General features: G+C 44.5%; 1 protein-coding gene across 2 annotated transcripts; it reads right to left on the bottom strand.

Moving 5' to 3' along the window:
* Positions 1–24,911: 24,911 nt before the first annotated feature.
* On the bottom strand, positions 24,912–53,441 carry LOC141156514 (repetin-like). Of its 2 annotated transcripts, none has more exons than XM_073642711.1 (3): positions 53,293–53,441; positions 30,209–30,368; positions 24,912–25,271 (listed from the first exon to the last, which is right to left on the bottom strand). In XM_073642711.1, exons 2-3 carry the CDS (start codon positions 30,344–30,346, stop codon positions 25,113–25,115), a joined length of 297 nt encoding a protein of 98 aa, XP_073498812.1. In that variant the 5' UTR covers positions 30,347–30,368; positions 53,293–53,441; the 3' UTR covers positions 24,912–25,112. The 2 variants fall into 2 exon arrangements, with proteins under 2 accessions (XP_073498812.1, XP_073498813.1); XM_073642712.1 differs by lacking the exon at positions 53,293–53,441 and adding an exon at positions 50,899–50,945.
* Positions 53,442–72,089: the final 18,648 nt, after the last annotated feature.

The following is a 72,089-nucleotide window of genomic DNA, read 5'->3' as shown; positions in this document are numbered from 1 at the left end:
ATTTGAAATACAAGAGACACAGTTTTAATCATTTAAATTAACCACTATACTCACCCCAGTTCTGCTGGTAATCCAAAAAGCAATATCCCACCAAATAACTTTATTTAGCCCCAAAAAGCATTCATTGATGTACAAAAAATGCTTCAAAAACCGCATAAAAAACTCATCAAAACGCGTTAAAATCGCAGCAAAACCACACGTTTTTGCAAAACCGTTTTTCCGCAGCATTTTTCCTGCCAAGAAGATGCAGAAATGCTCACGAAATTTCTGCTTCAAATCCTGAACGTGCGTACATAGCCTTAGTGCAGTTACCGTGTGCTATTGGGTGCATGGAGGATGTGGAGACAGGTGAATAGGCAGGAGCAGATTATGATTAACATTTAGAAGGAGGGAACAGGTGAGAATTAAGTTAGTGAGTTGAGGTGATAGTCTTGTCTAAACAGATGTGTTTTTAAAGCGCTCTTAAAAACATGGGGCCTAGTCGGATCATTTGAGGAAGTGTATTTCAGTAGACTGGCATGGCATGAGAGAAGTCTTGGAGACGGAGGTGCTAGGTTCGGATTATGGAGAAAGTTAGTTTTAGATCAGTTGCAGAACGGAGGGCACGGGTGGGATGATAGACAGAAATGAGGAAGGCGATATAGGGTGGTGCAGAACTGTGGAGAGCTTTGTGGGTGAGAGTGATAAGTTTAAATTGGATTCTGTAGCGATTGGGTAACCATTGCAGTGATTGGCACAGGGTAGAGGCGTTGGTGAAGTGGCTGGACATAAATATGACCCTGGCTGCTGCATTCAGGATGGATTGAAGAGGAGAAAGTTTGGTTAGAGGGAAACCGATCAGAAGAGAGTTGAAGTAGTCAAGACGAGAGTGAATAAGAGCGACTGTAAGAGTTTTTGCAGTATCAAAGGTGAGAAAAGGATGGATTCTAGAGATGTTTTTAAGGTGCAGGTGACACGAACGAGTGAGTGATTGGTTATAGTGAATAAAGGAAAGTTGTGTGTCAAATATGACCCCAAGACAGCGAGCTTTCTGCTTGGGAGTTATGGTTGAACCACCCAAGGAAATTGCAAAGTCGGATATAGGTAGGTAAGTAGAGGGAGGAAACACAGAGGTCAGTTTTGGAGAGATTCAGTTTCAGATAGAGTGAGGATGTGATATTAGAGACAGCAGACAGACAATCACTGGTATTTTGTATTAAAGTGGGGGTGATGTCAGGTGAAGACCTGTATAATTGGGTGTCATCAGCATAGAGATAATACTGGAAACCAAATCTACTGATGATTTAACCAATAGGGGCAGTATATAAGGAGAAGAGGAGAGAGCCTAGGACTGAGCCTTGAGGAACCCTGATAGTAAGGGGAAGATTAGAGGAAGAAGAGAGGGCAAAAGATACTGTGAAGGAGCGGTCAGAGAGAAAGGAGGAGAACCAGGAGAGAATGGTGTCCTTGAGGCCTATAGAGCAGAGCATGGTGAGGAGGAGCTGGTGATCCACAGTTTCAAATGCTGCAGAAAGATTCGGGTTGCATAGTCAGGAATAGACAGAAGTTGGTACACAGGAGTAGCAGTATAGTCTTGGATGAAGCAGCAGGTGTAAGGAGAGCTTCACTAAAGACTGGGAGCTCAATAATCTCACTAGGAAGGAGGTGCCACACCAGGTTTATATAGGGTGTTCAATCAGGAAATCACAGGATGAAGCCAATCAGGAACATCACAGGGTGGAGCCACTCAGGAACAACACAGGCACTGGTATCTGTGTTAGGAACTGTCCAGCAAGCTGAATAGCTCAGAGGGAAGTGCTGCTGCCAGGTGTACAAGAGCTACTGAGTTTGAATCCTGACAGTAGTTCTGGTCCAGGGATGACTTTTTAAGAAAAAGGGTTATCATGGCGTGTTTGAATGAAAAGGGAAAGATACCCGAAGAAAGAGAGAGGTTAAATATTTTAGTTAGGTGGGTAATGACAGCTGGGGAGAGGGACTGAAGTAGATGTGAGAGAATAGGGTCACTGGTGCAGATTGTAGGGGGACAAGAAGCAAGGAGCTTAGTCACTTCCATGACTAAGGGATTTAAGCCAGAAACGCATCAGAAGAATGGACATGTTTTTTTAATCATGAATATCCTATGCTTTTTTAATGATGGAATAAAGATTTAACTTTTTATATATGCCACAGGGATCCCTTTGTTTTTTCTATGACTTTTCCGGAGCGCAGAATTATATGTTTTCAGCATGAACTTATAGTGGATGAAGTATTCTGCTGAAAGTGATTCTCTCCACATGAACGTTTCTCTCAAAATTGTGAAGTCATTGGCCACCATGGTGGATGGAGTTTTACCGTGCGTTGACAGTCGAACCGCATAATCTCACCCTTAGAATATATTGCCCTTAGCTTTTATTAGTCAAGGAACAGTGGGAGATCAGAGCTGGACTGAAGAAAGGCAGAGTGTCTTTGTAGTTTAGGAGGAAGCCTACAAACCACATAGCCAATGATACTATATTTTGCTAAGTTTCCCATTCTTGGGACTCATTTGTCCTCTTATATATGACCTTTAGTCAGACAAAATTCCTATATGCCGTCATATTATTTAATTTGTCTTGTGCATACAGCATCAAGTTTTAATCTCTTTTCCATCTCTGTATCTGCAATTAATTGTGTAAAACTCTCTCACCTGTTATGAATTCTCAATTTCACATAATATGCTTTAACATGTATGCCTGTGCAGTGTGACTTCAGACATATTTGTGCCATCTGTCTCCCTCCCTGTCTAGTTGTCTTTCTCAATAAGGCTATTGTTCTGGGATGGTATCCACAGCTTGCTGCTGTGCTGGAATTACACCCCAGGACTTGAACTATGTCTGAGAATTTAGTTTAAGTCAGACTTTAGATACCAGAGATAGTATAAGAATGGGTAAAGCTTTACCACTATGCACATGCCCTGAGAATATCTGCCAGTGTGCAGATACTGACCTGGGTATTGCTGTATTTGGATGGTCAGTATTTGATGATGAGTTTGGTGCAGTTTTTGCACCTAAATATTAATGTAGCCCGTTAACATTCAAGATCCATTTATATGCTCCAGAGAAAAAAATCATGTGGAATTTTGGCAGTGCCAAGGGAAAAAAATCAGCATGCTTTTTCTTCTCTCTGATTTTGCATGGAAAAGCTGCAGATTAGCTCCGATAATTGACATGTAGATCCACAGTGGAAATCCAATTCTTTGGCCAAATATCTCTTTTATGCCATATTGTTCAGAGATGCACAAGCAAGCATACATGAAAATTGTATCTGGATGCATGAACATCATATTTTCTTAAGCTTTTTGAATATCTCAGTTCAAAACCATTGCCATTAATATAGTGTTGATTGACTCCCTTCCCTTTGCTGCCTCCTTTGAATTCAAATAACATTGTGGCTCTTGAACTTACATCTACTTAGCCATAATAACATTATTAATCAAAAGTGAATAAAGGCTTGTTGTGGTGCTGGTTCTCTGCCAATCAGTCAAGTTCTTTTACACTAAACTTTGGAATCCACTTTTATAACAACAGAAGAACCCAAACCTATAACAACCCTCCCTCCACTGTCCCCTGTGTATCATCATGGCTGATATAAAAATGAATATGGTCGATATTGACTTTTAGGATTGCAATATCCAATAAGTGGCGCTAGAATTCAAATCCTCTTCCTCTCTGAAAAGACTATTTGCATGTTTAAACTCCCAGAGGAGCAATGCGTGGCCTATAAGTCTTCTTACCCTGGCTTGGTACTCTTCAGAAAGAGAAACATTCCACCTTAAACCACCAGTCAGAGGCTTCTCACCTTGCCAAATCAAATCTCTTGCTTTGCGCTAAGGAGGGGAAAACACCCCAAAACATGTGTTTACAAATGGAGTTTCTAGTTTGGTTTCTTATCCTAAGTCATGTGGCAAGGCTCGTTAAAGGGTCAATTTTTACTTTTAGGATTGCGACATCCAATAGGTGGTGCTAGAGTTCCTGTCCTCTTCCTCTCTGAAGAGGCTATTTGCATAGTTAAATTTCCAGATAAGCGTTGTATAAACTAAGAGTCTCCTTGCACCACTCTAGGACTTTCTACAAGGAGAAATGTTCCCCCTTAGACTCCTCATCAATATCCAAAACTGAAAATAAACTATACTTATAAAGGTTCATTTCCACTCAACAGTTTTTTCATATACAAAGATATTTATTTAAATATTTTTGTCATTAATCAATGTTTGTTTATTTTGAATTAGTAGTGTTACAATAAATTGTTCCTTTGCCTAATCTTCATCAGTAAACTTTGTTTCAAGGAAACTGGAGGAAATATGTAGGCTGCCCTGATCCTTAAAGAAATGTACACGTTATTTACTGCCAAAGAATTGTCCTCTTGATAAAGAGAGGAATTTCTTATACACACATGGAAAAAAAAAAGATAAAACTCATATGGTAAGAACAGATGACTCGCCCCCTGGGCCGAGGGGCACCCGGAACCGGGCTTCTGGGGGTTGTAGTCTCTGTAGCGGTGACCCGGTCCCGTGGCTCAGGGTGGTCAGGCCAATGGCGGTATTTTGTGGGGGCTTTTATGGGTTTTAGGTTAATTGTCCGACTACGCCACCCGTGGATTGCGGTCAGTGCGGACCGCCGCTGCAAGGCAGACCGCTGGGGCTGATGGTGTATGCAGCTGAGGTAGTGTGACTCCCCACGGGAAGAGTGCAGCCCCAGGGCAGAGAATGTGGATGATGGGAGTGATGGTGCACGGGCGTCCCAGCACTAGTAGTGCTGGTGCGGCGATGAAGCACAGAGACGTGGGGTTGCAGTTCAAGTTCTTTACTCACAGTTCTTTATGTCCGAAGTCATTCCGCAGGCAATGACTGCCCAAGCCGTGCTGCGTCCACCAGGCAGGGGGGCTCGGTCAACCCCCAGGCAATTCCAGAGAGTGTCACAGGACTCCCTTCTACTCCTTTCTCTGGCCGTGCCCCACCAGTGACACTACATCTGTCCAGCTCCTGCGGGCCTTCTCTTGGGAGGGCTTCGTGCTCACCTCCCTGACCCTATGTGGTATGCCTTTCTAGTAGGTGTAGTGAGGGGTCGCACCAAGATATGATCGCGACCGCCGGTCCTTAGCTGAGGATTAGTCGCCTCCACCAACTTGGGATCCGGTACCCTGTTCTGCCAACCCGTCACCCGCAATCTCCTGGGCCTTTGGGGTTCCTTCTGCCTTCGTGTCTCTGGGCCTCTCTTGGTGTTCTGTTCCTTTCTTCCTTTCCTTTCTGTTCCTCTCCTCTGTCTCTGTCTTTTCTGCTGGCTCTGGCCTCACAGGCTAGGCCCGCCTCCGGAGCAGAGCTCCACAGAGGCCCTGCTCTGTCACTTCCTCTCTCAGACTGAACACTGTTCTAAGATGGTGCCCACCTCTTATACCTCCCTCTCTGTGTATGAGCCCAGGTGACTTGCAACCAATGGGCTCCTGCCTATGCCCAGAGACCCAACCCCTATCTGCTCCTACATCACTGGGTTTTCCTCCCCCCTCCCCACTCCAGCCAGGGACAGATTCTGTAGTGCCTGCATTTCTGTCTAATGGGAGCACCGTTGAACTGTCCCTCGGAAATGGGGTGTGTGTGATGCATGCAGCCTACCGAGCCCTGGTCCACACTCTATCCTTACCCGGGAGTGGGATATCACACCTCTGGTTTGAGGTGCAATACCCCTGTAGCGGCCGAACCCTCGGGGTGCTACATTCCCCCCTGGTAAACCACAGCATGTCCTCGGGCTGAAAAAGAGTAAAGACAATTCAAAAACATGCAATACTTTTTCAAAACTTTTCACATAGAAAACGGATGACATTATTTAATTCCCTTTATGGGAAACACTTTCTTCTTTTTCAACATTTTTCTTTCACTAGATATGGTGATTACTACTGGAACTCTTTTGTCATATAAAACACCTTACCAAACATTTGCATTTTTACTTTAGCAGCATATAAAACCTTTTCATTATAAAACATTTTTAGGTAAACATATTCTTGGGTACTGGCCGCGGTGCAACTTGTGACCAGGTGTTCTTTCTTCTTAGGGGAATGGCTGCTCTCAGTCCCCAGCCAGATAAGGCATATAGGGGGTAACTTCTACACAGTTCTATATCAGTCCCAACGGGGACCACACTTTCTCTGGAAACAGTCCCTTTAACAGTTCTCATACGCTGACGGGTAACTATGTACAGTTACACTTTACCGTTCACTGGTAACGGTGTCCTCCTGATGATCCTTCCTCCTCCTCACACTGTTCTTCAGACCCGTCCGGGTCCTCCTGGCTTTCCTCATAGCCATAGCGCTGCTGCTCCTCCTCTGTAAGCCGATGGACATGGAGGGCGTACCCGCCCCTTGCGCTGCGGTGCAGTAGGCCTGCATTTCTGTCTAATGGGAGCACCGTTGAACTGTCCCTCGGAAATGGGGGTGTGTGATGCATGCAGCCTACCGAGCCCTGGTCCACACTCTATCCTTATCCAGGAGTGGGATATCACACCTCTGGTTTGAGGTGCAATACCCCTGTAGCGGCCGAACCCTCGGGGCGCTACACAGACACTCTAATGAAAACCTGACCCAAAACAATGACAAAAATTGGTCCACTTTTTTTTGTGTACAAGAAAAATCCCTGGCGTCTAAGGCCTAATACACAGCTCTGAGCTTTCAGAAGTTTAAGGACATCTGTATTTCTACATGTTTTAAGGTCCACTTAAAACATTGAAACTCTTTTGACAGGGATCATTTTTCTTAAATTTTTTTATATTTTTTTTATTGTGATTCGATAACAAAAGGGCCTCACGGTAGATGGAGCTGCATCTGCAGCTGCTTATATGAGTCCCAGAATCATTGGTATCCTGATCAAAGGAGAGAAAGGAGCAGGACAGTAGCAGTCTTCTCAGGCGGGGTGCAGCGCTTCCAAAAGACTGATTCAAAGCCTCTAGCACACTGCAGAACAGATGGAAGCCGTACTCCAGGGTCTAACGACAAATATGATTTATTGTCCCAAGTTTCAAAGATAGGCAGTGTTTCATCTCTTCTATCAAACCATTATGAAGCCCTTTTGAAGATTGAAAATGGTTCTATAAAACAGATGAAGGACCCGATTGATAAAGAGCAGTGATGATCACGCCGGTCTTGATGAGGAGGTGTGGAGTCAGAGGCTGCTCCATACACTGAGCCACAAATATCCAGTGACTCAAGTAAGATTTCTGGAGTAAGGAACGACACAGCTTGTCATGAATTTGAAGATCTGTGGCGTCACGCCCCTGTTGCGCTACCTTCCTGCTCCAAATTTTGCAATTTCAAGTCAATTTGCACCAGAATTCTGCCATAATCACTTTAGGGCCAAAATCACTATGACACTTGGATGAATAAATCACATTTGTCCTTGGAATCTCCCACTGTTTTTTTCCCTTAGTGTGCTCATGGTGACAAACTGGGATGCCAAAATTAAATTATCTCTTCTTTTGCGGGAGGTAAGAAGAGGCTCAAAGATTGGGACTAGTTTCCCCCTCTTTTTCTAGGGGTTCATCTGGGGATTGGTATCAGAGAGACAATAATAGTGGAGATGACGCGCCCAGGGGATGGGGACGACTCGGCGCCCGGGCCTTGTTGTTGCCTGACCTTGGGGGATGTCGCGGTGGTCGGCTCCCGGGCCCATACCCTGGGGTCACTCTTAAAAGCAAGAAGGAATGGGGGAAAAGGTGTATGGGAAAGGGGAAAGTTCGTGACGCCACTCGTGGTGTCTGTTGAGAATCACCAGCGCTGCGACAGTCCTCTGAGGCCGGTGATCAGGCAGCTTAGTTGGTGCAGCTCCCTACAGGTGGAGCAGGGCCTCAGGGCAGCGTAGGAGAAGGGATGCAGGACAGAGGGGACCCAGCCGGGTCGGAAGAAGAATAGGCACACTCACAACAGTTCACTTCAGTACCTTTACTGGTCGTGTTTCAGGCACGATCCAGGGCACTGTAGGGTGAAGGGTGCATTTCAGTACTCTCCCCAGTGAGCGGGTGTGGGGCCTCCTTTTTCTTGCCTTTTCCTGATAAGTTTGTGACCTGCCTGGAGCTAGGCCTAACTTGGTCTCTGTCTTGCACCGGCCGACCTGGTGGTAGGGCCTTCTATTGGAGATCACACTCCCCGGTCTCTTGGGCCTCCGTGATTCCTGACCCTGGTATAACAGTCAGCTTTTGGTGTACCTGGGACATGTAGTTCGCCAGGGGTTCCGGTTGTTTCTGCTGGGCCTTAGGGATCCCTGCAGACGCGGACCCGGTGTCCGGTAAATGCTTGTGGGGTGAGCTGGCTAAGCTCCTCTGCCCCCTATGTAGCTCGCTTACTCCACTTGCATTCGGCCCCGCTCGGGGCCCTCGCTAGGCTTCACACTGGCAGTAGGCCTCGCTACTCTTCACCGCTCTTATGGCGTCGGCACGGCTTAGGCTCACTAACTGAGCTCACTGAGTCTGTACTCACCTGACAACTTCTCTGGCTGCAGCAGACTTGGCTGCATACTCCAGGCTGTAGATTCCAGACTGAACTGCCTAACTCCACCTTCCCTTTTTATATCCCTAACGGGCTCCCTCTGGTGGTCTGAGGTGGAAGGTGGAGGTGTGTGAATGTGTGACGCCTCTACTCAGAAAGCCTGTGTTTTACCCTGGGTGTTGGGGGACTCGGTATCGGGCCCTGTGATGGGAAAATGGGATGCAGCCGTGGCCCGGGCCCGACCCGTGCTCAGGGCCGTCACATTAGAAAGAGATGGTGTGGGCTAATCCGGGTTGAGTGGCTGATTAACGACTACGCCACCTGTGGTGTCTGGTGAAGGGCCACCAGCACCGCTAGCAGTCCGCTGAGGCCCGGTGTCATGGCGGCTAAAGTTCTCGCTGCTCCCCACAGGCGGAGCAGGGCCTCAGGGCAGACAAGGCAGGATGAAGGGGGGTAGCAGTAGCGCGGGAGAGTATGGGCACCTCGTCGCGTGGTATGGCGCGTAATGAACAGTCCGGAGGCCATAGGGGTGAACTTCCAAGGCTTTACTCACTCAGAGATATTAGCGGGAAGGCGACTCCCTGCTCCTCGCGGAGTCCTGCGGCCACCACGGACGGGGGTCCGACTACCTCCGAGGAAGTCCAGTGTTTGGCAGCGACGGGGCATTATCATGCATGAAAATGATCTTGCTGCGGAATGCACGGTTCTTCTTCTTGAACCATGGAAGGAAGTGCTGTTTGAGAAACTCAACATACATTTTGGAGTTCATCTTTATCCCTTCAGGGATCCTAAAAGGGCCGACAATCTCTCTCCCCATGATTCCAGCCCAAAACATTACTCCACCTCCTCCTTGTTAGCGCCATAGCCGTGTTTGCATGGGGTGTCCATCAACCAGCCATCCTCCACTTCCTTCCATCTGGACCATCGAGATCATTTCATGCATGATAATGCCCCGTCTCATGCTGCACATAACACATCTGCATATCTGGCTGCTATGGGCATAAAAGGGGACAAACTTATGGTGTGGCACCCATGCTCCCCTGACCTCAACCCCATTGAGAACCTCTGGAGCATCATCAAAAGGAGTGTCTATTATGGCGGGAGGCAGTTCACATCTAAGCAACAGCTCTGGGAGGGTATTCAGTCCTCATGCAAAACAATTGAAGCAGAAACCATCCAAAACCTGACAAATTCAATGGACGAGAGAGTTCAGAAGCTCCTTTCGAACAAGCGGTCCTATGTGCAAATGTAACATCACCTAGAATAAAGTTTTGAGTTGAAAACTGTTTGATTTCAGTTTGTAATAACCTGCTAATGATTATAGTTTCAAAAATGACCATTTTTTTGTTCTTTATTAAAATGAAAAGGTTGAAAACTCTGCTGTGCATAATAATTTGGAACATGCATTTTGAGTGCAGTTTGAGTTTTTTATTTTTTTTAAAATATACTGTTATCATAGGCAGTTTGTACAAAAACCTTTCAATTGTATTCTAATAGTTATTTGACTGGAAAATTACAATGACTGCAATTCATATAGGTAATTTGGGAAAATCTGAGAAAATATTATTTGCATAATAATTTGGAACACAGTGTAGTGATCCTATTTCATTCAGCCTAAATGCTTGGCAATATAAGTATATTGGTGACCATTTAGGGTTGTGCAAATATATACCTGGGCAGAGGGCTCGCTGTGGGGATACTCTCACGTGGACCACGCGTCCACCCCGACGTGCGTTTCGGCGTTACCTTCTTCAGGGGTTAAAAAGTTAAAAGTTAAATTTTATGACTAAAGACACCTGCTGGGTAGTTTTGATCGCATTTTTTCCTTCGCTGTATACTGATGGTGACGCAGCAGAGTTGGTTCAGCTCTCCACAGGCAGAGCTAAGCTCCAGGGCAGTATAACATGAATTTTGGAGGTAGATGTTGTTGGTGCGGTGTAATGCACATGATGGCGCAGCAATTATTCAAGGACACAGTGGGGTGCAGTCTTCAGGTTTTACTCACAGTTCTTAAGTTCTCCAAGTTACAGTTACCGGTGTGCAGTCGCCCACGTCGCCCTGTGTCCTCCGGGGTAGTGATCCAGCAAACTCTCAGGTATCTCAGGAGCACTTGGACGGGACCTCATTCTATGTACCTTTCCAGGTCGTCTCACTGCGCTGGCTCTCACCCTACTGCCCTGCGCCTCACAATCAATGTCCCAGTTGTGGGGCGACTTGCTCTCGGTTCCCTGGACCCTATGTGGCCACCTTTTCAGCAATGTAATTGTGGATTTTGGCTGCAACACCTTGAAAATGCTTCAGCCTCCGGTTGGCTAGCTGAGCCTGGTTGTTCTCCACTAGATTGGGGCCGGTCCCCTTCTGCGGCCTGATCCCTCCACATCAGCGTGAATTCGGGTTCATGGGTGGAATCCTGCACTCACCGTGCCCCTGGGATCCCTTCTGTCCCTCTGGAGCCGGTCCCACTGCTCCTCTCTCTCCTCCTGGGCTTCTCTCACTAGGCCCGACTCCTCTCTCTCTTTCCTTGCTCTCCTGAGCGGAGCTCCTCCTGAGCTCCCACTCCCAGCTGTCTCTCCTCTGAACCTGAACATCTGAGCCCTTTGTAGATGTTTCTTCTTCCTCCACCCACCCCCTCTACCTAGTTCCACCCTCCAGCTAGGGACCAGGGACTGTGCTCTCCCTTAGGAGCAATCTCGCCCTTCCCTACTGAAGTGGAGTGTATTGCATGTGGGTGTGTGGGTCCCGGGTAGTACACCGTCCTTACCTGAGAGTGAGATACCACACCTCTGGGTGAAATGCAGTACCTCTGTGGCTACTGAACCCGCAGGGGCGCCACACATGCCCAGATGAACCCCTAGAAAATGAGGTGGGAAACGGGTTGGGAATTGGAGATGTACATGGGAAGACGCACGATCAGTATTATCTAGACATCATCTGTGTGTCATTTATAGGCTATTAGCTGTGAGCTTCTGTTTTCAGGTTTGTTTATTTCATTGATCTTTGTATTATTGTGCTTCTAATAAACCTGTTGAGATGGTTTGGGGTGTATACATATTATTTCATTTCTAAGGCTATTGGTCAAGTGCAATGTGTTTTTACAGTTCCCCAAAGAATAATACATTATTAAACTCAGACATTAATGAGTCTTTCTTGACATTTTGAATGGAGCTCACTAGTGATGAGCGAGCGTACTCGGGTACCCGCGGCGGCTGCAACTGAAATGCCAAGCACGCTGAAACTACTCGGCGAGTACCCAAACATGCTCGTTTAAAGGGTTAAACGAGCACGCTTGCTCATCACTAGTGCTCACTATCAGCTTCTTGGCTAATGAATCATATGTGACATATAGATATGTTTTGATGGGATCATTTCCCACAATGGAATGTTAAAGATCTCTCATGTAGTGATCTGGGTCACATATGTTTTTGAATTTTCATTCGTCACGGTTGTGTCACAATGGCTGTTTAGTAAAGCATCGTTTGTTAAGAACTGGTCTTTCATGGACTGGTTAATATCTGGTCCTGGCAAACCAGCGTCATCAGTTACATGTGGCCTATATGGGCGTTGCGCCCTCACAGCACAAGTCCACACACCCAGCCAGGACCTACAATTTCATTTAAAATGCTGGGGTGCAAGAGACAAGTACCTCGCCCACAGCTCCCGCGCCGTGCCACGTTACAGTCTGGTAGGTGAATATTGCGTTTTTTTTTTTTTAGCAACCCTGGGTCTGTTAATGCAGGGTTTATAATTAATGCATAATCCTTTAAATCATATACTACAGCTAATAGAGAAAAAAAGCACCTGTAAAAAAAAGGATTTAATATATAGAATGGTCAATAAGCTTGAGACATAGGCAAACATGGAGCAGGGCAACCAGACAAAGCCTGACTCTAAGAGAAATCAGCTAAACCACTTGTGAAAAAACCCTAAAAAATACTCTTTATTGAAAATGATTTTAAAATCAACACATATATAGACATACACGAGCTAGATACGGTCATATAGTGTCAGGGCAAAGATCAGGCCCTAAGATATATATGACAACTGCCTCTACAGATTCATCTCCTTTGTCTGTCTTATGAAGTAAGTGCTTCACCAGTGGCTGACACCACAACTGTTCCCTTGTTTCATATAGAAGGTTATATAGGGGGAAATATGGACCAACAGGGTCATTCATCGCGGGTCGGGGGCACCTCTCTCGATTATTATTAGGGTGCCAACCCCCACGGCCAGCCAAGCAGGGGTAGCTATAGGATCCAAACAGGGACCTAATAGCTCACTTCTTTCCCCTCATTGGCGTTATATATTTTGTATCTAACTCGTGTATGTTTATAAATGTGTTGATTTTAAAATAGTTTTCAATAAAGAGTATTTTTTAGGGGTTTTTCACAAGAGGTTTAGCTGTTTAATGGGCCCCTTATGCTATCATTTTTTTGGTCGTTATATTTGTCTAAGAGAAAGCAGCACAGGAATGCTGAGATCCTGGGGCGGCAGTGCTGGCATCTTGTGAATATATAGCCACTAGGAAGCAGCATGCCACATTCCCTGCATGACAGAAGCCAGCGCTTGGAGGTGGCTTTTCTAACTGGAAACCTCCAGACCCTGAGGAAGACAACTAACAAAAGAGTAATAAATGAATCACATATCACTTATAGAGGAGAGGGAAGAGGAAAGCAAAGTATATAATATTTTTACCTTTAAGGAAATACATAGAAGATTCAGTGCTGGTTTTTTGGGCACCTTATATAGTGTTCAGTAGTGATGATCGAGCACTAAAATGCTCGAGTGCTCGGTACTCGAATCGAGCAAGTTGGACGCTTGGAAGGGCTTGAATCAAGTACTGAGTATAATGAAAGTTAATAGGAAACTCAAGCATTTTTCCGGAAGACCCTAACAGGAGGGCTGAAGAGGCAGGAAAATTGCTGATATGGATGGAAACAATACTGAAATGGAATGGGGACACCATGGGGAAGATGCCTGAATGCATCTCTGACTCCCAGGTCACTGCTGGGAATAATGTTGTCATAGTATAGACTTGCATTACATGCACTAAATCCGCTTTTGAAAAAAAGGACATGTGTTGCAAGTGCGTTTACGCAGGTGTTTTTAGCTTTTTAGCTCGGTTTTAATAAATGAATAATTGAAAAAAATGACTAGGGGTCCACCCTCTTTTTGATAACTAGCCAAGGTAAAGCACACAGTTGTGGGCTAATTAGGCTGGGAAGGTCCATGGCAGTAAGGTGACCACTATTCGCAGGCACTGGGTAATGACTACTGCTCTCATCAGAGCCACCAAGTTTCACTGGGAGAGTCTTTATTCAAATAAAGTGTTTTTTTTTCTGTGTGTGTGTTTTTATTTTTCATTATTGGGTTAGTAATGGACACCTCTCCATTACTAACCTGCATTGGTTGATGGCAGTTGCGATTTTTGACAAATCACAGCTGACATCAACCCTAACTACCATTACCCTGATTGCTTCCACATGAGGGCAATCGGAAAGCGCTGGGCAAAGCGCCAGAATTGGCGCATCTCATGTGATCCGCCAATTCTGGGGTAGCTGCGGGCTTGTATTTTTAGGCTGGGAAGGGCCAATATCCAGGGACCGTCTCAGCCTGATTATATAAGCCCACAGCTGTCTGCTTTACCTTGGCTGATTATCAAAAATAGGGGGGCCCCATGTCATTTTTTTAAATTATTTATTTATTAGGTTAAACCAGGCTAAAAACACTTTCATAAATGCACATAAATTGCATGTGCTTTTTTTCAACTACAGATTTACCACATCTAATAGAAGTCTATGGCTTCATACCCACGATTAGCAATGCTAGCGTTCTGGGCACAGCTACGACGCTCATCACAGCCGCTGAGTCTCGCTATGCTCGGCGAGACCCAGCAACGATGATGAGGGTTGACGTCACTATCCGACGCCTGTGTATAGTGGTCACTTTACTGCTATTCACAGATGCATGAGACAGAACTGGGGAACGTAGACTACATTGGACCTGCATGGCAACATTTTGGGTAATAAATTGGTGAGTGAGGGAGTGTCTATTGCCTTTATTACTGTTTTTATGTCTTTCAGGTATCCTTTTTTTGGACTACTTAGGATTCGTTGGATTACTTTGGACCTGCATGGGATTTATTATTTATTTTTTTCTATAAGCTGGTGAACAAGGGATAGTGTGGGGGAGTCTTTATTCAAATAAAGTATTTTTTTCTGTGTGTATATTTTTATTTTTTATTACTGGGTTAGTAATGGGGGTGTGTGATAGACACCTCTCCATTACTAACCCCAGAGGTTGATGGCAGCTGTGATTTTTCACAAATCACAGTTGTCATCAACCCCTGCTACCATTACTTCCATTGCCACTGCACCACGACAATTGGGAAGAGCCGAGCAAAGCGCCAGAATTGGCGCATCTAATGTGATGCACCAATTCTGGGACAGCTGAGGGCTGGTATTTTTAGGCTGGGAAGGGCCCAATAATCATGGACCTTCCCAGCCAGATAATATAAGCCCCAACTGTCTGCTTTATCTTGGCTGGTTATCAAAAATAGGGGAGACCCCATGTTGTTTTTTTCTTTTCTTTTTTCCTGATCAATACCACGTTCCATGCCCTACGCTGGTCAAGTCTCAGAGAGCAGACGTTGCCCATCAACAGCCGAAGACCAGTCCTTCCCGCCCCAGGTCCAAGAGACTTCTGCCAATGGCCAACCGGTGAAGATCCGCGAGGAGACAATAACTAGAGAGGCATGCCTGCAGTTGCAGAGGGACAGCGGAAGTGAGCAGGGCCATCACTTCCAGCTATAACATACGGTATCGGGGTTGGCTGGGGTCAGGACAACAGGTTGGGTGGGAGCTGGTTGGTGTGTGGGAGGCTCAAAGCGCTTTAATAGCCTTCGTCAGAAAGACTTGCGGCCTAGTGGGAAAATACGGTGACCCCTGCTAGGGCCAGACCTACAGGAAAAACTTACGTGGTAACTCCCGTGAATGAGAGCACATCCTCGGTAAAAGGAACATCAATCTTATCATTATTTGGTTCACTGTTAATTTGTTTTGTTATTATCACAGATTGCTTAGGATTGCTGTAAATTGTTACTGCATTTAAACAGAATTATACTGTTCACTGACTTGTTCTTGTGTTGTGTCTTCTGTGTGTTGCATCCAGACACCTACATTACAGTAGGATAAACAAAAAAGCAGGTCTCTGCTTTGTTTTTTCTTATTATGGCTTTTAAACTAAGACCTTTTTCATTCATTTTCTTTTACAACAAGCAATCCTTTGATTGCTTAGGTAATACAATGCACTTATGACCTACTGTCCATGGCATCTAAAGTTGCATTTACAATGACAGTGAAAAATTATCGCGAACGAGTGTTCCTAGGCTGCTGATCACTTACCGAGCAAAACGCTCCTTTATTGAATGAAATGATTTTTAAACTTGTAAACAGGACTCGCGCTGACAAGAACAATGGCAGCCTTTGAGCCCTGAACATTGCTGTCCGCCTGTGTAGGCAGACTTTTAAACGACCTCCAATCAGTATATATTTTCCGATCAGTGGTTTCCTTTGCCACAATACAATGGTACTGATTACTCAAGTGGAGGCCACATATACAAAAGCTAGTTGTCGACCATACGTTGGTTCAGCTGGCAGCGATCTTCCTGACTCCTCCTTACACAGGACTGCTTGCTCTGCTGAGTGCTCCTGAGTTCTCTATGAGAGCAGTTCCTAGACTTCTTTGGTGGCAGCTTAACTCACTGACAACAAAAGGATAAGCATTCTGAAATCAGATTTGCCAGATCCATATCTTCCCCCAAATCATTTATCGGTGGAGAGTCGGGAAGCCCCAAAACTCTTTAGATCCGTTGACCTTAGTCTAATATGTATCGGTGCCTTAACTTAGTGCATAGTGCAAACAGCCAGATTTATTAAAGTATTTCATGCTGTTTGGTAAATCTGGCACATCTTTAGACTGCTCAGTCAAAGGGTCCATTTACACTGACCGACCAGCGGCATGATACGACAGCCAATTAGTAAACATTTACCGATTGGCGTAGTTTGAAAGCCTGTTTACACAGGAAGACGGAAGTAAATGATGTGCACTGAGCAATCTACTTTAGATCGCTCACTCCACGTAGACTGCCATGGTACCCAGCAGTGTGAGTCCTGTGTGCACAGGACAATGCACCACAGAAAATAGTGATCGCTTATTCTGGGTACAAGATCATTTCACCGTATGAATGAGTGTTTTGCTCTTTCATCGGATGATCGGCAGCCTGATTTAATGACAAGATAATCGTGAACCGAGCGTTTTTAAGAACGATTGTTCACAATTATCTCTCAGTGTAAATGCCACTTTAGTTTACAAGTTTAGCCTAAGTTTTCAAGTTTTATACCTTAGGTGGATGATATCGGTCAACTAAGTTACACAAAATTGTGACCCAATTTCGATGCACAGGATCAGGTTTTGGGCTATGCCTCTTTTGATGCCCGGTTTTCGATAAGTCAAAAGATGTCTAAAACACATAATAAATGTATTCGAGGCATGAAAGACAGTTTCTTGGCACAATTCTGATTCATGTGGATTAGTAAAGAAGCCACAATTAGTCCAAGACTATTTTATTTTTTTTACTATGGGTCTAAAAACTAACAGGCAGGTGGTTGCTGACAGAGTCAACTACCTGCCTGCTCTAACCAATGCCGACTCAGAGCGGTCAATGATCGGATCTGCCGATGATTCAGCTCCTCCACGTCAACAGAGCAGCTCTTCCTCCTCCGGGCTGGTCTGTTGACAGGGCATTACTCCCGACATCATGTTGATTGATAGATGACTCCCCGCAGTTAGGCAGCAGGAGCTGGCTGTCAATCAGCATGATGTCGGCCGTAACTCCCAGTTGACAGAGCAGAGCGGAAGAGAAGATGCTGCTCTGGAGGCGTGATGTCAGCTGCTGAATCACTGGGACTCCGTGCCAGCAAAGATTGGGGCCGAGCACAACAGGCAGGTAGTTAGCAACTACCTGTCTATTTGTTCTTAGGCCCAGTGGTGTACCGCCAATGGTGGCAGACCACGTGACTGCTATGGGGCCTGTGAGCTGGGGGGCCCATAGCAGTCCAGGGGCGGACATACCGCTGCTGGTGCAGCTGCGCCGGGGGGGCTCGCCGGTGCAGCATCTCCCTGCTCTTGGCGGGCAGGGAGCGATCCCTGCAGCTCCACTGCTGACAGGACAGAATGGCAGCGGAGCTGCAGAGATCTGTCCTCTGCTTCCTGCCTGCCGCTTCCTCCCTCACACAGGCACGCGCTGCTTGATGACGTCATCATGCAGCGCGGGCCTGTGTGAGGGAGGAAATTGCAGACAACAAGGATGCTGCGGCCTGCTGGGGGAACGGGCAGAGAGGTAAGTGTTTTTTTTTTTATTTTTACTGAAACGCTGGGGAGAGCAATAATGGGGCTGATGGGGCTGGAGAGAGAAATAATGGGGCTGATGGGGCTGGGGAGAGCAATGGTGGGGCTGGTGGGGCTGCGGAGAGCAATCGTGGGGCTGATGGGGCTGGGGAGAGCAATGGTGGGGCTGATGGGGCTGGGGAGAGTGCTGATGGGTCTGGGGAGAGCAATGGTGGGGCTGGGAAGAGCAGTGATGCTGCAGCTTGCGGGGGAACGGGCAGAGAGGTAAGTGTTTTTTTTTATTTTTACTGAAACGCTGGGGAGAGCAATAATGGGGCTGATTGGGCTGGAGAGAGCAATAATGGAGCTGATGGGGCTGGGGAGAGCAATGGTGGGGCTGCGGAGAGCAATGGTGGGGCTGATGGGGCTGGGGAGAGCAATCGTGGGGCTGATGGCGCTGGGGAGAGCAATGGTGGGGCTGATGGGGCTGGGGAGAGCGCTGATGGGTCTGGGGAGAGCAATGGTGGGGCTGGGAAGAGCAGTGATGCTGCAGCTTGCGGGGGAACGGGCAGAGAGGTAAGTGTTTTTTTTTTATTTTTACTGAAACGCTGGGGAGAGCAATAATGGGGCTGATTGGGCTGGAGAGAGCAATAATGGGGCTGATGGGGCTGGGGAGAGCAATGGTGGGGCTGGTGGAGCTGCGGAGAGCAATCATGGGGCTGATGGGGCTGGGGAGAGCTATCGTGGGGCTGATGGGGCTGGGGAGAGCAATGGTGGGGCTGATGGGGCTGGGGAGAGTGCTGATGGGTCCGGGGAGAGCAATGGTGGGGCTGGAAAGAGCAGTGATGCTACAGCTTGCGGGGGAACGGGCAGAGAGGTAAGTGTTTTTTTTTTATTTTTACTGAAACGCTGGGGAGAGCAATAATGGGGCTGATTGGGCTGGAGAGAGCAATAATGGAGCTGATGGGGCTGGGGAGAGCAATGATGGGGCTGGTGGGGCTGCGGAGAGCAATCGTGGGGCTGATGGGGCTGGGGAGAGCAATCGTGGTGCTGATGGGGCTGGGGAGAGCAATCGTGGGGCTGATGGGGCTGGGGAGAGCAATGGTGGGGCTGATGGGGCTGGGGAGAGCAATGGTGGGGCTGATGGGGCTGGGGAGAGTGCTGATGGGTCTGGGGAGAGCAATGGTGGGGCTGGGAAGAGCAGTGATGCTGCAGCTTGCGGGGGAACGGGCAGAGAGGTAAGTGTTTTTTTTTTTTTTTTACTGAAACGCTGGGGAGAGCAGTAATGGGGCTGATTGGGCTGGAGAGAGCAATAGTGGAGCTGATGGGGCTGGGGAGAGCAATAGTAGGGCTGATGGGGCTGGGGAGAGCAATTGTGGGGATGATGGGGCTGGAGAGAGCAATGGTGGGGCTGATGGGGCTGGGGAGAGCGCTGATGGGTCTGGGGAGAGCAATGGTAGGGCTGGGAAGAGCAGTGATGGGGCTGATGGGGCAGAGAGAGCAATGATGGGGATTAGTAGACCAATGACGGGGATGGGGAGAGCAATGACCGGTTGCTGGGAGAGAGCAATGATGGAGGTGCTGGGAGAGTAATGACGGGGGTTGCTTGGCGAGAACAATGATGGGGGTGCTCGGAGAGAGCAATGACGGGGGTGCAGGGAGAGAGCAATGACGGGGGTGCTGGGAGAGAGCAATGACGCGGGTGCTGGGAGAGAGCAATGATGGGGGTGCTGGGAGAGAGCAATGATAGTGGTGCTGGGACAGAGCAATGATGGGGGTGCTCGGAGAGCGCAATGACGGGGGTGCTGGGAGACAACAATGACGGGGTGCAGGGAAAGAGCAATGACGGGGGTGCAGGGAGAGAGCAATGACGGGGGTGCTGGGAGACAACAATGACGGGGTGCAGGGAAAGAGCAATGACGGGGGTGCAGGGAGAGAGCAATGACGGGGGTGCTGGGAGAGAGGAATGGCAGGGGTGCTGGGAGACAGCAATTACGAAGGTGATGGGAGAGCAATGACAGGGGTGCTGGGACAGAGCAATGTTGGGGTGCTGGTAGAGAGCAATGACGGGAGGTGCTGGGACATAGCAATGATGGGGGTGTTGGGAGAGAGCAATGATGGAGGTGCTGAGACAGAGCAATGATGGGGGTGCTTGTATATTTACCGTGTGCACATAGCCTTACAGTTAATTGGGAGAGTCACAGAGACGGAATAATTTATATTATTAGCCGGTGGAGATTATAGTTAATAGGGGGCACAGTGCTGCTTATCACTTTATATTTTGATTACTAAGTGGCTAATAGTATATTAATGGGGGTTACAGATATGTATTCAAGGGCGCAGAGCGGGGGAGACAAATGTATATATACAATATATGTGACCTTGTTATTATCTAGGCTGGAGATCATCATGACAAGACGAGTCGTGACTGGGAGATGTCGACATGAAGGTCTGACCAGATGGAGAAGAAGCAGCAGAAACCGACTCTGATCAGACGAGACGTCAGCGGTAAGTGCCTGGATGTAAATATTATTCTGTATCTGCACTGTGTGACTTAGAGTGATAATGTTACATGTAAAATCCCTTAGGCTGCATTCTCACATTTGTGTGAAATGTCAGATTTTTTTATTGGATGGTCCACGGACTTGTAGAGTTTTATAGATCCATTCACACATCCATGAAAATCACGGATCTGAGAATGAGATCTGTGAGGGTCAGAGAATGTCCAGCTCTGATCCGATTTTGAGGATTAGAATAGGACATGCTCAATTCGTCTGTAAAACAGGGCAGCACACCGACACTGCACACAGATGCAGGAATGTAGCCGTATTATGTATAGCACAGTCCCTTAGTACATAGTGTACTCACTTATTATGTATAGCATGCGCCCTTAGTATATAGTGTACTCGCTTATTATGTATAGCGCCATCCTTAGTTATATAGTTTCATCTTTTATTATGTATAACACCCTCCCTTATTACCTACCATCCTCTCTAGCTCTAGGGCTCACAATTGGGGGATCATACTGTGATGGGGTCAGCAAACTTTGCCCTGGGAGATGAGGTGAGGTACAGTAGGGCCATTATACTGCGCATGTGGAGGAATTCACCATGGGGGTATCACACTGTGTTTGGGGGACACTTTTGTTGGTATCACACTTTATGGGACAATGAAAGAGGGGCCTAGGACGTCAGCAGGAGGAAAATTACTATGTAAAGGCTGGAAGGTTGTGTGATCTGCTCTTCTGTGACCCTGACAATTATTTACATTATTTTTTTGGGGGGGTCCAATTTGAACTTCTACTATGGGGCCCCATGAATCCTATGTGCGCCCCTGCTTAGGCCCATAGTAAAAAAAGTAAATATTCCTGAATAACCCCCTTAACTCATTGATTTATGAACTATGTATGGATGTCACAAAGATCCCATGGTTTACAATCAATAAAATGACAGTTTTTACACTTTTTAAATATGATTTTCAAGATGCAAAGAATAGAATAAAATTATATTTTATATTATTTTTACATCCAGGGAGAGTTTTCTTAGTAGGCACTGTAGGCATATGTCTCATTTATTGCCGTAGAAAGACTGTAGGGGAAAAAAGCGCACAAGACCATCGAGTAATACCCTTTTGGGTGCAAAGGAAAGTAAAAGGAAGGTGCTCACCTGAGCAGGTTGTGTGCAGGCACAACTCCTATGCACATCTGAAAATATCAGCTGCTGCTGTCTCATGGCCGGGTGATGATCTCCTCCAGGATAGTTGACCAATGTGGATGATAACACGATATCAGGCTGCATTATGGTAATAAGGAGTCCTTAGGACCAAGATGAGTTAAACAATTTTTATTTCCACAACGCGTTTCAACGCCGGACTAGTGTCTTTTTCAAGTGAAAAAAACAATTGTAATTGATTTTTTTTTCACTTGAAAAGGACGCTTGTCTAGTGCTGTGGAAATAAAAGCCGTTCAACTCATCCTGGTCCTAAGGATTCTTCATTACAGCAACGTAACGTGGTGCGGGGCAGTAGCTGTGGTTGAGTTCCTCGTCTTTTGAGCCCCGGTACATTACATGAAGGTGGGGGTCTTGGCTATGTGTGTGGACTTGTGCTGTGGGGGTGCTACACCCTTGCAGGCCATATGTAACCAATGATTTGGTTTGCCAGTTCAATGAGGGAGACCACCATTCAAAAATAAACTTTTTACTCAACGATAACTTGGGAGGGATTATATACAAGAGATAGGGGGCACACAACGTACTGCTAGGCGTCCTGACTCAGGACCCGTCTCTGATCGATCACTCTGTACTTATGGTCACTTTTCTCTCTTGTTCTCCACTAAGATATCGCTATCTTTTGTCTCTTTCTCCTCTCTCGTTAGGGACACCCATGTCATGTGGCACTGCTCACATCAGACCTTAGGTCTTCTTTTTACATACTCTGGACCCTTTCTAACTTCCTGACAGGAAACTACCTCTGTCCCTTCATGGTATCCACTCCCACACTGGGCTAGTCCCAACTATTAACTCTTACTTCTCTTACTGTCAAACTACACACATCATTAATATAATTACTGCATCGCACAATCCACATTACACAATCTAAAAATATACTTGTTCTTCAAGGGAGAAACGCGGGCAATATGTCCATCTCCTTACAGCAGTGCAGCCTGATATTGTGTTATCATCCAAATTGGTCATTTATTGCTGTGGCTCACTCAGATGCGTGCCTTTAAATACAGGTTATCTCAAACCCGCTTGGGTGTGATAGTCTCCTATTCCAAGATATTCTCCTATTCTCTTTGCCAGATCAGACCTGTTTTTAGAACTGTAATAATTCAATAGAGCTGAGCGCCCTTTCCTCTATAAAACAATGGACAGTTTGGGCTATATTGTCTAACAGTGCGGGAAAGCTAAATATAACTTCCCAGGGTCTCTCCTCCCTGCAAATATCCATCTACTGTATCTGTAATATGGAATTTTGGAGAAATCTAATTACAAAGCAAATGTCTATTTTATCAACAAATAGGGGGTCACTAATGGAGGTTTGATGTCAGAGAATGAGAAAGCAATTTAGATAATCCAGAAAAGTAGGAAATAAAGCATCACCACCATTAATATTGGAGGATTGTAGGATTCCAGAATAATGGAGATGAAAGAGGTAAAATCATACTGGAATTAGAGCCTATATTAATGTTTATAGCGAGTATATGACATGTTATTAGGCCGGACTCTCTACACCACTTCTACCATAGATTGATGTCAGAATCACAACCGTGCCGCACGTCCAAGGCAGTGGTCTTACACTAATTTATTACAACCCGTCCTAAACTTATCTCTAATCCTCTAGTCTCCTCCATAATCAATGCTAGAACTATGGGGATACAGTCATCTCCTGGGGCTGCTGAATAAATCCTTTCACTTTCTCAATAGGGTTGTCCATTACTCTGCGAAGAACAAAATAAAAAAAATATGTCAATTCCCAAACTGGAGCTGTTCCTACGATGTCAGCCCTGTATCTCCTGGGGGTCACGTGACATTATGGACCGCTGCTCCCAATCAGCTGATTGCCTGCAGCCTTCTTGTATTATGTCAGAGTGGACACAGCACCAACATCTCAGGAATGGCGGCGGTCCTGTAAGGTGAGTATTACGTTGTTTTTTGTTGTCTATATACCAAATATGTGTTTTACTTTAATATCTTTATACCGGCACCAGCTGGTTTTCATAGGAGCACTGTCATGGCAATCATGGGGGTTTTCAGCAAATCCACAACTGTTATGGCTATCCATTGTCCATTGGCACTCCGTTATCGCGTCTTGGGGGGGCGATGGGTGCGTACAGCAGATTACCCCGCCAATGCCACATGCTGTAAATGCAGTTGTCAGAGATTGACAGCAGTATTTATTATGTTAACAGCAGTGGTGAATGTTAGAGGCAGATGATTGCTAAATAACACAGCCATCATCTGCTGGGAATGGTGCAGACTCAGCTCCTCCATACACCCGTTCCCAACGAATGCTGAACATATACAGTGTTAAAATAGTCTGTCACCAGTTTTGGCCACTTACTATGAGAGCAGCATCATAGCCGAGACCCTGATTCCAGCGATGTGTCACTTACTGGCCTTCTTACTGTAGTTTTGATAAAGTCACAGTTTTATTAGCTGGAGATTATCACTAGGGGCCTAATTAACCTACCGCCATACAGTCCTCCATATTCATGAGCTCTGCATAACCCCACCCCCACCACTGATTGTCAGCTGTCTGCCTATGCACAGTGCAGACAGAAAGCTACCAATCAGTGGTGTGGGTGGGTTATACAGAGCTCAACATTCTGTGTACTGCTAGATCAGAAGCAGAAAAACAGTGATTGTATCAAAACTGCAGCAAACTGCCCAGTAAGTGATACATTTCTGGAATCGGGGTCTATACCCCTGCATCATCCTGCTTTCATATAGGGTAGCAAAGACCTGGACACCGATTATCTTTATGATTAAATGTTTATTCCCATCTTCATAGACAGATACTTTCTGATACTGCTAGTAAATACAAGGAATTTTGCAATTTACTGCCGTTCCTGACATACTGATACTTTTCTTTTGTTTACAGCTCATTGACTTGGACACTGACCACCACTGCTTGTAAGCACTGTGCTAAAGTTAGCTGGCATTAGATGGTAACCGTGCACTCCAGCGATAAAGCAGTGCTTACAAGCTCAAAAGAAAGGAGCTTGTAAGAATTGTGCATGTTCTGCTGTCTAGCAGTGGTGGTCGGTCTCCAAGCTGTATACATAAGAAAAGAAAAATGTTAATATTGCAAGAACTGATGAAAATTTTAATAAGCAGTAAATTGCAAAATTGCTTGTATTTCCAAGTACTATCGAACAATACCAATGTATCAAGATGGGAATAAGCCTTTACTTTTTTTCTATTCTATAGAAATCTTGTGTGTAAAAATAAGTAAATCAATATTCATAAACTAATATTGATTGCAGCTACAAACTGGTGACAACACATTACAAAGTTTAATTTTTACAAAAACTAAGTAACTTGTGTTATTTAATAAAATGCTACTTTATTGGAAAGTCAAGAAATAGAAAGCAGCTTCATTTAATACAAAGAAAGTATTGCATATTTATTATCAACTATGGAAGCTATGAAATACCTAAATTGCACTAATGTTTTCCATTGTTATGTATGTCATTCATGGATGCAGACGGAAGAGATTTAAAACCAGGATGTTCCTTGAGCTTAAGTGTAAGATTTGTCTGCAACCCCAACTTCACCTTTAGCATAAGCCTTCACAAGAGCACAATATAAGTGTGCAAACTCTTCTACATTAATTCCTTTATCCTTGTGAATTTCGACAGCGCCCACCAATATCTTAACTGTCTCTGGATGACTTGGATTCTGTAAAATAACAAAGTACAACATTTTTGGAGGAGGTATAATTGGAATAAAGATCAAACCAATAAGAAATCTGCCACTTCTGTGTGCATGTAATTATCCAAGTGCATGGTTTGTATTTTATCTAGTTTTTACCATCAATTTATATTGTACTGACTTTTATAGTAACATTGTGGAATCATCAATTACTGCACAACATGGGATTATTTACTGTACATACAGTCATGGCCAAAAGTATTGAGAATGAGACAAATAGTAATTTTTCCAAAGTTTACTGCTTCATTTTTTGTAATGGCAATTTGCATATACTCCTGAATGTCAAAGAGTGATCAGCTTAACAGCAATTACTGTACTTGCAAAGTCAATATTTGCCCAGAAAATGAACTTTAACCCCCAAAACACATTTCAACATCATTGCAGTCCTGCCTTAAAAGGAGCAGCTAACATCATTTTAGTGATTGATCCATTAACACAGGTGTGGGTGTTGATGAGGACAGGGCTGGCGATCAATCAGTCATGATTAAGTAAGAATGACATCACTGGACACTTTAAAAGGAGGCTGGTTCTTGGTATCATTGTTTCTCTTCAGTTAACCATGGTTATCTCTAAAGAAACACGTGCAGCGATCATTGCACTGCACAAAAATGGCCTAACAGGGAAGAGTATCGCAGCTACAAAGATTGCACCTCAGTCAACAATCTATCGCATCATCAAGAACTTCAAGGAGAGAGCTTCCATTGTTGTCAAAAAGGCTCCAGGGCGCCCAAGAAAGACCAGCAAGCGACAGGACCGTATCTTAAAACTGTTTCAGCTGCGGGATCGGACTACCAGCAGTGCCGAGCTTGCTCAGGAATGGCAGCAGGCTGGTGTGAGTGCTTCTGCACGCACTGTGAGGCGGAGACTCTTTGAGCAAGGGCTGGTTTCAAGGAGGGCAGCAAAGAAGCCACTTCTCTCCAGAAAAAACATCAGGGACCGACTGATATTCTGCAAAAGGTACAGGGAGTGGACTGCTGAGGACTGGGGCAAAGTCATTTTCTCTGATGAATCCCCTTTTCGATTGTTTGGGACATCTGGAAAACAGCTTATTCGGAGAAGAAGAGGTGAGCGCTACCACCAGTCTTGTCTCATGCCAACTGTAAAGCATCCTGAAACCATTCATGTGTGGGGTTGCTTCTCAGCCAAGGGAATCGGCTCACTCACAGTCTTGCCTAAAACACAGCCATGAATAAAGAATGGTACCAGAATGTCCTCCAAGAGCAACTTCTCCCAACCGTCCAAGAGCAGTTTGGCGCCCAACAATGCCTTTTCCAGCATGATGGAGCACCTTGCCATAAAGCAAAGGTGATAACTAAATGGCTCATGGAACAAAACATAGAGATTTTGGGTCCATGGCCTGGAAACTCCCCAGATCTTAATCCCATTGAGAACTTGTGGTCAATCATCTAGTGACGGGTGGACAAACAAAAACCAACAAATTCTGGCAAAATGCAAGCATTGATTATCCAAGAATGGACTGCTATCAGTCAGGATTTGGTCCAAAAGTTGATTGAGAGCATGCCAGGGAGAATTACAGAGGTCTTGAAGAAGAAGGGGCAACACTGCAAATATTGACTTGCTGCATTAACTCATTCTAACTGTCAATATAACCTATTGGTACTCATAATATGATTGCAATTATATTTCTGTATGTGATATAAATATCAGACAAACACTAATAAAAACCAGAGGCCACCAGATCATGTGAAAATATGATTTTGGTGTCATTCTCAAAACTTTTGGCCATGACTGTATATGTTCACCACCATGACATTCGTTATTCTACCACTAAAACAAATATATTAGAAAATGTCTTTATGTTTAATATTTCAGCATTTAAATACATACCGGTACATTTCTAGTTCAGGTAAAATTAATTAGTCTGGTATAAGAATAGTCCAGAAATCCCATTGGTGCAAAATGTGCCTAAAATAAGCTTCTACACCAGGTCCATTTGGGATGGAGTCTAAAACATTGGAAATGCTATGACACTGGTTGGAATTACTTTTAACTCTTTCATAGGGGTAGAAAATGAAATTTTGCAATTAAAAAGGTGAATCACTGATCATAGTGCTGCTGGGAATACCAGTGACTAAATGGAATCTGCAAGTAGGTTTTTCTATGTAATTTAAGGACAGCATAATGTAGGGGCTAAGACACTAAATTCAGCGATATATCACTTATTAGGCTGTGTGCTGTTATTTTCATACAATGAATGTTTTATCACCCCAGGAGATTATCTCTGCCTGGACTACAGGGCACATGAGCCCTGATCTGACCACGCCCCCTCCTCTGATAAGCAGCTCACTGTCAATAGACAATGTACACAGAGAGCCTAATATGGGAGGGTTAGCTTTCTGAGCTCTGCTACATCCTGTGTCTAAAAACTTTGATTGTGTCACAGCTGCTGCACCCAGTAATCTAAGTGACACATCGCTAGAGTCAGGGTCTATGCACCTACATTATGCAGCTCTCAGATGAGGAAGCAAAAACCTGGTGAAAGATTCCCTTTAAATGTAATCTATGGTGAAATATTGTGACAAGGGTCTGTTTACATGGACTGACTGGCAACACTAAATGACTGCCGATTGGAAAACATTTACTGATCATCAGTAATTTAATGGCCTGTTTACATAGACAGACTGCAGTAAACGATGCTCACTGAATGATTTGGAATAAATCGCTAGTAGACTGCCATTGTTCTCATCGGCACCAGTCCTGTTTACACAGGATGAAGGACCCCCGAGAACGATGATCTTCTGTGCCACATAAAAGATCATTTCACCTGATGAACAAGCATTTTGCTTGTTCATCCGGTGATCATCAGCCTGTTCACACTGTTATTAAGAACGCTTGTTCACAATAATCTTTCTGTGTAAATTCCCCTTAATGTTAGTTTTTACTACAGTGAAGATAAAGTATAATCAATGGGCTGTAGATTTAAAGTGAACCTGTCACCCGATTGATGCTGCCTAATCCACGTCAGCATGAATCAGAGCTAGGCTGCACGATTGTAGCAAGGTATGTTTTAGTTTGAAATGCTCCGGCGTTTCAGAGAAAACATAGATTGATACTCTGGCTGTAGGGAAAGACGAGATGAGTCTGTGTGTGTACATTGGGAGACTACTGTCAATCACCTGGAGTGGGACCAGGAGAATCCAGCCAGGGACCATAGGGAGAGACCTGACTAGTCCCCCGCTGCACTTGGCCACATTTTCAAACTATATTTTCTCTGAAACGTCAGAGCGCATAGATATATTGAATCCTGATGCTGTTTGGATTCTGGAAAGAGGATGAAATCATAAATCCAAGCGCTTAATTATAGAAGGTGCATTGCTTGCAGTGGTTGCAGCCGGGACCTGGAGCTTGAGGGGCTCAAAATGTCCCTTTGGCCCACATGAGAAGACAAACACTTTTAAAATGCTGCTGAAAAAATGATTTTTATGCTTTCTGAAAATGAACAAGCATTTTCCTAATTTATTGGATAATTGCTGGTTTGTTTAGATAGGGCTGATAAACAAGTGCTTGTAGGAATGCACATTCATTATTGTCCCTGACAAGCAGCACTCTACATGTCTAACACACTATGTTAGAGCTCTTTCACACGTCCTGATATTTCCAGCACTGGAAAAACCAGCACCGTGTCCATGTGACCGTGTCTACCTGTGTGGCAAACGTGTTCCTAATCTGGATCACATGTACAGGCACCTGGGAATCAGCAGTACAGTTAGCGCTGTTCCCAGGTGCCGGATGCTGAAGGCATCTGTCATCATTGTCCCCTGCTTGTGCTGCAATCAGCTCCAGCAGAGAACAATGTTGACAGTTGTATTGTGCCACTGCTGTGTCCAGCAAGTGTAAAAATAAGAATAAAATAAAAAACACCTATACTCACCTGTCCGATATACTGTCCCACTCTGTAATCCATCTGATGACAATTCTGCATCAGCGTCTGCAGTGGCTTGAAGTGATTGCATACACTGTGGAGCAGAGGCGAATGACTTGCTGCAGCAAGCGGGCCCCTGAACTGCGCTGAGCTCACTGAGTGACAGGACACTGATCACTAAGCTTGGCACAGTTAAGGGGCCTGCTCGCTGAAGTGAATCATTCTCCTCTGCTCCTCAGCATTTGCGGTTGCTTCAAGCCACCACAGACGCTGATGCAGAATTGTCGGTCAGATGGATTACAGCACGGGACAGGTGTCGGACAGGTGAGTATAAGAGTTTTTTATTTTATTCTTATTTTTACACATCCTGGATACAGAGGGGCAGAATATAACTGTCAACATTGGTCCCTGCTGGCGCTGATCGCAGGACAAGCAGGGGACAATGATGACAGATGCCTTCAGCACCCGGTGCCTGGGAACAGCGCCAGCTTATCGCTGATTCCCAGGCGCTGGTACGTGTCACACTGATGACACAGGGATGTCATCCGTGTGTTATCAGTGTGCACATGTGTGGGACGTTTTGCCCACGGACATGTCACGGTGTTTTGCCCATGGACACACGGTCCCTAGAAACATACTGACATGTGCACAGACCCGTTCATTTGAATGGGTCTACGTGTGTCAGAGTCTCCAAAACGTGTAAAAACTGTCATCACACATACTGGAGACACTGATATGTGAAAGAGCCCTTATCCAGTTTCACTTTCTTCTCCTAAATGACCAGCTTCTATGCCGGGTTTTATGTAGCACGCTGCTGTCTCTATGCGGTAATGTAAATTTTAGGCATTATATTATAGCCCTTCTGATTCTGTATATTAGCTTCTGACACTAAAAAAAAACAGATTATTTAAGAAATAAACTATGGATATACCATTGTATATTTTTTCTATAAATACTGACTATAGAAATACATTGCCTTATTTTCTGGTATCAGAATAAAACATGTATATATGCCACTAACCTTCAGTATTTCACCAAAATTAGCCAACATGAATGCATCAACTTCTTTGCCCTTTGCAACTCCATCACTTCCAGCATACTTGTAAAACTCGGCAAACGCATCTTTAAGACATTTCATAATAGGAGTGTCGGCTGCCATTATGTAGTGATGGAATGGAAACCTTATAGGAATAAAAATATTCTTTTAGTATAGAAATCATCATTTCTATCTATATCTAAGTATTATAAAAACAGTCAGAGGACTCGTTAGCACGACTGTATTTTCTGTCTGAAAAAAACGGACCGCACTGAGACGCACTGACCGAATCTGCATTTGAAAAAAGTCGCAGCATGCTCTAGTTTCTTCTGTAAATTGGACAAGACTATAGGGGCATGAATAAAAATCGGATGCAATATGGAGCCACAGTATAGTATCCGATTCTTACGGATACATTGGAATTCTGTAACATAGGAAATGATTAATAGCTGCTGCTGTAAAAAAAGGGATTGTATACAGATGACAAGTGAGCAAAAAATCGTCCCACTTATCTGGATGAAAGTCTGATGTGAACCCACCCTAAGCTAGCCAACTAATGATCTAGGTAAGAACAAGGCATTTTAAGGGGTAAAACAAAAAACGTATTCAATTTATTAACAGAAATAAAAATACAAGATGCTTCACTCTTTGGTTAATGCCATTGGCGTAATAATAAGAGTTAGTGCCATTTCTTTGACCTCATTTAGATGATAGGAACAGTCATAAACGAGTCTTATATTTCAACCCTAGTTGGAAACAGCTTTTTCACTTACACTTTTTAAAGAATAGTTCTCATTTAACTGATATAATACATTTTTAGAATTTTGACTTTTAAAAAGAGAAAAAACATGAGATGTAGTCAGAGGATGCAAACAGTCATACAAAAGAGCTGGCTAATATATTTCAATAGATTTATCATTAACCCTGTAGGCTATGTTCACACATCATGTTTTTTTCAGCTTTTTTTTTTTTCAGGAGTAAAACTGCAACAAAACCTGATCTCTAGCCAGGAGGTCGTTCAGGATGTTTCTTGCATTTTTGCTTATTTTTTGGTGCGCTTTTTCAGCATTTTTTTCACAGTTCTTTTGTCTCTTATAGGCATGTACATAAAGTTCAGTGGAAAAAAAAATCTCATTCTAGTTTTGCCACAAAACACGCCAAAAAAAACGCTGAGAAACTTGACACCTGAGTTTTTGGAGCGTTTTTCAGCATTTTTTTTTTTTTACCATCCATTACTTCCAATGGGTGAAAAAATGCTGAAAAAATGCTGAAAGAAGTGACATGTAGTGTTGAGCGAGTATGCTCGACACTGCTCGGTACTCGCCCGAGCATCATGCTACTCGGGATGTTCAGCGAGCACCGAGCATTTCCGGGTCACTCGGGCGGGAGCTCGGGTCTCCACCCTGCATGTTTGGCGCTCTTTACAGAGCCAATGAACATGCAGGGATTGCCAGCCAGTCACTGTAATGCCGCAGCCATGTTGTTTGTGGGCATTACAGCGTCACCTCGAGTATTTAAAACCGGGCGCCGCCATCTTGGACACAGTCGCTCCAGATCAGACAGTGTAGGCCAGCGCTGCTGAGCTAGGGAGAGATTTTTCCTGCAAAATAGTTAGTGTAGGGTCTGTAAAGGCTGCCAGAACAAACAGTCCTTCTCAGGACTAATATCCATCCCAGGTATCAGGCAGGCAGGCAGGCTGTATAGGAGACACAGTGGTTATACCAGCAAATGCTGCATTACAGTCCTGTGTGCTCCTGTTTCTGAAATTGCTGGACTTAGCTCCAGGTCTCGGGGGCCAGTAAAAATCCTTTTTTTTTAATCTAAATCCTCTTTTTTTTTCCTCCTTCACACTGTACAAATACCCATCTTATTAACTTATTGGTGCCCCCCCCCCCAAAAAAAAAGTGTGTCTCTGATTTTTCAGACACAAATATATCTGTTGAAAAGAGTCTGGTATAGGCCACAGAAACAGAAGTGTGGCTTTGCAGTTCCACAGATCTCGGTATTATCCAGTTTTGGGTCTTTTGTATGTAAAAAAAAACAGTTTGAGTGTGTCGCTCACTGTTCAGCCGCAAATCTATATATTTAAAAAAGTCTGGTATACACCAGTAAATTATAACTGTGGGTTTGCTGTTCCACGGTAAAAAAATCTCTATTTTCCTGCTTTTCGCATTTTTTGCAGTAAAAAAAAAATTTAATCGTGTCTCCCTGATTGTCCAGACACAAAAATATATCTGTTGAAAATAGTCTGTTGTAGGCCCGATAAATCCAAGTGTGGTTTTGCAGTTCCATAGGTCAAATCTCTGTAGTATCCAGTTTTGGGCCTTTTGTATGTAAAAAAAAACAGTTTGAGTGTGTCGCTCACTGTTCAGCCACAAATCTATATATTTAAAAAAGTCTGGTATACACCAGTAAATTAAAACTGTGGCTTTGCTGTTCCATGGTAAAAAATCTCTATTATCCTGTTTTTTGCATTTTTTGCCTTAAAAAAAAACAGTAGTGTCTCCTGACTGTTCTGACACAAAAATATATCTGTGTCACACTGACACTGCGTACAGGAGGTCAGGGGCCTAAGCTGACCCTAAGCTGGGGCCCTGACTAATCAGTCTACCTGGAGGTACTGTTAAAGGTACAGAGGTCCAGGCCGCCAGCGTAACCCCTACCTCCTGAGGATCCCTACACCTCAGTAATCTAGTCCTGAGAAGGACCCCGATCACAACAATAGGGGACAGGAAATAATATGCCAACACACAGTACTTAGACGAACGGGACAGTACAAGGGTCAAACCAAAAACCACCTTGCATACAAAAACTACACCACAACTACAGAGGGAACACCAACGGGAAATGAGATAAATGATAAAGCGAGGAAGGGAAAAACCACACCAAATACACTTAGCTCAGAACTCCAAAATACCACGATCCGCTCTTTTTGTCTGTATGAAATGCTTTCACCGACACTTCCCTAACAGACCGGCAGGCATTTGAAGGAGTCCCACTACTGCAGCATTGATTGCAGCTGGGCGAGGCTGGACCTCGTCTAGCACAGAGAGAGAGTTAACTCCCTCACTGCCGAAAAACACAAAACACCAAAAACTCAGCTGCGAGAAGTCAGGCTGTGTAGTCATGACGATCTTCGTGGCGACACACCCGTGACAATCTGTTGAAAATAGTCTGTTGTAGGCCCGACAAATCCAAGTGTGGTTTTGCAGTTCCACGGGTCAAATCTCTGTAGTATCCAGTTTTGGGCCTTTTGAATCTAAAAAAAAACAGTTTGAGAGTGTCGCTTACTGTTCAGCCGCAAATATATATATTTAAAATTTTATGGTATACCCCAGTAAACAATAACTGTGGTTTTGCCATTCCACTGTAAAAAATCTCTATTATTCAGGTTTTGGTATGTTTTCCGTAAAGAAAAACAGTAATAGTTTCTCCCTGATTGTTCTCATTGTTTAAAAGAGTCGGGTGTAGGCCAGAGAAATAGAACTGTGGTTTTCCTCTTCCACGGTTCTAATCTACTTTTTATTACCCTTTTTCCATTGATAGTGCGAGTGTCAGCTATTTTACTTCTTTTACAATGGACCAGGCGCGTGGCAAGGGACGTGGAAGTGGACGTTCTGGTGATGGTGCGTGCAGAGGACGGGGCTGTGGCCAAGGTGAAAATGTGCCACAACCAACAGCCACATCTTCTCGCTCCCACTTCTTGACCGAATTACTAGGGAAGCACAGAACAACACCAGTATTGCGAACTGATCAGTGTGAACAAGTTATTAATTGGATAGCAGATAATACTTCCAGTTACCTGAGCACCACCACCTCCGGTCTGTCCACACGGTCAACTCTTTGTAGCCATGAGTCTCGACCGCATACTCCTCACCCTGATGCTCCTTCCTCCCACCATGCCGAGTGTCGTCAGACAGCAACTGATCCCACACTTGGACACTCTGAAGAGCTGTTCACTGGTCCATTTCCAGATTTGTGCCCCTCGCCTGCTCCTCTTGAAGTGGTGGAAGAGGAGATCCCATGTAGCGATGCCCAAATATTTGAACAGCCACTGCCACAGGAAGTCGACACTGGCAATTTGTCACAAGAGGTGGACGATGACGAGACACAATTGCCAGGAAGTGAGGAGGAGGATCGTGGTGCGCAAGTGGAAGAGGAGGAGGTGGTGGATGATCTAGTAACTGACCCAACGTGGCAGGAGAACATGCAGAGTGAGGCCAGCAGCACACAGGGGGAGGGAGGCAGAGTACCCCAACAGGCAGGAAGAAGCAGTGTGGTGGCCGCACACAGAAGGAGGGCAACCATTCCCCGTAACACCAACACGAGGGACGTTGCCAGTACAAGCGGTAGGTCTTCCAGAGTCTGGAATTTTTTAAAGACTCTGCTGATAACCCCAAAAAGGCCATTTGTACCAACTGCCATGCTAGCATCAGCAGGGGTGACAAAACTACCAGCCTGACCACCACCAGCATGATCAGGCACATGGCAGCAAAGCACCCGACTTTGTGGGGCGAACCCCAGGGTTCACGACCAGTGTCAGCGGGTGTCACCACTGCTTCTTCCGCTGTTGTGAGTGCAATAGAACCCCCTATTGTGTGTGCAAGGCAATCCCCTGTCCATACTGCATGTAAAGATGCCCCCTCCTCTCAGTCTTCACTTGTTATGGCAGTTTCTCAAGAAACAGCATCAACGTCCACGTCCATGTCCCACCGCAGTGTTCAATTGTCCATATCCCAGACCTTTGAACGAAAGTGGAAATTCGCAGCTAACGCCCCACAGGCCACAGTCCTAAATTCGCACATTTCACGACTGCTTGCATTGGAAATGCTGCCTTTTAGGCTGGTGGAGACGGAATCCTTCCGCAACCTTATGGCGGTGGCCATCCCTCGGTACTCGGTCCCCAGCCGACACTATTTTGCCCGGTGTGCCATCCTCGCACTACACAAGCACGTGTCCCAAAACATCTGCCGTGCCCTCAACAACGCAGTTACTGGGAGAGTCCACCTGACAACGGACACGTGGACAAGTGCTTGTGGCCAGGGACGGTACATCTCCCTGACGGCACACTGGGTAAACATAGTGGAAGCCGGGACCCAGTCGGACCTTGGGACGGAACACATCCTCCCCACACCGAGGATTGCGGGCCCTATGTCAGTCAGAGTTGCCCCCACAGTGTACAGCTCCTGCGCATCATCCTCTTCCTCATGTTCAGCCTCCATCTCAGATATCACCACATCAGTTACAAGCTGGAAGCACTGCAGTACTGCCTTCACCAAGCGGCAACAGGCTGTGCTGAAACTCATAAGCTTAGGTGATAAACCTCACCCTGCTTGTGAGTTGTGGACAGCTGTGAAAGAGCAGGCAGATCTGTGGCTGAGACCGCTGAACCTACATCCAGGCATGGTCGTGTGTGACAATGGCCGTAACCTGGTGGCAGCTCTGAGGTGAGGCGAGATCATACACGTACCATGCCTGGCTCATGTGCTTAACCTTGTGGTTCAGCGGTTTCTTAAATCGTACCCCGAGTTGCCAGATCTGCTCGTGAAAGTACGCCGCCTGTCAGCTCATTTTTGCAAGTCGGCTACAGCTTCCGCCGCCCTTGCTGTGTTGCAGCAGCGTTTGCAGCTTCCCACACACCGACTGGTGTGTGATGTCCCCACACGTTGGAACTCTACCCTCCACATGTTGCTAAGGATTTGTGAGCAGAAGAGAGCAGTTGTGGAGTACCAGCTGCAACAAGGCCGTTGATATTCAGGTCAGACTCCACACATAAGACCTCAGGAGTGGACCTGGATGTCTGACATATGTACCATCCTGACAAACTTTGAGGAGGCCACCAAGATGGTGAGTGGCGATGACGCCATCATTAGTGTCAGCATCCCACTTGTCTGTCTTTTGCAACGCTCTCTGCAGAGAATTAAAGAGGAGGCATTGCAGCCAGAGTATGATGAGATGGATCAAGAAGCCGTAGCGGGCGATTACACACAGCTCAGCCTCATCTCATCCCAACGTGCATTGGGGGACAATGAGGGAGAGGATGAGGAGGAGGAGGAGGAAGAACAGGAGCTGGTATCATGCGCTGTAGACGGTAGTACCTCTACAACTGTCATACCGTCGGTTCAGCGTGGGTGGCCTGAGGACAGGGGGGAGGAGGAGGAGGAGGAGGAGAGCATGGTCAGTCATCATCTTGGTGAGGACACGGAAGTCTTGCTCGTTACCAGTCTGGCATTCATGGCTGACTTTATGTTATACTGCCTTAACCGTGACCCTCGCGTTGTCAAAATATTGGGTGACAGTCATTACTGGTTGGTGACACTTTTAGACCCCTGCTACAAGGAGAACTTTCACTCTCTTATTCCTAAGGTGCAGAGGTCTACAAAAATGGGGCAGCACCAGAAGGCCCTTGCTGCAGAACTGTTAAAAAAATTCCCATCTGAACATGCTAGCGGCAGAGGTCACAGTTCGTTGACCAACCAAGGCGTACAAGCGAGAGAGAGGCAACTCCAATCCACAGAGGCAGGGGAACACTGTCAATGTTCTGGGACAGTTTTCTGAGACCCGCCAAGCTTACAGGCCCTCAGGTGCGGGGTACTCTCAGAAGGAGTGGAAAGTTTCAAAAGATGGTGAGGGAGTACCTTGCCGACCATACCAGCGTCCTCTGTGATTCCTCTGTGCCTTTTATTTATTGGGTATCCAAGCTGGACACTTGGAATGAACTTGCTCTGTACGCCTTGGAGGTCCTGGCCTGCCCTGCCGCTAGCGTGTTATCGGACCGTGTTTTTAGTGCCGCTGGGGGAATTATAACTGATAAGCGCACTGGCCTGTCAACTGACAATGCTGACAAGCTGACCCTTATCAAAATGAACAAGGGCTGGATTGGGCCAGACTTCTCATCACCACCAAATGACAGCAGAGTAACATAAAGTCAAATCCACTATGTTATTTCGGGAGGTGTATTCATATGCACCGCTTCACACCCACACATGGGTATACGCTTACTCATTTTGGCTGTTTTATGTTCTTCTCCTTATCCTCAACCTCCACCACCACTATACCACCAGGGTGACCGTGGTCCGTGTTGCCATTATTGAAAGTTCCTCCATCCTGATTTTTGTCAGCTTTTGCTTGGAAGGCATAAGCAAAGACTGTGGGAGACCCACTCCCCAATAATGGGAATAATATTTTTAAGATGCTGTACCGTATGGCTCTTCCAAGGGGCATTAAAAGCGTCTTGTTATACCACTCTGACCTCCACGTCTCTTCTGAGGGGCATTAAAAGCATCTTGTTATACCACTCTGACCTCCACGTCTCTCCTGAGGGGTATTAAAAGCGTCTTGTTATACCACTCTGACCTCCACGTCTCTTGTAAGGGGCATTAAAACCGTCTTGTTATACCACTCTGACCTCCATGTCTCTTCTAAGGGGCATTAAAAGCGTCTTGTTATACCACTCTGACCTCCACGTCTCTTCTGAGGGGCATTAAAAGCGTCTTGTTATACCACTCTGACCTCCACGTCTCTTCTGAGGGGCATTAAAACCGTCTTGTTATACCACTCTGACCTCCACGTTTCTTGTAAGGGGCATTAAAACCATCTTGTTATACCACTCTGACCTCCACGTCTCTTCTGAGGGGTATTAAAAGCGTCTTGTTAAGCTACTGGGACCTCCACGACTCTTCGAACGGGCATTGCATGTCCTCTTAATTTTTGGCAGCTTTTGCTTGGAAGGCATAAGCAAATACTATTGGAGACCCATTCCCCAATAATGGGACTAATGTTTGTAATATGCTGTACTGCATAGCTCTTGTAAGGGGCATTGCAAGTTGCTCCGTCCTAATTTTTGGAAGCTTTTGCTTGGAAGGCATAAGCAAATACTATGGGAGACACACACCCCAATAATGGGACTTATGTTTGTAATATGCAGTACTGCATGGCTCTTGTAAGAGGCATTGCAAGTTGCTCCGTCCTAATTTTTGGAAGCTTTTGCTTGGAAGGCATTGTAACATACCTGGCGGCGTCCTTGCATAGTGGTCCATCTCCCACTGTGCAAGAGCGCGCACTTGATCTCCAATCCAGAATGTCTCTCTGGCTTCCCTCCATGCTGTCTGCTTGCCTCTGTTTCTGCTGCTTAAGGGCGGCACCCGATCACTTCCTGCTTTTTGTACCTGCTGCAGGCACACCCCTTGTGCGTCCTCAGCCTATTTCTGTCTGTCACCTGGTATTTAAACCAGCTGCTCCAATTAACCCATGCCTGAGCATCTTGCCCTGTCAGTTGGCTTCTTGTCTCCGACATGCCAGGTCCAGTGTATGTTACCTGTCTTGCAGGATCTGTTCCCGTGTCTGTACTGTGTCCTACCTGTATACTCTAACCTGCAGTCTGTACACGCTCTCTAGCCTGTTGTCTTCTGCCTATCCTGGAGGCTGTATTTCCAGGCCAGTGTGAACCCGCTCCTAGCCTGTTCTTTCCGCCTTCTAGGGGCCGCATACCTAGACCTGTTCCTGTATCTTGCCTGTTCTTGTCTGTATACTCTCCTAGCCTGTTACCTGTTTTTCTCCATGTCCGTACCTTCCCTTTTCATGCAGAATCTGATCCCGTACCTATCTCCTACTCGTTGTCTCTGTACTCCCGTTTGTGAGTTTAGAATCCACTCGCTAGTTCATTGCAAGTATCCTGTGTGTACCTGGTTCTGCCTTTCCCTTCCAGTCTGTTCCGTGTGAACAGAGCCCTGTCCCCTCCGCTCTGCCTTGCTTGCCGCTTCGGCGGTTCTTGCCTGCTCAGCCCTGTCCACCGCGTCTGCGGTTTCGCTTTGCTCAGCCCTGTCCACCGCGTCTGCGGTTTCGCTTTGCTAAGCCCTGTCCACCGCGTCTGCGGCTTCGCTTTGCTCAGCCCTGTCCACCGCGTCTGCGGTTTCGCTTTGCTCAGCCCTGTCCACCGCGTCTGTGATTTCGCTTTGCTCAGCCCTGTCCACCGCGTCTGTGGTTTCGCTTTGCTCAGCCCTGTCCACCGCGTCTGCGGTTTCGCTTTGCTCAGCCCTGTCCACCGCGTCTGCGGTTTCGCTTTGCTCAGCCCTGTTCACCGCGTCTGCGGTTTCGCTTTGCTCAGCCATGTCCACCGCGTCTGCGGTTTCGCTTTGCTCAGCCCTGTCCACCGCGTCTGCGGTTTCACTTTGCTCAGCCCTGTCCACCGCGTCTGCGGTTTCGCTTTGCTCAGCACTGTTCACCGCGTCTGCGGTTTCGCTTTGCTCAGCCTTGTCCACCGCGTCTGCGGTTTCGCTTTGCTCAGCCCTGTCCACCGCGTCTGCGGTTTCGCTTTGCTCAGCCCTGTCCACCGCATCTGCGGTTTCGCTTTGCTCAGCCCTGTCCACCGCGTCTGCGGTTTCGCTTTGCTCAGCCCTGTCCACCGCGTCTGCGGTTTCGCTTTGCTCAGCCCTGTCCACCGCGTCTGCAGTTTCGCTTTGCTCAGCCCTGTCCACCGCGTCTGCGGTTTCGCTTTGCTCAGCCCTGTCCACCGCGTCTGCGGTTTCGCTTTGCTCAGCCCTGTCCACCGCGTCTGCGGTTTCTCTTTGCTCAGCCCTGTCCACCGCGTCTGCGGTTTCGCTTTGCTCAACCCTGTCCACCGCGTCTGCGGTTTCGCTTTGCTCAACCCTGTCCACCGCGTCTGCGGTTTCGCTTTGCTCAGCTTTGTCTTCCGCGTCTGCGGTTTCACTTTGCTCAGCTTTGTCTTCCGCGTCTGCGGTTCTGCTCTGCTCTGCCTTGTCTACCGCGTCTGCGGTTCTGCTCTTCTCGGCCTTGACTACCGCACCTGCGGTTTCGCTTTACTCTGTTTGTTTACCGCATCTGCAGCTCCGAATTTGTCTCCCAGTCTGTACTGGACCCTACCCAGCCTGCGCTCTAGTCTACCTGTTCCTCTATTCCCCGGTGTGGGTCAACAGCCGTGTCCGGAGTCTGACCTGGAGTAGACCCTGGTCCCTCTGCTCGGTTCCTCCCTGGTGCACTGGCGTCGTATGCCGTCGTGCGACCTTGGTTGGATCGGGCAGATACTTAGTTACGCCCCTCCAGGCACTCTCCGGTTCATGGCACAGTGGAACCACTAAACACGCACACGCCAGTCAGTCCGGGCGTGTGCATTACAGGCATAAGCAAATACTATGGGAGACCCACTCCCCAATAATGGGACTTATGTTTGTAATATGCTGTACTGCATGGCTCTTGTAAGGGGCATTGCAAGTTGCTCCGTCCTAATTTTTGGCAGCTTTTGCTGGGAAAGCATAAGCAAATACTATGGGACACCCACTCCCCAATAATGGGACTTATGTTTGTAATATGCTGTACTGCATGGCTCTTGTAAGGGGCATTGCAAGTTGCTCCGACCTAATTTTTGGCAGCTTTTGCTGGGAAAGCATAAGCAAATACTATGGGACACCCACTCCCCAATAATGGGACTTATGTTTGTAATATGCTGTACTGCATGGCTCTTGTAAGGGGCATTGCAAGTTGCTCCGTCCTAATTTTTGGCAGCTTTTGCTGGGAAAGCATAAGCAAATACTATGGGACACCCACTCCCCAATAATGGGACTTATGTTTGTAATATGCTGTACTGCATGGCTCTTGTAAGGGGCATTGCAAGTTGCTCCGTCCTAACTTTTGGAAGCTTTTGCTTGGAAGGCATAAGCAAATACTATGGGAGACCCACTCCCCAATAATGGGACTTATGTTTGTAATATGCTGTACTGCATAGCTCTTGTAAGGGGCATTGCAAGTTGCTCCGTCCTAATTTTTGGAAGCTTTTGCTTGGAAGGCATAAGCAAATACTATGGGAGACCCACTCCCCAATAATGGGACTTATGTTTTTAATATGCTGTACTGCATGGCTCTTGTAAGGGGCATTGCAAGTTGCTCCGTCCTAATTTTTGGAAGCTTTTGCTTGGAAGGCATAAGCAAATACTATGGGAGACCCACTCCCCAATAATGGGACTTATGTTTGTAATATGCTGTACTGCATGGCTCTTGTAAGGGGCATTGCAAGTTGCTTCGTCCTAATTTTTGGAAGCTTTTGCTTTTAAGGCATAAGCAAATACTATGGGACACCCACTCCCCAATAATGGGACTTATGTTTGTAATATGCTGTACTGCATAGCTCTTGTAAGGGGCATTGCAAGTTGCTCCGTCCTAATTTTTGGAAGCTTTTGCTTGGAAGGCATAAGCAAATACTATGGGAGACCCACTCCCCAATAATGGGACTTATGTTTGTAATATGCTGTACTGCATGGCTCTTGTAAGGGGCATTGCAAGTTGCTTCGTCCTAATTTTTGGAAGCTTTTGCTTGGAAGGCATAAGCAAACACTATGGGAGACACACTCCCCAATAATGGGACTTATGTTTGTAATATGCTGTACTGCATGGCTCTTGTAAGAGGCATTGCAAGTTGCTCCGTCCTAATTTTTGGAAGCATTTGCTTGGAAGGCATAAGCAAATACTATGTGAGACCCACTCCCCAATAATGGGACTTATGTTTGTAATATGCTGTACTGCATGGCTCTTGTAAGGGGCATTGCAAGTTGCTCCGTCCTAATTTTTGGAAGCTTTTGCTTGGAAGGCATAAGCAAATACTATGGGAGACCCACTCCCCAATAATGGGACTTATGTTTGTAATATGCTGTACTGCATGGCTCTTGTAAGGGGCATTGCAAGTTGCTTCGTCCTAATTTTTGGAAGCTTTTGCTTGGAAGGCATAAGCAAACACTATGGGAGACACACTCCCCAATAATGGGACTTATGTTTGTAATATGCTGCACTGCATGGCTCTTGTAAGGGGCATTGCAAGTTGCTTCGTCCTAATTTTTGGAAGCTTTTGCTTGGAAGGCATAAGCAAATACTATGGGAGACCCACTCCCCAATAATGGGACTTATGTTTGTAATATGCTGTACTGCATGTCTCTTGTAAGGGGCATTGCAAGTTGTTTCGTCCTAATTTTTGGAAGCTTTTGCTTGGAAGGCATAAGCAAATACTATGGGAGACCCACTCCCCAATAATGGGACTTATGTTTGTAATATGCTGTACTGCATGGCTCTTGTAAGGGGCATTGCAAGTTGTTTCGTCCTAATTTTTGGAAGCTTTTGCTTGGAAGGCATAAGCAAACACTATGGGAGACACACTCCCCAATAATGGGACTTATGTTTGTAATATGCTGTACTGCATGGCTCTTGTAAGAGGCATTGCAAGTTGCTCCGTCCTAATTTTTGGAAGCATTTGCTTGGAAGGCATAAGCAAATACTATGTGAGACCCACTCCCCAATTATGGGACTTATGTTTGTAATATGCTGTACTGCATGGCTCTTGTAAGGGGCATTGCAAGTTGCTCCGTTCTAATTTTTGGAAGCTTTTGCTTGGAAGGCATAAGCAAATACTATGGGAGACCCACTCCCCAATAATGGGAATAATGTTTTTAAGTTGCTGTACTGTATGGCTCTTGTAAGGGGCATTAAAACCGTCTTGTTAAGCTACCGTGACCTCTACATCTCTTCAAAGGGGCATTAAAAGCATCTTCTTAAGCCACTCTGAACTCCACAGCTCTTCCAAGGGGCATTGAAATGTTGTTTTTAATTACCTTACCTATAATCTCCACGACTCTTCCAACGGGCAATGCATTTCCTCCTAATTTTAGTCAGCTTTTGCTTTTCAATGCAAAGGTGAAAACTAAGGGAGACACACTCCCCAATAATGGGTAGAAGATTTTTAGTATGCTGTAATCCACGTCTGTTTCAAGGGGCATTGCAGTTCCTCATAATTTTTGGAAAGCCTTCCATTCACTGCTTAGGCCAACAGTGCACAGGAGACCCAGTTGCTATAAATGGAAAAAAGGTTTAGTTAAGGCCCTCTGACCTCCATGTCATTTCCAAAGGGCATTGGAGTGCCTCAAAATTTTTGGTAGGCATTGCACTTACTGTATGCCCTATAACTGTGTAGCCGAACCGCTCCTTTTGTTACAGAAACATATCCTACAAGACATATGAGGTTGACTGGCCTGATATTGATGTGAATGGTCCCTGTTCCTCCTGCTCTTTCTCCTTTGCCACCACCTCATCCATCATTCATCACCTGAAGCTTTGTTTTAACGGGAGTCATAGAACTGGGATAGTAGCAGGAAAACATCCAGCAATCCTCGGAGGAGGTAGGATATGCGCCAAAACGCTGACCACCTCAGGCCTAGCCGCTACTACATACATGCGCTTGCATTCCTTGAAAACAAAGCAGATGGTAACTTCTATCATCCTCATCATGCTCCTCACCTTGGCACTCTCAACTCCCCTGATGGAGAAGCCAGGGCCCACCGGAGGAGTCGGGTTCTCTGGTGGGCTTGTCCAATGCTGCCCTAAAGCAGGCCAGTCTAAGAAAAGTGTGTGGGGATGTTCCGCAGAGAAATCGGGGGCGGCTGGGGACCGTTTATGGACACCCGGCCGCCCCCAGGCGGCTGGGGACCGGGTGTGGACACCTGGCCGTGGGGCGGCTGGGGACCGAGTGTAGACACCCGGCCGCCCCCTGGCGGCTGGGGACCGAGCGTGGACACCCGGCCGCCGGGCGGCTGGGGACTGAGCGTGGATACCTCGCTGCCGAAACAGCCATGAGGTAGTGAGCAGCTTCGGCCTCCACTTGCCTAAAAGGCCAAATTTCAACTGCAAGCAAGCTAGCAGTATGGTATTGCAGCCTGGGGGTGGGTGGGTGGCAGGTTGCACACTTACGCTTGCATTCCAACAAAACAAAGCAGATGCTAACTTCTATCATCATCATGCTCCTCACCTTGGCACTCCCAACTCCCCTGATGGAGAAGCCAGGGCCCACCGGAGGAGTCGGGTACTCTGGTGGGCTCGTCCAATGCAGCCCTAAAGCAGGCCAGTCTCAGAAATGTCTGTGGGGATGTTCCACGGAGAAATCGGGGCGGCTGGGGACCATTTATGGACACCCGGCCGCCCCCAGGCGGCTGGGGACCGGGTGTGGACATCCGGCCGCGGGGCGGCTGGGGACCGAGTGTGGACACCCGGCCGCCCCCTGGCGGCTGGGGACCGATCGTGGACACCTGGCCGCCGGGCGGCGGGGGACTGAGTATGGATACCTCACTGCCGAAGCAGCCATGAGGTAGTGGCCAGCTTCGGCCTCCTCAAAACTGAAAGGCCCCATTTCAAGTGCAAGCTAGCAGTATGGTATTGCAGCCTGGGGGTGGGTGGGTGGTTGGCTGCATATTTGCGCTTGCATTGCAAGGAATGTGGGAGGTACAATTGAACACTGCCCTGGGACAAGGACTTGCATGGGGATAGTTGCAAGTCTGCATCTTCTGCGGCAAGGATCACTTCTGATGGGCACACTTTTAGGCAGTGACCTGGGAGTCAGAGATGCTTCCAGGGGTCTTCCCCATGCTGTCCCCATGTCTTTTCAACACTGTATGTGTGGCACCCCAGGGGTCTGGTTGCCACAGTAATAGAAATATTATGTCTGAGAGCAAGTGGGAGGTTTCTCTGGTCAGGAGCCCTAAGCATGCAACACTGCCCGTCCAGACCTGGGAGGGGAGGAATCTGCCCTTATAAACTGGGTCTGGGGCGGGATTAGGTCAGTCAGAGCTTGGAGAGGGAAAGATACAGCAGGAGCTCTGTAGGAGCAGGAGTGAGAGCCAGAGGCTGGAAGCTAGATAGCTCGCCTTGGCTGAAGACACTAAACCCGGACACAGAGTCCGAGGCTGTGGGGACATCCAGGTCCAGCAGCAGAATCCAACCGGCAGGGGATTCCAGGTCCTCTGGCCTTAGAAGCCCGGAGGCACGGTCACAAGCAAGGGACCAGCCCCGCCGTCGTGGAGCGGAGGCTAACAGAAGGCCCCAAGTCACCGGCCATACGGGTGAGCACCACACGGTATACTCAGGGACGTGGGCTACTTCTACCCGCATAGAGCAAGGTAGCCAGGAAAGAGTGCAGATAGACGGGGAGGCCTACAACTCCACCTGGCGAGGGGGAGATCCTGCTTGCTCACAGACTGACCAGGCCTCTACTGCTAACCAGTACTCCCGGGAGGGTCTGCTTTATACCATCAGTAAAGACCCTGAACTGCACCACACGTCTCTGGGTTTCATCGGCGCACCAGCACCATTAGTACTGGGACGCTCACACCATCACTCCCATCATCCACACTAGCTGCCCTGAGGCAATACTTCTCCCGTGGGGAGTTATCCCATACTTGGCTGCGCTTACAACATCAGCCTCAGCGGCCTGCAGCGCAGCGGCGGTCCCCACTGACCGCAATCCACGGGTGGCGTAGTCGGACATTTGTTATTACACTAAGACTGCCACTGGTTTGACCACCCTGAGCCACGGACCGGGTTGCCACCACACTGAGACTACCACCCCCAGCATCCCACCAGAGGCCCGGTTCTGGGTTCCCCACGCTGCCCAGGGGGCGAGTCAACTTATGCATGTGTCACACAGCACATGGCCAGATAAGATTGTAAAATGTTAAAATGACATTTCCCGGTGAATGTGTGACACCCCAGGGGTCTGGTTGCCACAGTAATAGAGATATTATGTCTGAGAGCAAGTGGGAGGTTTCTCTGGTCAGGAGCCCTAAGCATGCAACACTGCCCGCCCAGACCTGGGAGGGGAGGAATCTGCCCTTATAAACTGGGTCTGGGGCGGGATTAGGTCAGACAGAGACAGAGCCTGCAGAACAAGCAGAGCAGTCAGAGCCTGGAGAGGGAAAGTGAGAACAGGAGCTCTGTAGGAGCAGCAGCTGAAGGCCAGGGGCTGTGAGCAGAGATATAGCTCGCCCTGGCTGAAGTTACTAAAACCGGACACAGGAGTCCGAGGCTGTGGGGACTGATATATACCCAGCAGCAGAAACCAGCCGGCAGGGGATTCCAGGTCCTCTGGCCATAGAAGCCCGGAGGCTCAGTCACAAAGAAGGGACCAGCGCCGCCATCCAGGAGCGGAGGCTAACAGAAGGCCCCAAGTCACCAGCCATACGGGTGAGCACCACACGGTATACTCAGGGACGTGGGCTACTTATAACCGCTGACAGCAAGGTAGCCAGGAAGAGTGCAGATAAACGGGGAGGCCTACAACTCCACCTGGCCAGGGGAACTCCTGCTTGCTCGCAGACTGACCAGGCCCCTTATACTAGCCAGTACTCCTGGGAGGGTCTGCCTTGTACCATCAGTAAAGACCCTGAACTGCACCTCACGTCTCTGTGATTCCTTGCCGCACCAGCACCATTAGCACTGGGACCCTCACACCATCACTCCCATCATCTCTCACATTAGCTGCCCTGAGGCAATACTTCTCCCGTGGGGAGTTATCCCATACTCGGCTGCGCTAACAACATCAGCCTCAGCGGTCGGCAGCGCAGCGGCCGTCCCCACTGACCGCAATCCACGGGTGGCGTAGTCGGACATTTGCTATACATTAAGACTGCCACTGGTTTGACCACCCTGGGCACGGACCGGGTCACTGCCACACGGAGACTACAACCCCCAGCATTCTACAACAGGCCCGGTTCCGGGTTCCCCTGCACAATACAGGCCCAGGGGGCGCGTCAAATGCATTTGTCACAGTTGAAAGCAATACAAAAGTGCAAATACGCATAAAAAATGCTACTTGTGAACATAGCCTAAGGTGTGGAGGAGTATTTTTGTTTTTGGTTATTTATTTTACCTTATACACAAGTCTTTACCCTGGAAAAGAAATTCCTTAACATATTTCACAGGAAAAAAGTTTCACTTTAGTTTTTGAACGTTTTATTATGAGCCTGTAAAAGTGGCTTAATACCTCTGACCACGTTGTTGACAGCAGTGACCTGGGGGTCAGAAATGCTTCCTGGGGCGATCCCCATGCTGTCCCAATGTCATTTGAGCACTGTCACTATCGTTTTGGGCACTTTTTAGGCTTTTTACAGACTGCCGGGGGTGCCGTCGCAAAAATGCTCGGGTCTCCCATAGACTAACATTGGGCTCGTTGCTCGGGTCAAGCACCCGAGTATCACGGAGAGCTCGGGCCGAGCTTTGAGCACCCGAGCATTTTAGTGCTCGCTCAACACTAGTGACATGCTCTATTTTGGAAAAAAAACATGAAAGGCACAAAATCCTGAACACAAAAAAACCCCATGATGTCTGAACTAAGAATTCTGGAATCACATAGACTTTGCTGGTACTGCAAAAAGCAGCTGAAAATTTGCATGAAAAAATTCTGAAAAAAACATGGAGTGTGAACATAGCCCTTAATATTGCAGTGACCTTTTCTTCTAGAACAGTTTTGCACCCGTTTTTTTCATGTTAAACATGCGACATGCTATAAAAAAATAAAAAGGCCTACTCACCTTAACAATCCCTACCTTTCTTCTATCCGTGTATCCTATTGGTCTCTGTGGTTCGTCTTCTGACAAAGATAGGCATATGACTATCACTGGCCGGCGACTGTCCTCATTGGTTACATTTGGTCTGGGTCAGAATAGGAACCGTGGAGACGGCTAGGTATTTGGGAACCATGAGAAGGGGAGCAGTTGGGGTGGTTGAGGTGAGTACACATATTTAATCTTTTCGGAATGCCTACTGCAAGATTTTTTAAACTGGAAAATTTGAAGATTCCATTAATGACACATAACATTTTTCTTTCACTTTTGACTTTCCAAATTTCAGAGGATACAATTTTTTATTTTTTCATAGGTGTAGCTGCATGAGGCCTTGTTTTATGTGAGAACATTTGTAGATTGTTTAGGCAAACTTTTAGTGGGAAAATATACGTAAATGTGTAATTTATACAATTTTATAAAGGGGTCGACACAGTAGATCATGATTATAATCTATTTTTTACCATTAACAGTTTACAGAAAATATCATCACCACAATAACCACAGAATCCGTGATATATGTCAGCTCACTGGGAGGGGCTACTGCTGGGGTCCTAACTCGACAAGAACGGAGGTCCCATGTTGCCCGGAGGAATGAAGATGTCGCCCGGCCTGTGCGCTGCACTGTATTCAGTCTGTGAGACTAACAGTTAGGCTGTGTGCCCACGATGCGTTTTTTAAGCGTTTCCGAAATGGCAAAAACGCTGCAGAAACGCTTAAAAAACGCATGGTAGAAGGCCTGCCATGTTCCCCAATGATAATCCGCATGTGCTGTGCACATGCTGCGGAAATTTCCGCTGCGGATTATCATTGCGGAAAAAAACGCAGCACTACCAATTATTTTGCGGAAGTGCTGCGTTTTCTCCGCCATTGACTTGCATTAGAACGCTCCAATTCCGCAAGACTGCATCTGTACTTGCGTAATTGGCGCATTCTAATGTGCGGATGGTACCCGGGTGTGGAGGAGAGGAGAGTCTCATCCACACCCAGGTACCATTAAAAAAGCTGTAAAAAAGTAATAAAATAAAAAATAAATGTATACTTACCTTCTGGTGGCCCGTGCTGCGCTCCTCCTTGCTTCCTGGCACTTCGCAATGGAATGAAGGACCTGCGCTGACGTCAGAGTCATGTGACGGGTCACGCGACGCTGACGTCGGCAGGTCCTTCAATCCACCGCTGCCGGGATCCGGGACCGAGCGAAGCAAGCCAGCACGGACCATCGGAGGGTAAGTATATATTTATTTTTTTATTTTTTGACATTCTCTTGGGTCACACTATATAAATCCATGCTGTTTGCATGGATTTATATAGTGTGACCAAGTTGTCAAGCACTTTCCAAGTGATGCTAAAATCGCTTGGAAAGCGCTTGACAACCCGCATGCGGAAATGCATGTGAAGAACGCTTCACATCCGCATGTCCCTGGCAGGAAAACGCATGTACAATCCGCATGTACAATCCGCACGCATTTTTTTCTGCCAGGGAGATGCAGAAACGCTCAGGAAAAAATCCTGAGCATTTCTGCATCGTGGGCACATAGCCTTATAGTTAAACGGGTCATCCAGGACTTTGCTTACTTTTCTCTATGGGGCTAAGAACTTGCTAATTAACTGCCTGTTCTACCCAATGCTGATCTCTGCAGACTTGAAGTGGTCACACACCGCACCTGCTGGCGACTATTGACAGAACAACTTCTTTTCTTCTGCTCTGCTATGTTGAGGGCACAGCTCTGCTGATGTTATCTTGATTGACAATCGGCTCCCTGCTGCCTAACTTCAGGGAGCTGGCAGTCAATCAGTATGAGGTTTGCAGTCACACCCATTCGACAGGGCAGACCTGTAGAGAAAGATTTGCTCTTTTGCCGTGAGGTCAAATGAATCAGGAGAATCACCAACAGGTCCGGTCTGTGACAACTCCAAATCTGCAGAGATCGGTGTTGGCCAGAACAGGCAGGTAGCTAGCAACTATCTACATGTAATGTGTTAGCCCCATAGAGAAAAATAAGAAAAGTCCCGGATAACCCTTTAATATACAGCACATGCATATCTACAACGGTCTCATAGATTTTGAATGGAAATGGGATTCTACTAACACCTCTTTAATTCTTGAGATTAATTTCTTATGTTATTATGGCTGTGGGCTTTATTTTATGCTAAGTAATTGTATTAATTGAATTTTTTTTATTCTTTCTAGCATTTTTAATGTGTTTCCGACTTTTCTTAATGTGTTTTTAATGTTGATTTTACACCGTGGTTTAAAATGCATATTTGTATGCATTTTTTCAAGCTCTCCATAGAAGCCTATGGGTATATTCACAAGGAGTCGTTTGACTTTGATTTTTAGGCTGAAAAATCAATATAAAAATGAAGCATCAAAAATTGGATTTTAAGGATTTTGTGAGAATGGGGCGATTTTTTTTCTCCTTTTTTTTTTTCAGTACTCAAGTTTGGAGCATTTTTTTAAAGCCTCAAGAATAAACATGTTGCTTACATTTACATGTGGAAAAAAAGCAGCACCATGTGCAGTGTATTCACATTTCCTCATTGAAATCAGAAGGAAGCTTTTTCAAAGAGTATGTGAAGCAGGTATTAATGTGTTTTTTGGTGCAGATTCCAGTCCAAAATCCACAAAAAAAAAACCCTTGGTGTGAATTTGCCCTATAAATAAAAAACACACCAAAAAACTCACAGTTCAACAGCAGCTTTACATACAAAGTGGGCAAGAGTTTTCATGAAATCACATCCACTTTATTTGAATTGTGAAAAGTACACATTGGAAAAAGGCAATGTTTACATTACCTGGGAACATGGTCTGAAAGGAGAAAAAACAGATCATTTCTTGGCATTGCTTTGTGAACCATAGATCGAAAACCCTTACCAAAGCAATGATTAATGATGATTTAAAAGCTTAATGAAGTGTAAACAGTCGGGAAGTAGATTGCTTCCTTAGTTATGCAATACAAATTGTACAGGAGCGCAATATAGAGGGTGGGGTGAAAGAACCACAATATTTGCATAAGTTAGAAATGATAAAGAAAAATCTTTTCTTTAAACTTTACATTTTTTTCAATCCAATTTCTTACGTATTTGTTTTGAAACATATTAACATTCTTCTCGATCTTAATACATTAGCATTGTGATATAATCATACAGGTCTTAGGGTCCTTTATAGATCCCCAATTGTAACTGTTCCTACTATGAGCTTTTGGTGAGTTTTTGATATTGCAGATTTTCGGCACCTACAGTGGTGAAACTAAGTATTTGACACACTGACGATTTTGCAAGTTTTCCCACCTACAAACAATGGAGAGGTCTGTAATTTTTATCGTAGGTACACTTCAACTGTGAGAGACAGAATCTAAAAAAAATGCAGAAAATCACATTGTATGATTTTTACATAATTAATTTGCATTTTATTGCATGAAAGTATTTGATACAACCGAAAAACAGAACTTAATATTTGGTACAGAAACCTTAATTTGCAATTACAGAGGTCAGATGTTTCCTGTAGTTCTTGACCAAGTTTGCACACACTGCAGCAGGGATTTTGTCCCACTCCACCATACAGATCTTCTTCAGATCTTTCAGGTTTGGGGCTGTCACTGGGCAACATTGAGTTACAGCTCCCTCCAAAAATTTTCTATTAGGTTCAGGTCTGGAGACTGGCTAGGTCACTTATAGAGCCTTTCCTTAGTTGCCCTGGCTGTATGTTTCGGGTCATTGTCATGCTGGAAGACCCAGCCACGACACATCTTCAATGCTCTTACTAAGGGGAGGAGGAAGTTGGCCAAAATCTCGCAATACATGATCCCATCCATCCTCCCTTCAATTTGGTGAAGAAAAACACCCCAAAGTATGATGTTTCCCCCACCATGCTTCATGGTTGGGATGGTGATCTTGGGGTTGTACTCATCTTTCTTTTTCCTCCAAACACGGTGAGTGAAGTCTATACCAAAAAGTTCTATTTTGGTCTCATCTGACCACATGACCTTATCCCATGCCACCTCTGGATCATCCAGATGGTCATTGGCGAACTTCAAATGGGCCTGGACATGTGCTGGTATGAGCAGGGGGACCTTGCGTGCCTTCCAGGATTTTAATCCATAACGATGTAGTGTGCTACTAACGGTAATGTTTGAGACTGTGGTCCCAGCTCTCTTCAGGTCACTGACCAGGTCCTCCCGTGTAGTTCTAGGCTGATTCCTGACCTTTCTTAGAATCATTCTTACCCCACGAGGCGAGATAATGCATAGAGCCCTAGACCAAGGAAGACTGACAGTCATCTTGTGATTCTTCCATTTTCTAATAATTGTGCCAACAGTTGTTGCCTTCTCAACAAGCTGCTTGCCTATTGTCCTATAGCCCATCCCAGCCTTGTGCAGGTCTACAAATTTATCCCTGGTGTCCTTAGACAGCTCTTTGGTCTTGGCAATGGTGGAGAAGTTGGACTGTGATTGATTGTGTGGACGGGTGTCTTTTATACAGGTAACGAGTTCAAGCAGCTGCAATTAATACAGGTAATGAGTGCAGAGTAGGAGGGCTTCTTAAAGAATAACTCACAGATCGGTGAGAGACAGAATTCTTGCTGGTTGGTTGGTGATCAAATACTTATTTCATGCAATAAAATGCAATTTAATTATTTAAAAATCATACAATGGGATTTTCTGTTTTTTATTTTTAGATTTTGTCTCTCACAGGTGAAGTGTCCCTACCATAAAAATTACGGACCTCTCCATTCTTTGTAGGTGGAAAACCTGCAAAATCGGAAGTGTATCAAATACTTATTTTCCCCTGTGTATTAGGTAAATTAGGTTACTTGCGTTTTTTTATCTGCGTTTTTGTTGTGTTTTTGGCCCTACGGTTTTAGTCTTTTATTAGTACCACATGTTTTAAAGGGAACCTGTCATGTCCTGTCTACCATGTAAACTGCCCCCATTGCGTTGTTAGTGATGCAATATGCATCACTGACACACTTTTTTCATTAAAATCGGCGCAAATATAATGTGTATAAACCACTTTATATATTTATATCCTACCTGCTCGTTTAGTTATAGGGGTGTTATTTTCCCAGCAAAGCAATGTCCCAGCTGCCCACTGTGCAAGACTAAAAAGGACTGCAGTGCAACACTATTACTACATCTCCTTCATTCTCAGGATTCGTGTGGAGCACCAGAGTTTAGACCCCAATTAGTTATAAAATAAAGGCATGTTCTAGTAATTTATGTGCATAATTTATATTTAAAATGTATAAGTGGTGTGAAATATGTTGAGGCTATAGATGTAAAAAATATTATTATTGCTATATTTCTTATTGTAAGTCACTACAGCTTATGTATATGGTGTATAAATATAAATATACCCCCAGAAAATGCAAAGTAAATATTATATTCAATACAAATATTCTACCAATACATTTGTGCTCTTACAACTATAAATAAATTCACTAATAACAATCACCGATCCCCTATGTAATGCAATTATCATTTCAAGCAGACATAGAATCCTCTCATTATGAAAGGCATATTAAGGTTCAGTAGGACTACATAAAAGTCTATGGGGGATTCTGTCTAGGTTCTGTAAAGGTGACTGTACGGAGTCTCAATGGGGTCAGGTGCATGTGCCCTAAAAGTCATGTCATAAGTAACATATTGTGAAGAAAGATAAAAGAATTTGTCAGCAAACACTTACCAAGTGGAATAAACACCGACCAAAGTGGAAATCCAGAATTAAATGTTACGACACTCTACTTTATATTCCCTGGTTGCATGAATATTTTACGTAAATTACACCGCACCCTCGAACCTGCCCAACATGTAAAACCAATTTTGTTCTAGGTCATCCACTTTGTAGAATCGTTAGCGTGCTGAGTGTGCAGATCTGTGGAAGTATCTAACTCATCCTCCATAAATAGAATAAAAGACAAAGAAATGTCTTGCTTATAAGGTTTAATTTAGTAAAAGTAAATGGATGACTTTCATTGCTTACGCTGGCTGTACACTAGGTATTTTGATTATATTCTTCTTGTTGGCTCCTTTCCAAGCCATGAACGAGTTTGACAGATAGCAACTAAAGGAAGCTGCTACGTCTGTGGAAAAGTTGTTCAGCCATGTTCATTGTCTTGCAAGTTCTGTTGTTGGAAATTAAGTCATCCATGCCAAATGTCAGCTCCGCATCCCATCAGTAGAAGCATAGAGGAGGTTACAGATCTCAGGACATCGGCTGGTGATTTGCCATTTTATTATTCAAAACGACAACAATCACAGACCCACCGTAAATGTCATGCTGTACAAAAAAAATGGGCATCAGAAACATTGTATGTAAGACCAGCTTTGTTGAAGTGTCGAATAATAGTAATAGAGGATCTGTCTATTGCTCAAGGAAAATCGAGTTAAATACCTTGTTAAAAAATCCCTGCACTCCCCTCATTCTGCTGCTGTTTTCCATTTTTTGCTATGTCGTTCCAGATATTCACTTTTTTTTTTATTTTGGAGCACAGTATGTGAAATCTCTGCTTGTAGTCCAACTGGTAGTTTCTTCACAGTCTTCTCTGGAGGCATGCACATTCACAGCTCCTTTCCAGATGCTGTAAGTTCATTTTTATTAGCATACAGGGACATCATTACTATCTGAGAACAAAATTACTGTGTGGGACACAAGAGAGACCTCTATTACCACCATGTGGTGCAATATTATATGGGACACCAAGGAGGCTGCAGTGATGGGCCTGAAAAAAGTTATCATGATGGTACGAGCCAAATAGAGAAAAAAAGAAGTAGGTGAAGGAATACTCTGAATTTTATCATTACTTGTGCCCTTCAGGGCATCTGATCAGTATGTTCTCTCTTTATTTCAGCATGGTTACGCTCTGTAAACAGCATGTGTGGTATTTGACTGCTTTATGACTGCGGTTTTCAGTCCACCTTTTAAGACAATATTTGTTTTAACTTAAAGGAAATCTGTCACATGTGATCTATCCAAACTATTAATATGGGCACACAGGTTATAGACAGCTGATTATTGATACCTGTATGTCTCATATCAGACGCCTTGTTGTTGATAAATCATCTTTCATCATTTTATATAAATGACCTCTTCCAGGCTTCAAAGTAAAACAATAAAAAAAAACACATACACATATTTGGTATCGCCGCATTCAGAATCGCCCGATCTATCAATATAAAAAAATAATTAATCTGATCGGTAAACGGCGTTACGAGAAAAAAATTCTAAATGCCAGAATTACGTTTTTTTGGTCGCCGCAACAGTGCAATAAAATGCAATAACGGATGATCAAAACATCGGATATACCCTAAAATGGTATCAATAAAAATGGCAGCTCGGTGCGAAAAAAATAAGCCCTCACTCGGAAAATGGCACCATTTTATTTATTTATTTATTTTTTTAGCAAACTTTGGATTTTTTTTTCACCACTTAAATAAAAAAGAACCTATACATGTTTGGTTTCTACGAACTCGTAATGACAGGAGAATAATAATGGCAGGTCAGTTTTAGCATTCAGTGAACGTGGTAAAAAAAAACAAACAAAAAACAACTGTGGCATTGAACTTTTTTTGCAATTTCACCGCACTTGGAATTTTTTCCCGTTTTCCAGTACACGATATGGTAAAACCAGTGATGTCGTTCAAAAGTAAAACTTGTGCCACAAAAAAATAAGCCCTCAAATGGCCATATTGATGGAAAAATAAAAAAATGATGGCTCTTGGAAGAAGGGGAGCAAAAAGCGAAACTGCAAAAACGGAAAATTCTCTGGTCATGAAGGGGTTAATCATATCGACTACAAGAGAGGAGTCACAGGTAACAAAAAAAGTTAATAGGAAACTTCTTGCTGGATCAGGGATGAGTGAAAGAATCCCCTCTCACAATGTTAGGGCACTGTGGGAAATGAAGCCACGGAAAAGTGCCTTTATGATGTGTCGCTAAAAAAGTTTGTGTATCAACTATTTTCTTTGAGCCAATATCGGCTCTAACCCAAAGATTCCTCAAACTCTGAGGTCTTTTAAAAAGATTAGTGGAGGAGTGTTAAACTCTGGTATAAGAGGATATGAATTACTCAACAGTGCCCAATGTTTTCGTATGGCTTGGTAAAAAAAATGCATGAAGGGATGGTAAGTGTTGACGAACGCCACCCTAGGGTTTTCAGTATTAGAAATGGTTGTTCTAGATGGGGGAAGTGAAAGAAAGGTTTCCAGGTATCCCCTACCTCAAAATTTTTGTCTCATCTCACCTATCCGAATATCACAAATTTGATTATCAGAGACAATCCGTTTGACTCTGTGAATCTGGGAGCGAGAGAGGGATCTTTTGACATGTACTGGATGACAACTTGAAAAATGAAGCAGATTGTTCCTATCTGTCGGCTTGGTATAAAGATCAGTTGATAAATGACCTGTGTTGTCCAAGATGACATATGTGTCCAAGAAGTTAATTTTGTGTGAATTTTGATGAAGGATAAACGTAAGATTAGGAACCTGTTGGTTAATGAAGGTGAAAAATCTTCTAAAGTGGAAGTCACCTTGCCATATCATAAAAAATGTCATCTATGTACCTCTTCCAGATCAACGCATGCCTCTAGAAGAGGTCATGGGTGTAAACAAAAGATGATTCAAAGTCTGACATATCGATATTAGTATATTGCAGTGCAACGTTTGATCTCATCGCAGTTGTGGCGCCCCTGCGAGTTCAGTCGCCACAGATGTACTGAATCTCACCCAGAGACGTGGTACTCCACTCTCAGGTAAGGATGGAGTACTACCCAGGACCCACACACCCACATCCAACACACTCCACCCCAGTAGGGAAGGGCGAGATTGCTCCTAAGGGAGAGCACAGTCTCTGGTCCCTAGCTGGAGGGTGGAACCATGTAGTGGGTGTGGGTGGAGGAAGCAGATCAGGGGAGCACCGTCAGGGTAGGAGTATAAGAAGATGGGGAACCATTTTCAGTGAGTTCAGTCAGAAGAGAGAGTTCAGAGTTTGGAGTTGGAAGCAGGAGCTCTGGAGGAGCTCTGCTCAGGAGGAGTAGAAAGGGGAGAGCGGGCCTGGTAGAGGAGGCCCAGGAGAGAGAGGACAGGAGCAGAGGAAAGGCTCCAGAATCAGAGGGGATCCCAGGGGCACGGTGAGAGCAGAAAGCCACCCGTGCGCCCGAATCTACATGGACGGGGAGGGATCAGGCCGCAGAGGGGACCGGCCCCTAAACTAGTGGAGAATAATCAGGCTCAGCTAAATAACCGGTGGCTGCTGTATTTGCAAGGTGCAGTAGCCAACCACCACGATTATATCGCCGAAAAGGTGGCCGCATAGGGTCCAAGGGACTGCACGTCGCCTGACAAGACCCGAGGCTACCGGCTTGGGACACTGATCGTGAGGCGCAGGGCAGGAGGGCGAGAGCCAGCGCAGGGAAGATGACCGTGAAAGGAACATAGAACGGGGTTCCATTTAAGTACTCCTGAGAGACTTGAGAGTTGCTGAACCCCTTCCCTGGTGAACACAGGACGACGTGGGAGGTTACACACTGGCCCTGGTAACCTGGAGTTTTAAACAAACTGTGAGTAAACCTTGAAGACTGCACCCCACTGTGTCCTGGAATTATTGCTGCGCCTTCACCAGCCCTGCATTACACAGCACCAGCAACATCTACCTCATAGAATCATCATACACTGCCCTGGAGCTAAGCTCTGCCTGTGGAGAGCTGAGCCAACTCTGCTGCATCACCATCAGCTCCAGAGGATCTGCACCGCAGCGGCGGCCCGATATAGCCGCATACCACAGGTGGCGTTACGAACATTATATCTAAAAACTTTATTCCCCTTTTCACTGCCCCTTTAATTGACCGCCCTGGGTCACGGACTGGGTCACTGCCACTGTGACTTCCCCCAGCATCGACCGGCCCAGCTACCGAGTACCCCACGGCCCAGGGGGCGCGTCATACTCCCCTTATTTTGTATGTAAAATTGGTCTTCAAATATGAAATAATTCCTAGTGAGAATCAATGTTAACATAGAAATACAGAGTTCCTTTTGTTCAATAGAAAAGGTTGTTTTATCATCCAGAAATGTAGCTACTGCTTGGATCCCATTTTGGTGTGCTATACTTGTATACAAACTATTAACATCTAGAGTTATTAGTAGACTATTAGTTGGAATAACCCCTATTGCCCGAATATATGTCAAAAAATGGGAAGTATCCCTCAAGTATGAGGGTACCAATGATAATAGCGGAGTGAGAATTTTCTCCAAAGTCATGGCCAGTGGAAATAATAAAGAGTTAGTAGATGCCACTATTGGTCGCCCAGGCGGGTGAAAAAGATTTTTATGTATTTTGGGTAATGTATACAGTACCGGAGTGACAGGATGGCAATTAATGAGAAACTCACTTAGCTTGGCACCAATGGTTCCTTTCGTTCTAAAACGATCAACCAAATTACGTATCTCACTGGCCAAAAACAGAAATTGGCTGTGGCGTGAAGGGGTTCAGTAAAAGAAATTGTTCCCAAAAGTCGGACAACTCCTTTAAAATATGGTGTTAATTTTGCTACCGATGTAGCGTTTCTTTTTAAGCAACATTGTAGAGGTATTATTTATTCAGTATATGAATATGATCTAACCAATAAAGGCCATATCGTAAGTGACCACATCTACTTATGTCAGTACCCCCATAGTTTATATAAGCCCACATGAATGTCATTTGTCATAGTTGTTTATTTGCCATAAACACAATGTTTCGTTTTTTTTATCTGGTTAACAATAACTCCAAACCATCATTGTAGTCCACCCATAAATAAAAATGCCAGGCTAGATGTAATTCCTAATTTCTCAACTCTGAATGAGTTGTCTTGAGGCAAGACAAATAAAAAGTAATTTCATGCAATCTAAGGCTGTGTTCACACGATGCGTATTTCATGCGTTTCCGCGGCGTTTTTGCAGTTGCGTAAACGCCGCGGAAACGCATGAAAAACGCATGGTAGAAGGGCAGCAATGTTCCCCAATGGAAATCCGCATGTGCTGTGCCCATGATGCGGATTTTTCCGCAGCGTTAACGCTGCGGTCAAAAATCCGCAGCATGTCAATTAATTTTGCGGAAACGCGGCGATTTCGCCGCCATTGACTTGCATTAGAACGCGCCAATTCCGCAAGACAGCATTTGTACTTGCGTAATTGGTGCGTTCTAATGTGCGGATGGTACCCGGGTGTGGAGGAGAGGAGAGTCTCATCCACACCCAGGTACCATTAAAAAAGCTGTAAAAAGAAGAATAAAATAAAAAATAAATGTATTCTTACCTTCTGTCGGCCCGCGCAGCGCTCCCGCTTGGTTCCCGGCACTTGCAGTGAGTTGTAGGACCTGCGGTGACGTCAGAGTCATGTGACGGGTCACGTGACGCTGACGTCGGCAGGTCTTTCAATTCAAAGTTGCCGGCAGCCGGGAGAACGGAGTGAGCAGGACAGCGCGGGCCATCAGAGGTAAGTATATACACTCTCTCGGTTCACACTGTATAAATCCATGCTGTTTGCATGGATTTATATAGTGTGACCTAGTTATCAAGCACTTTCCAGGTGATGCTAAAATCGCCTGGAAAGCGCTTGTCAATCTGCATGCGGAAACGCATGTGAATCTGCATGTGGATCCGCATGTATTCTGCAGGAAAAACGCATGCACAATCTGCATGCGTTTTTTCTGCCAGGGAGATGCAGAAATGATGCAGAAATTTTCTGCTTCATTTCTGCATCGTGTGCACATACCCTAATTGAATAAATGCTATGGTGGCAAAATCAAATTGGCTGACAAGTCACACCCCATATACAAAGCATATTGCAAAATAATCAAATGAGAAAAATGGCTCCACCTGTACGGGAAGCAAATCGAACATCTAAATTGCATTTCTGAGGTCATCACCTGCAGAGGAGCTTTCCAGGTTTTGTTTCATGTTTGCAGTCCTCTCCTCCTAGCATAAATTCCCTATAGTTCTTTTCTTTGCAATATATCTGGAAATATATGAATTCATGGGGAGTGACTATTCCTCTTGTTAATGACTTGTGCTCCAGCATAGTCTGCCAGTGTTCAGGCAGTGCTGAAAGTGTCAAGGAATGCAGACAAAAGAAAAAAGGTTTTGGTACCGTGTTAGCCACTTGAAAAAACATTGATTTCTCTCAGTAATGGCAAGATAAAGACGACCATGTATTTGTCTCATCTGAGAGAATCGGGTTCATTACACTGTTCTACAGCCAGATTGGTTCAGAGACAAAAACAGTTGAACTCAACTATTTTTGTGGTGCTGAAAATTAATACGATGCTTAAATTTGCTGATTGGTAAAAATGGAAGCTGGCTTGTTTAGGCAATCTGTCCTGCGGGAATAAGGAGCCTTGGGATTCCAAAACGTTTTTTATTAATATTAACGTGTTTCTGCACCAGCGCCGCGCCTTTCTCAAGGGATAAAAGTCACGTGACTCTGACTTGGTTTTTACACCTTGAGAAAGGCGCGGGTCCGGTGCAGAAAACCATTGGTATTAATAAGAACCATTTTGAAATCCCAAGGCTCTTCATTCTCGCAGCGCAGCCCGCCTAAATGTGCCAGCTTCCATTTTCACCATTATACATCTGGAAGAACCATTTCCTTCACCCACGGGGCAGCAGCAGCGGCTTTCCACACTTTTATAGGTGTTGTGCCTGCACACAACACATTTAGGTGAGTGCTACCATCAATTATACCTTTCTCTTACCAGACGGTATTGCCCTATTTTTTTTTCCGCTTCTGTCCCTCTCCAGAGCTTCTAAATTTTCTGATTGGCTCTGATTTTAAAAATCCTGAGGAGGTTGCAATTACTTATGACACCTGTCATGCAGGCTTATAGAAAAATTGCATCTTTATTATTTCATCATCATCATCATCATTATTGCATTGTTAGTAGCTTGTGTATTACATCATCTATTTAGTCTATTGAGCCTTCAGTATTCTATCGTCTTAGGGTGACCAATCAAAAAACGCAAACTCAGCTCCGATGGCGTAATCCTAATTACAGCTAAATCACCTACTTTTATAAATGCTCTCTGTGTAAGGTATACGGTTTCAGGATTTCTTAGCTTAGTTTCTTAGCATATAGACATGTTTTTTTTAGATATGCCTTATTCTTGCATTAACAAAGCGGATAGTTTTTGCTACATATGCGGAAAAGTCACTTTTACGTCAAACTTGACTATCATGATAAGGAAAATCTGCAACTTGTATTTTTGGTTGCAAAATAGGAGATCAGGACAAGGGTTGGGCTCCACACATATGCTGCAATAGATGTGCATCACATCTTACCCAATGGTTGCATGGGAAGAGACAATCAATGCATTTTACTATCTCAATGATCTGGAGAAAGCCAACAGATTACACTACCAATTGCCATTTGCGCATGGTGCTCCCCATTAGGAAAGGAGTTTCAAGGAAGAAGAAATGGACTTTACAGTATCCAAACATTCCATCTGCAATACGCCCAATACCACATACAGAAGAACTACCAATTCCAAAAGCACCAGAAACATTTCCAGTCAAGTCAAGTGAGGAAGAAGAGGGTGCTTAGTGTCATGAAGCAACTTCGTCTCACTACCCAGACTTTCTGTCAGCAACCTCAACTGAACCACACCTTACAAGCATAAAGTGAACTGAACAATCTTGTTATAGATTTAGATCTGCCCAAGAGTAAGGCTGAGCTCTTAGGTTCCCGACTATAGCAGTGGAATCTCCTAGCGGGCGCTGTTCGGATTTCTTTGTTCCGCAACTGTGATAAAAGATCTTGTCTAATACTTCTTCATGGAGGGCGATCTTGTGGCATTCAACAACATCAACAGTTTAATGAAAGCTCTGAAGATAAAATCTTAATCCAGAGGAATGGAGGCTCTTCATTAATTCATCCAATACTAGCCTAAAAGCTGTCTTGCTGCATAATAGCAATGCTCTACCTTCTATTCCAGTTGGTTATGCAGTCCACATGAAAAAAACCTATGACAACATGAAACAACTGTTGAGGTGCCTGAACTATGACCAACATTTGTGGCCCCTCAGTGGTGATTTAAAGGTGGTTGCCCTCTTATTTGATCTCCAGGGTGGATACAAAAAGTACTACTGCTCTCTGTGTGAGGGGGATAGTCGTGCAAGAGAATATCACTACAATAAAAGAGACTGGCCTCTGTGATATTCACTTCAGCCAGGGACTAAAAATGTCCTGTATCCAGCACTTGTGGACCCAAGGTTAAGTGGAGCAAAGATAAAGGAAGGAGTCTTTATTGGACCTCAGAGTCGTAAGCTACTTCAAGATGAGGAGTTTCTCCATTTGTTGCAGGGCAAGGAAAAGGCTGCATGGGTAGCATTCACATTAGGGGTAACTAACTTTTTTGGGAAACTCAAGAGAAGATAACTATGAAGGGTTGGTGGAAAACCTCCTCAAAACACATAAGGATCTTGGCTGTAACATGTCCTTGAAGATTCATTTCTTACATTCGCTTCTAGACTTTTTCCCACCAAACTGCGGAGTAGTGAGCGATGAGCATGGTGAGAGATTTCTCCAAGATATTGCGACTATGGAAAAATGATATCAAGTAAAAAAAAAAGCAATCCATCAATGCATGCAGATTACTGTTGGACAATTGTAAGAGATGTTGGAGTTCAAGAGACAAGTAAAAAAGAGTTGTCACTGAATGAGGACCAAATTTTGCAGTGCAATTTCTGTGACTTTATAATTTGCAATAGTGTTTAGACATGTTTTAGTTATTTGAATTGTTGCTAAGTTTCCTCTAAATAGATATCAGAAAAATCTCCATAACAAAATATTCTGCATCTTTATATTTGCAAAAATAATAATGTTTCAAAGTACTGAAACTTTTATGCATTAATTATATGTAGCAGTAAAAGGAAAACTCTTTGATATCACAGAAACAAGAACCAACTAAAAAAAATGGCTCATTTCATAACTGAACCTGACAAATTTTAAAAATACAGTTGAAACCAAAAGTTTACATATACTAAATAAAAAGACACATATGCATATTTTTCTCAATATGTGACATGAAATCAAAATAAACCTTTCCCGTTTTAGGTCAATTAGGATTGCCATAATTTGTAATATTTGCCAAATGCCAGAATAATAAGAGAGAAAATTTTTAAGGCAATTTTATTACTTACTGCAAAGTCAAAAGTTTACATACACTAAGATTACTATGCCTTTAAACAATTCTGGACTGCCCATATCATGATGTCATGTGTTTGGAAGCTTCTGATAGGTTTTTTGGCAACATCTGAGTTAATTAGAGACACACCTGTGGATGTACAGTATTTTAATTCACACCTGAAACACACTGCTTCTGTGTGTAGCATCATGGGAAAGTCTAAAGAAATCAGCCAATATATCAGGAAGAGAATTGTGGACTTGCACAAGTCTGGCTCATCCTTGGGTACAATTTCAAGATACTTGAAGGTGCCGCGTTCATCTGTACAAACAATTATACTCAAGTACAAACAAGATGGGAATGTCCAGCCATCATTTTGCTCAGGAAGGAGACAGGTTTTGTGTCCCTGAGATGAACGTGCTTTGGTCTGACATGTGTATATCAACCCAAGGACAAAAGCAAATGACCTTGTGAAGATGATGGCGGAAGCTGGTAAGATTGTGTCAATATCCAAAGTGAAACGAGTACTGTATCAACATGGACTGAAAGGCCACTCTGCTAGGAAGAAGCCATTACTCCAAAAGAAACAGAAAAAAAGCCAGATTAATGTTTGCAAATGCACACAGCAACACAGACCTTAATTTTTGGAGTCATGTCCTGTGGTCTGATGAAACTAAAATTGAAATTTTTGGGCATATTAACCATCATTACACTTGGAGGAAAAAGGGAGGCGCTTGGAAGCCTAAGAACTCCATCCCAACTGTGAAACACGGGGGTAGCAGCATCGTGTTGTGAGGTTGTTTTGCTGCAGGAGGGACTGGTGCACTTCACAAAATAGATGGCATCATGAGAAAAGAAGATTATTGTTATGATCTGCAACATGAACTAAGGAAAGATAAGGGAAAACTGTCCCTACAGTAAAACTAAGCTGAATCCCTACGATGTAGCGGGCTGCCTGTTCCTAGCGAACAGACCCGCCTTAGTCCTCGTCTAGTCTGAATGAAGATCTATAGCATGAGGGGAGGGGACCCTAAAAGAACTAAGGACTGGGACAAAAATGGGACACCTTCTAAACAGAGAAGTTGTTGCAGAACACAAAAAGACAAACAGACAAAAAAGTACTAGAGGTCCCAGAAGGACCAAACGAACTGACAGAGAAAGGCACAGAGCACCTGGCTAGAGAAACAGTCAAACACTGAAGTCCAGTACAGCCAAAAGGGCAGAGCTGGAATATAAAGGCAGATGGTCACGTGACTGCAAAACAGGAGGGTTCTAACAATTATGTGGCAATACTGAAGCAACATGTCATGACATCAGGCAGGAAGTTAAAGCTTGGGCGGAAATGGGTCTTCCAAATGGACAATGCCCTGAAGCATACTGCCAAAATGGTAACAAAGTGGCTTAAGGATAACAAAGTCAATCTTTAGAAGTGGCCATCACAAATCCCTGATCTCAATCCTATTGAAGATTTATGGGCAGCTGAAAAGGCAGGTGCAAACCGATGTTTGTCAGATTGCACTTGGACCAAAAATACAGTCATGTGCATGAGCCCTAAGGTCGGGGATCACAGGAGTGTTGATTCTCTCAGCGAATTATGCTAATGACAACTTCGATTAAACTCTTATTTTGAGTTTGAGCCTAGTGTCAGCTTACTGTAATCCGATTCTATCAGATGAAAGAATCGGAGCACATGTGAGGAGAAGATGGATAATTTAATTATTCCATCTTCTCCATCTGAGTCTGTGGATGTCGGACTGCACTCGGATGTCTAATGTTTTACACCCACCCATAGACCTGTACGGGTGGGCGTGATCCGACCTGCGGAGCCACTCACAGCATGCTGCGATTTTTACTCATGCTGAATTGGTAGCAGAAAAAAAACAACTCTGAGCAGCACTACTGCTGCGAGCTATACATAGAGAGATAAAATAATAGTCTTGTAGATATAAATCCCTTTAATGTCTATCAAAAGTAAAATAAATCATGTTACAGAACAAACAGACACCATGCCTGATGAAGAGACCTGTATACCTGCATGTATATATATATATATATATATATATATATATATATATATATATACACATAATCATATCTACAAGACACGATTATTATTAGTTTGTTTCTCTCACTGATAGCCATCAAACAATATATAGATATGCCCTGTGTTCGGGTAAAGCGTAACTCACTTATACATTTTAATTCACCATGAATGAGTCTACTACTATATGAGCATGTGCTGCTTTTTACAATCCCCTATTGACTTCTGTAGAGGAGAGCAAATGCCTGGGGGACAACTAAAAAGTATATGTTTATTACTCTACTTTTGATATTATTTAGAGGTTTTCTAGCTCTGACATGTACTGTAAATCAGTTCAAAGTATATCCATGGAATATGCCATAAATATGCAAAGGATGCAGGTGCCACCTCTTTATTTTGGGACTCCTATAGTAGTGAATGGAGAGAACCACATCTCGATTCGCAGCTGTATCAGATGGACCTTCGTTTTCAAGATTCAGAGGTGGGATCCGCATCTATGAAGTATGATGTGCATGTGTCGGAGATGACAATACCCTATTCATTTTCCCATTTAGAAAGTACCCAATAATAAGCTTCTAAACTCACCCTAGTGATTTTTGCAGGCAGCACAATTTTATTATTTAACTTCATGTCTATTGAATGGATCAGTTAGAATATCAATAAGAAAAACAATAGCTCAAGGCATGAGGCATCATGAAAGCAGGCGAATAACACTTATACATTAGTAGAGTTTCCAATATTCAGAAGAGCTTATTAATGATTTCCAACTTGTTGAAAACTCCTGGTGGTGGAAGAAGTTCATCCCTTCCCTGTTCACAAATAGAAAGAAGGGATCATTTTTCACAGCTCATGAAACACTGTCAAGATAGATGAGTTTTTGTTCGATGCATGAATGGTGTTAGAAGTAATGAAGGTATCTCAATAGCTTCCCATTTGCCCATTCAGATTTATATATAGGTTCCTACAATAAGCTGTGCACTAAGCTGAGTGGGTGCTCAATAGATACCAATAAACATGGAGTTCTGACATACAGGCTTTTTCTGAAATAAAGGTTCTTTTTACCTATACTATTGTTAGCAGAGGATTAATCCGCATGACATCCAGAGTTTAGAACACAGAATGTAGGTTTATTCATATCCAGCATAGGCACAGCATGGAGTCTGGTGTTACTGCAGCATGAGGAAATCAAAATACATATATAACAACAACACAGGAAGAGAAGGAGGGGGCATCCTGTCTGTGGGAGTTTTTTTTTTTTTTTTAACTAAACTTTGTTAACAACCTCACAATATGCACAACATATGAAACAGCACAGTAGTTGTTGCAATACACATACAGATTAATATGTATTATTCCAACACCCCCACTCAACAACTACTTATCCTCTTAGTCCCATTGTGGTTCTCAATTCTTGGAACCTAGCTCGTGGCAATGGCTTTGTCATAATGTCAACTACCATCTTATCAGTTTCACAATAGACAAACTGAATTAACCCACGATCTATCAAATCACGTAGATGATGATGTCTGACGTCAATGTGCTTGGTTCTAGCACTGATCTTTTCACTGCATGCAAGTTTAATGCATCCTTGGTTGTCCTTATAAATCACCGTCGGCTGAGTTGTCGGTTTGCCAAGATCGTCCATCAATTGTCTTAGCCAAACAAACTCCTGGCTTGCATAGGCTGCGGACACATACTCCGCTTCTGTAGATAACAAGGCAACAGACATTTGTTTCCTACTAGACCAGGAGATTGAACTTTCTCCAACTTTAAACAAGTATCCACTTGTGGATTTACGATCACGCGAATCACCAGCCCAATCCGCATCTACATAGCCGGTAAGTTCTAGATCTCCTGCTGCAGATAGTTTTAAATTTACATCTTCGTTTCTTTCAAATATCGGAGAAGTCTCTTAACAGCATTCCAGTCTCTTTGGCGCGGTTTTTCCACATATCTGCAAAGGATTCCAACTGTTGTGATATCCGGTCGAGTCATAGTTGATATGTATAGAAGTGCCCCCACTGCCTGACGATATTTCTCATTGTTAGGCAACAGGTCATCTTCTCCTTCCAGCTTCAGGTAGGATGGTTCCATTGGGGTTGATATACCTTTGGCCTCTGACATTTTAAACTGATTCAGAATCAAATTAATTTTTGCACTTTGGTTTAGAACAAAACTTCCATCTTCCTCTCTCTGGATTTGGATTCCTAGATAATATGTCACACTTCCAAGCTCTTTTGTTTCAAAGTGCTGATTCAGAATTTCAGTCATTTTTCCAATTTCTGCGTCGTCTTGATGAACAACAATCACGTCGTCCACATATAAGAGAATATACATCCACTTTCCATCTGTATATTTTGCGTATAAGCACGGATCTGCTTGACCTCTTTTAAATCCTTCTTCCAACAAGACTTTATTCATCTTGGTGTGCCATGCTCTTGCTGATTGCTTAAGACCATAGAGAGATTTTCGTAGTTTGCAAACAAGATTCTCTTCACCTCTTTTTATATAACCTTCAGGTTGAGTCATGTATAAGTCCTCCTCAATGTCACCATTTAAAAAGGCAGTTTTTATATCCAAATGTCTGACATACATCTTTTGTACAGCAGCTACAGCTAACAAAGCTCTGAACGTGGTTTGTTTAGCGACTGGAGCAAATGTAGCATCGTAATCTTCGCCATACTTTTGAGAATATCCTTTTGCGACCAACCTTGCTTTGAATCTGTGGACTTTACCTTCAGAGTCATATTTGGTTTTGAAGACCCACTTGCACTTGATTGCCTTTTTGCCCTGTGGTAGCTTGGTGAGTTTCCAAGTTTGGAGTTGATGAAGCGATTTGATTTCCTCATTAGCGGCATCGATCCACTTTGTTCTTTCATGGACAGGTAGTGCTTGCATTTCATCCCATGACTGCGGCTCTGACTCAGGTAGTGTCTTGACAATGTAGGATAGACGTTTAGCTGGTATACCTTTATTTGATCTTGACGATCTCCTGATTTCAGATTCACCTGATTTTTCTGTTGTTCCTTCATTAGTTGAAGAATCCAGCCAGACCTCTACATCCTCCTTGTTGCTGTCTTGTAATTGTGACTTCAGCTGGACTACTGGCGTGATGTCACAAAACTTGGGTGATACAAAGTTCTCATCAATCACTACATCTCTACTTATTGTGATCTTGTTTGTTTCTGGGTGTAGAATCCTATAACCTTTCTGGGTTTCGCTGTAGCCTACCAGGATACCTTCTTTAGCGTGAGATTCCCACTTAGTTCGCTTTTCTTTGGGAACATGTACAAATGCTTTACTTTCGAATATTCTTATGTGATGTAGTTTTGGCTTTCTGCTATTCCATTGCTCAAATGGAGTTTTCTCTGTAGCTTTACCTGGTAGTCTGTTCTGAAGATAGCAAGCTGTCATGATTGCTTCACCCCAATATGCTGTGGGCAGATTTGCATCAAATAACATGCTTCTTCCACTTTCACATAGTGTTCGGTTCCTTCTTTCCGCGACACCATTTTGCTCTGGGTTGTACGGTACAGTGGTCTGAAATAGGATTCCATTTTTCTTTAAAATGCTCTGTGTCTCATTACTTGTATATTCAGTCCCATTATCTGCACGTAGAATCTTTGGCATTCTTCCAAATTTATTATATACTTCAGCTAGGTATAATTCAAGTTTCTCTGGAACTTCCTTCTTGCTGTGAAGCAGGTGGACAACTGTATATCTTGAATGATCATCAATAAATGTGAGAAAATATCTCTTCTTCCCTGGAGTCAGAGTGCTCATTGGAACACAGACATCTGTGTGTATTAAATCTAGTGGCTGTGCTGTTGTACTAATTCTCTTAGGAAAAGCTTTTCTAGACATTTTCCCTTCGATGCAGCTAGTACACTTCATTGTCTGGTTACATAGATCAATTATAATATCCTCAGCTAGTTGCTTTTGGACTAACTTTCTTATTGCTTCTGGGTCTCTGTGTGCCAGACACCTATGCCACACATGAATACAGTTTTTATGCTCTTCTTGTTGCGCTGTATACACACACTCTTTGCATTTCAGCTGATAAAGTTCATCTGTGATGTTTCCCTCTGCTAGTGTGTGACCTTCCTTTGAGATGATGCAGCTATCATGCTTAAATGTAACTTCAGTTCCTTGTTTTGTAAGTTTCTTCACAGATAGTAGATTACTTTCAAGACTAGGCACATACAGCACATCCTTTACTGGGATCTTCCTGCTTTGTGTTGGTGAGATTTGACAATCAATATAACCATCTCCTATGCCTTCTGAAGTTATGTACTGACCATTAGCCATAATCACTTTCTCTGATTTACTTTGGTCAAGCTTAGAAAAGAAGTCTCTGTTATTAGTCATGTGACTAGTTGCTCCAGAGTCTATACACCATGCATGCTTTGATGTATTTGCACTGACAGTAAATGCAGTTTCAGTATTCACAGAATAATTTTCTCCAGATACAGCACTTTTAACCCTTTGATGACTGCTTTGCTTTTTCAGCTGATTCATTCTAGCTTTCCAGACTCAGCAGTCAGCTTTCAAATGTCCTGATTTCTTGCAAACAAAACATTCACGTGTTTCTCTTATGTGCTTCCTGTTATCAGTTAGGTTTTGTGTCTGTAAAGCAGATTCTGTGTTGCATGTCCTACTGTTTACACTTTCTGCCTTTCGCTTATATTCATCTATGAGCTTCCCCCTGACATACTCCAGTGTAAGCTCATCATCTGGACGCGCATCTAGTGCGGTTACAAGCGTATCATAGCTCTCTGGAAGGCCACTAAGCAGTAATGCGGCCACATGAAAGTACTTTAGATCTTCCCCAATGCCTCTCAGGCGTTCTACAATTTCCAGAACACTTCTTATGTAATCCTGCATATTCTGGCCTTTCTGTAGCTTAGACTGGTACAGCTTTCTCATGAGATAGAGCTTATTGCTTAAATTTATCCTCTCATGTACCTTTTGCAACTGCTCCCACATTTCCTTTGCAGTATTACATTTACACACATGCACAATCTGGTCATCATCTATACTGAGTGATATGGTACTTTGTGCTTTCTGATCCATCTCTGTCCACTCCTGTCGCACTGGGTCAGGTTTAGGCTCCTGTGTGTATTTCCACGTACCTTCACTTATCAGCAGCATTTTCACTTTGAATTTCCAGGATTGATAATTCTGGTTAGTGAGACTTGGCACTGTAAATTTCATGGAGCTGCTGCTGGTGGCCATCTTTGCTTCTTCTCAGTTTGCTGTCTTTCTTTCTTTTCTTTCCTCTGTGTTCTGGGGATCTGTGACTCTGGGACTCAGGTACATCTGGGCCTATAACCTGTTAGCAGAGGATTAATCCGCGTGACATCCAGAGTTTAGAACACAGAATGTAGGTTTATTCATATCCAGCATAGGCACAGCATGGAGTCTGTTGTTACTGCAGCATGAGGAAATCAAAATACATATATAACAACAACACAGGAAGAGAAGGAGGGGGCATCCTGTCTGTGGGAGTTTTTTTTTTTTAACTAAACTTTGTTAACAACCTCACAATATGCACAACATATGAAACAGCACAGTAGTTGTTGCAATACACATACAGATTAATATGTATTATTCCAACAACTATTAGCTCTGATGAGATAAGATGTCATCTGCATCAATAGGCCTAGTTAAATTTACCACAACATTTTAAGTTAATCAAGCATGAATCGCAAACTACAGTGGTGCTTGTAAGTATATGAATGGTAAGAATATTCCATATTTATGCAAACATTTGATCTAAAACTACATCATATTTTCACGCAAGTTCTAAAAGTAGATACAGAGAAGCAAGTCAAGCTAATAAGTTTAAAATATTAGTTTGTCATTTTTTTATTGACCAAAATTATCTAATATCACATGTCTATGAGTAGCAAAAGTATGTGAACCTTTAGGATTAGCAAATAATTTGAAGGTGAAATCAATGAGATGATGTCTGATCTTCACCACACATGTTTGTAGAAGTGTATCATGGTACAAATAAAGACCTCAGGAGAAGAGTTGTTGATGTTCATCAGGTTGGAAAAGATTACGAAACCATCTCTAAAGAGTTTGGACTCCACCAAGCCATAGTCAGACACATTGTAAACAAACTGATAAAATTCAAGACCTTTGCTATCCTCCCCATGAGTAGTTGACCAACAGAGATCACTCCAAGAGCTAGGCGTATTATAGTGCAAGTTTCCAATGCAACAAATGAGCTATATGTAACCACCAATACTAGTAATCACAATTCTCTATCTGGTAATAGACGTATAAGCAAGGAGAGTACCATTAGTAAAACGTAACTATTACTCATATAGGATAAAAAGAGCCGTGCTCAGACCGACATGTGATGAGAACACATATATAATGAATAAAGATGTGGACCAAAGTCATAAATATATAAAGTACATGATGACTACCTGTGCAGGATAAAAAATGGAAAGGTCTCACCCGTATCCTTTGGTGGAGATGCAGCATGCAGGAAACAGAAGCTTCGGGATAGGGGTCAGCTGTAGTAACACTATTATCCCCTGTCATGCCACATGTAATAGCCCTGACAAGGGCAGTACCCTAGTGTGAACCTAAGCTATGTGAACCCCTGAATACCTGCCAACGCATTTCAGCCTCAATAGCGAGGCCTCATCAGGGGAATGTATTCATAGAAAAAAGCAGAGGGTTTTCAACAAGAATAAAAAAGTAAAAATCATTAATTGGGCCCTGCAGTGGCAAAGGGAACTAATAGAGGCGTGTAGTGTGCCAGACAGCCTCTTGGGGGTATAGGACTAGTGCTTGTGGCAGAGTTTAAATCTGTATTTGTTGAAGACCCCCTTGCCCTTTTCTATCCAATCAACTAAAGGCCTCACACACATTAGCTAATGTTAATATTCTGGAGTCCACCATCAGAAGATACTGAACAACAATAATGTGCATGGCAGGATTGTTTGGAAAAAAAAAACACCGCATTGTGGCATAACAACCCTCATACCATCTGTGAAACACAGTGGCAGTAGTATTATGGTTTGGGCCTGTTTTACTTCATCTGGGCCAGGACATCATCATTGATGGAACAATGAATTCTAAAGGAAAATGTCAGGGCATCCGTCCATGAGCTAAATCTCAAGAGAACATGGGCCAAGACAATGACCATAAGTAATTTATGTATTTATTTTTTATCTGCTATTTTTTATTCAATTTCAGTATTTCATTATTTTTATTTTCATCGTATTTCTCTTGTAACTGGGACTCGTATATATTAGCCCCAGG

Source organism: Phyllobates terribilis, unplaced genomic scaffold (genome assembly GCF_046119375.1).
Source record: "Phyllobates terribilis strain yellow unplaced genomic scaffold, ASM4611937v1 Scaffold_8__6_contigs__length_399053987, whole genome shotgun sequence".
Classification (NCBI taxonomy): domain Eukaryota; kingdom Metazoa; phylum Chordata; class Amphibia; order Anura; family Dendrobatidae; genus Phyllobates; species Phyllobates terribilis.
The sequence above is the reverse complement of the archived record's forward strand: the minus strand, read 5'-3'. Positions and strand labels throughout refer to the sequence as shown.

Coding starts and splice junctions, on each gene's coding strand:
- LOC141156514 (XM_073642711.1), bottom strand. CDS start 30,346: ATGGCAGCCGACACTCCTATTATGAAATGTCTTAAAGATGCGTTTGCC. Junction 25,272..30,208: donor ATTTTGGTGAAATACTGAAG/GTTAGTGGCATA, acceptor GTTATTTTACAG/AATCCAAGTCATCCAGAGAC.